At 34.2% G+C, this 70,972-nt stretch overlaps 6 protein-coding genes and 2 long non-coding RNA genes across 10 annotated transcripts in view; 6 read left to right on the top strand and 2 right to left on the bottom strand.

Moving 5' to 3' along the window:
* The window catches only part of LOC142620902 (uncharacterized), a 1,864-nt gene extending 52 nt beyond the window's left edge, over nt 1–1,812 (bottom strand). The window contains exons 1-3 of the long non-coding RNA XR_012841659.1: nt 1,520–1,812; nt 556–811; nt 1–460 (exon numbers count right to left, since the gene is read on the bottom strand). The exon at nt 1–460 is cut by the window's left edge and continues 52 nt beyond it. This is a non-coding gene — a long non-coding RNA (uncharacterized LOC142620902). The remainder of the gene's footprint in view (nt 461–555; nt 812–1,519) is intronic.
* A 2,181-nt stretch (nt 1,813–3,993) lies between these two features.
* LOC142618935 (uncharacterized) lies at nt 3,994–10,857 on the top strand. The gene is made up of 3 exons (XR_012841398.1): nt 3,994–4,169; nt 9,042–9,752; nt 10,673–10,857. It is a non-coding gene; the product is annotated as an uncharacterized LOC142618935 (long non-coding RNA).
* A 7,557-nt stretch (nt 10,858–18,414) lies between these two features.
* Nucleotides 18,415–24,145, bottom strand: LOC142618909 (disease resistance protein RPV1-like). Its single transcript, XM_075791967.1, has 3 exons — nt 23,897–24,145; nt 22,993–23,681; nt 18,415–18,925 (listed from the first exon to the last, which is right to left on the bottom strand). The coding sequence occupies exons 2-3, from the start codon at nt 23,571–23,573 to the stop codon at nt 18,538–18,540; spliced, it is 969 nt and encodes a 322-aa protein (XP_075648082.1). The 5' UTR covers nt 23,574–23,681; nt 23,897–24,145; the 3' UTR covers nt 18,415–18,537.
* A 5,292-nt stretch (nt 24,146–29,437) lies between these two features.
* Nucleotides 29,438–33,475, top strand: LOC142618537 (BTB/POZ and MATH domain-containing protein 2-like). Its single transcript, XM_075791488.1, has 3 exons — nt 29,438–29,962; nt 32,232–32,679; nt 32,917–33,475. Exons 1-3 carry the CDS (start codon nt 29,592–29,594, stop codon nt 33,271–33,273), a joined length of 1,176 nt encoding a protein of 391 aa, XP_075647603.1. The 5' UTR covers nt 29,438–29,591; the 3' UTR covers nt 33,274–33,475.
* Nucleotides 33,476–37,277: 3,802 nt separating this feature from the next.
* Nucleotides 37,278–44,512, top strand: LOC142618292 (uncharacterized). Its single transcript, XM_075791201.1, has 3 exons — nt 37,278–37,928; nt 43,240–43,687; nt 43,924–44,512. Exons 1-3 carry the CDS (start codon nt 37,507–37,509, stop codon nt 44,278–44,280), a joined length of 1,227 nt encoding a protein of 408 aa, XP_075647316.1. The 5' UTR covers nt 37,278–37,506; the 3' UTR covers nt 44,281–44,512.
* Nucleotides 44,513–47,859: 3,347 nt separating this feature from the next.
* LOC142618699 (uncharacterized) lies at nt 47,860–51,700 on the top strand. The gene is made up of 3 exons (XM_075791690.1): nt 47,860–48,403; nt 50,485–50,932; nt 51,170–51,700. The coding sequence occupies exons 1-3, from the start codon at nt 47,973–47,975 to the stop codon at nt 51,575–51,577; spliced, it is 1,287 nt and encodes a 428-aa protein (XP_075647805.1). The 5' UTR covers nt 47,860–47,972; the 3' UTR covers nt 51,578–51,700.
* Nucleotides 51,701–54,057: 2,357 nt separating this feature from the next.
* LOC142619849 (BTB/POZ and MATH domain-containing protein 2-like) lies at nt 54,058–57,081 on the top strand. Of its 2 annotated transcripts, none has more exons than XM_075793169.1 (2): nt 54,058–54,599; nt 56,401–57,081. In XM_075793169.1, the coding sequence occupies exons 1-2, from the start codon at nt 54,169–54,171 to the stop codon at nt 56,897–56,899; spliced, it is 930 nt and encodes a 309-aa protein (XP_075649284.1). In that variant the 5' UTR covers nt 54,058–54,168; the 3' UTR covers nt 56,900–57,081. The 2 variants fall into 2 exon arrangements, with proteins under 2 accessions (XP_075649284.1, XP_075649283.1); XM_075793168.1 differs by having other exon boundaries at nt 54,059–54,623.
* A 7,023-nt stretch (nt 57,082–64,104) lies between these two features.
* On the top strand, nt 64,105–67,398 carry LOC142619850 (small ribosomal subunit protein eS21y). Of its 2 annotated transcripts, none has more exons than XM_075793170.1 (4): nt 64,105–64,195; nt 64,449–64,541; nt 64,662–64,794; nt 67,131–67,398. In XM_075793170.1, the coding sequence occupies exons 2-4, from the start codon at nt 64,492–64,494 to the stop codon at nt 67,194–67,196; spliced, it is 249 nt and encodes an 82-aa protein (XP_075649285.1). In that variant the 5' UTR covers nt 64,105–64,195; nt 64,449–64,491; the 3' UTR covers nt 67,197–67,398. The 2 variants fall into 2 exon arrangements, with proteins under 2 accessions (XP_075649285.1, XP_075649286.1); XM_075793171.1 differs by having other exon boundaries at nt 64,134–64,195; nt 64,485–64,541.
* Nucleotides 67,399–70,972: the final 3,574 nt, after the last annotated feature.

Raw genomic sequence — 70,972 nt, 5'->3', positions numbered from 1 at the left:
TTCAAATATGCAAATGCATAGACACAAAAATATATAAATTTAGCAATGGATTTGTTGAAATATACATTGGCTCACAAAAATATTTCCAGGAAAATATACATCCAAATCCCCCTCCAACCATGGACTGCTAACAAACCAAACACTTTCAACATAAAAAATCAGCATCAAGAACCAAATTTCTACTAAGATCTTTACTTTCTTCTTTGTGATTTTATACTATCAAGACTCTCTAATACTGTAAGCATCCTGGGCTGCATCTTTGGATCAAGTTCAATGCAATTTAGTACAATATGAAATGTTGCAACAACTTGCTTCTTTGCATACACTTCAGGCTGTAGTTCTGGGTCTATAACCTTGTTGTCATGAACATATTTTCAGGGGCTGAACTCATGGGATTCATAACTCTGACCCGGATATACAAAATTGTCATCCACAAAGGCAAAACCATTCAATCTTCTTCCTGAAATAACAGATACAACTAAATCAAGGAAAAAAGTTACAAGAAAAATTGAGTCTAAATAATATAATATATATGTAGAAGTGTAAAAAAAATACCAAAAGCATGTAAACCATCCTTATCTCCCAACATGGCATTACTTTGCCCAGAAATTGAAAACTTCCCACGTGACCTTTGTTTTGACCCCTTGTTGGGAACTTCTAAACCTCACGGCTTCAAACAGAAAGCAAACATGGGTAGCTTTTCAATTGGTGCAGCCTTCTCCTGGCATCCATTAGGGATGTTGGTATAGTTTTTGTTCAAAGCTAGCTCCCACTCCTTCACTTGTTGTTGATACCTTTCCCACTGCGGTGGCTGAATAAAGCACAATAAAAAGAGCCTTGAGATACATTTAAATATAAATACAAACAAACAAGCAGTTTAAATATACACAAGCAAAATATCTATAAAAATATATATAAATATACACACACACATAAGCAAAATAAACAAGAGTTGCATGAATTTCATGTCCCGAAAAAAGAAACTAACAAAAGCAGATGCCTCCCCCCAAATTGACAATATATATCAACACTGAATTTTGTAAAATCTAAACGTAATTTATATATATGAAAACCAGACCACAAGGCAACATAATGATAAGAAACAAAAAGTAAGTTAAATTATTTCTTTTTCATATTGCACATCAATTCAAATCCAGAAAATATATTCCTTCCATCAGTAGATGTCCAAATCAAATTCCTCTCTTATTCTTCCAGAAAACTTCACTCTCATCTCACATAACACATGCCCCTCAGTTTCCAAGTTTGTTTAAAAACTCCGAACAATATTACTTCATATCATTTTAATTCCAAAGATTTCCCTTCTTTGTTTACAACTAATCTAAAATTCATATTAGCGTCTTTGTAAAAATTATATAAAATTAAGATTGCTTCAGCAGAAGCTGAATCCTTTAATAACTCAAGTGCACTCTCTACATAGGGGATTACATCCACTAAAGTAGCTTACATCATAGTGCTGAACATAATATCAAGAACAATAGAAAAGTGATTCAGAAGATACCTGAAGATGTCAGATTAAAGGCATTCCCTACCTTTTTTGCCACCAATGCTCATAAATGGTTTTGATTAGATCCATGTGGCCAACTCCATCCATAAGGTATTCTATTTCTTCAAATGCGAACTAATCACACTGTTGGGTATATGCAACCTTCTCAAACATGTCCATTGTCCTTTCAAACATCTCCTCAGAGATCTTTCCCAAGCCACAGTCGTTAATTTCAGAGGAGCTTGGACTGCTCAAAACCCACTCCCAAAAAAAAATTTGCGGAGAGAGAGGCGTGTTTGAGGAGAGAGAGAGAGAGGAGAAAGCGTCTATGATTCTCTAGATTATAACAGCTCTTCTCTTAAAAGGGGTCGTGTGCAATGCACGTGACCATTGCATATGTGTTTCTTTATTTGTTTGACACCTGTCCTTGTTTGCAAATGTTGCTGCAAGTTTGTTTGGAGGAAATTCTGTCCTTTATTTATTGAAAGGTACTACATTCACAATATTTTCACAACAAATAATAAATGGGTAGTTGTTATTTGTTATTTGTTATTTGTTCAAATTTGAACCTAACACTAAGATTTTTTTTTTGCCCCAACAATAACAACTAGTAACAACCTATCATAGTATTTCTAGTAAAAATATTGTGATCATAGTATTTCTTTTATTTATTTGTGAGTGTTTATCAAATTACTAGTATTATGCCCGTGTGATGCACGGTTTAATAAAAAATTTTAAATATAAATTTTTTGATAATATAATCAAATCTAATAACAACTAAATAGTAAAAATATTTTTAAAAATTAAGTTACATGGAAAATATATCTTATGTAAGTTTTTTTTTTGAAAAAAAAAATATTATAAAATATTTTTAAAAATTATGGCAAGGTTTAAATTTCTAAAAGCTCTTAGAAGTAAAATTGTAATTCAATTATATATAAGTGTGTGTGTGTGTGTGTGTGGCATTTAAAATTCTTTCCATTATACTTGCTAACATGTATAGTAGCAGAAGTGCTAATGATATATACATTTCTTGTATATATGACCAAAAACAAATTTCATAAATTACAAAAATGTAAGTATTTAGACTGCAATGTAAATATTTACCTATAAATTACCGGTCATAGCCATTTTAATGTTACCATAAGTGAGGAAATAATCAGCATAATCAATTAAGAACACCAAATTGAAAAATAATATCAATAATCAAGATGAATTGCATTGTCTAAATTTTTTTTTTAAATCATATAATTTAAGAATAATTAAACTACGTTAATAGAAAATTAGATACTCATAAAAAAATGAAGATAGTTCTCACATAAATCTCCTAATTTCATATGATAGATGAGTTTCATCCCAAATAGATTTAGTAATAAATTATACACACACACACATATACATATATAAAGTATCTAAACCTTTTAGGGTACCACAATCAAAATAATTTCAAAAATAGATTAAAACAAAAAGTGCAAAAAGAGAAACAAAAACTATATTGCAATGTAAATGTAAAAGTTTACATATAAATTACTTGTCTAGCCATTTTGATATTGCCATAAGTGAGGAAATAATCAGCACAATCAATTAAGAACACCTAATAAAAAAATACATCAATAATTGAGATGAATTGCATTATGTAAAATGTTAAAAAAAATCATAGAATTTAAGTAATAATTGAACTACGTTAATAGAAAAAAAAAAAAAAAAAAAAAGATAGCTATTCTCACCAAAAAAGCCAAATCTTTCCTTCAGAAGTTCTTCACTTAATTTTGGTTTTTTATTGATTGATTCTATCATTCTTAAATAGTAGAGTAGAGTAAATTTAGAGAGTTTTAGCTCAACTCGTGTTGATGTTTTGTTTTTTTATTAGTTATTTATATCTATATTTTTTATCCGTGTAGTAATTTGGTTTTTTTATTTTTTATTTTAGCATTTTTAAATAGTTTTAGTTCAACTTAACTTCTCTTGGAAATCATATATCACGTTGCTTTTTTTTTTTTTAATCTAATAAAAGAGAAGAAAAAAATTATAAATATTGCTGCAATTTAAAATGTATTAGACCTCTTTAATTGCAAGTTGAAACCTCATTCACTGTTTTTCTTGGAAACAAACATCACAAAGCCCAATCCATGGATGCAAGTCTTTGGATTACATTACGTTACAACCTTAGACAAAAAGTCTAAAGTTAATCTAATTTTGTTTCAATTAAGATATATATCATGTGAAGCAACTTTATCTCTAACGTATTTAATTATATCTTTCTCATTTCTAAAATCTCTCACAACTCCAAGTTAAAAAAGAAGAAGTAAAAATGACATGAATTATAAAAGTAGTTGATATGAAAATACAACTGCAACTTTATCAAAAAAAAAGTTGATAAGAACAAAATTTAAAATATATTTTACCAACTTAGAAATTATAGGAGGAGAAATATATATTTTTAAAATTTTAAAAATTTGTATAATAGGGTGAAACCACCCGTCGTAATTACACTGTTTAAGCCCACTTTTTTTTTTCTTTTTTTTTTGTTGAGATAAGTCAACTCAAGGGTCAAGACCTCCAACTCGCCGACAGCTTCACAAATCACACACCAACCAACACTTTGGCTTCTCCACCTCTCGATCCGATCACTGTTCATAATCACACACGAGTCGATTCGGCTGAGGTACGTTCGTTGATCTCGCTTCTCTAATCTGATATCTCTTTCAGCGATATGTTTTGTGACAGAGGCTCGGCGTTTTTTTAATTTCCATGAAACCCCTCTCTTTTCTCTTTCTCTGATTTCTCCCTGATCTCTCGCTTCTTTCTCTTGAATTGAATTATGATAAATGCTTTCATGTTGAATAGTAAATGTTTCAATTGACCGATCAGTAGAAAAATTATAATTTTCTTATTGTGCAATGAATTGTTAGCATTAGTTTTAATGTTTAATAATAAAAAATATTATATGGAAGTATGGAACTAATTTTTGGTACAATAGATTTATAAAATAGGGAAAGAATGAAGCATCTTAAAATTAAATAAATAATTAATGGAATGAAAACTCAACAAAAAAATGGAATGAAAAATTAAAACATTAATTTTATGTAGGATAAAGTATCATGACTTTACATGTAAAGAAATTATTCGAATTGTTATTAATAATAAAGACATCTAAAAAAAAAAATTGTAGATTATGGGGAAGTCCCCTGTCACCTGCAATGTTTGATTTTTTCAAAAGAAAAAATACAAATAATTTAGAAGGTAATGGTGATAATTTAATGTTGCCATCCTCTAGAGTTGATGTCCCAATTTCTAAAAATCCTCAAAAAAATTTTCTTTTTGAAAAAATACCGCCAATAAAAGTCGACGAGCTTACATTAAGTTTGGCCCCCCTCCCCTAGGTTTGAATATTGGTTCCGTTCCTAGTCCCACCCCACCCCTTTAACCACATAAGTCCATGGAGAATATGGTCCTCTTATAGAACACAACTCCAATAACTAATTTAATGTGGACTCGACATGCATATCTCAGTAGACAGATTTAAAGTGCAACTCACCAAGCCTTGTAAGGAGAAATCTGAATACAATTCACATTCAATATTCCAACGAGGACATTCAAAATGGAGCATAGATGATCAAATGGCTATCGCTCCTATAGTAATCTGCAGGAATTGGAGGCAACAGCAGTCTGGTGATAAAAAGAATGGTGTGATCCTGCAAACAATTATAATTTTAACAAACTAAAATAAATAAAGATAGACAGGACAGAACCAGCGCCAAGACAGATACACAGTCCATGAAACAAGTAAAGCCTACTGAAATAACAAACTGAGGTGGTTTCAACAAGACATTACAATTGCCCAATACTTGCAAGCTGGTTATTGATTCCTTGCCATGCTTTCCTAGAACCTGTTTTTCTATCCTTTGATTGGTAAGGCTGCATTCACTTTCATCGATAAGTTCACATTCTTCTTCCACAACAATATTAGCAATCACAAGTGTCGAAATACACAATAACATGAACAAGCAAATATCTAGGTGAGGCACAGGACCTTCCTAAAAAGAAGTAAGATGAAGGCCGATCAATGTAAATATCTAGAACAGAAGTTATGTAGAACTACACGGGAATCTTTAGAATGATTCTTCCTGAGATCCAACTGCATTCTAGTCTCTGATTCTACCTTCCGAATGTATTAAATGCTGTGATTTGTGGAAATAAAACTGAGTGATGTATTTCAACAGTTAAAATTGGTATCCCACTTGGCAGTTATGGTGCAAGATGTGCTAGGCTGGAATGATTATATAAGAAATTATGGTGCAAGATGTGCTAGGCTGGAACAATTATATTAGGAAATCCACGATATATCAGCATGATTTCAGATTGATTTCAGACAAGATTCAATAAAGCTCACCATTTGGTTTTGAAAGTTCAAACCCTATGCATATTGAAACCAGCAAGTAACAACTTTAAGCCAGGAACTTATATATGAAGTTATGGACAGTAGTGTATACCCCAACTCTTCTGTGTAACAGATCAAGACTTCTTACAGCATCCTTTTCATCCCAGAAAAATGATATAAAAATCTGAATCAACACTAGAGAGAGAGAAAGAGAATGCATTACATCATATTTTATTGAACTCATGCTATAGTAGTAAGATTTATGAGGAACAAATAAAAGGACATGAGAAAGCCATGTGCTGAAAAGGACAAAGGAGCTCCCAATTCTTGTTTTAAAACAAAATTACAAACGAAGAGGTCTTAAATAAATTTTGTTAGACATATATAGTAAAACCTATGACCAGCAGCCAACTGCTCTACCACCGAGCTACTGAGGAACAATGAGAGACTAGATATCGTAGATTTTAATTTCCATTCTTAACCCATATGAACTTGAAGTTCCCGGAGTTACAGGTATTGTGTTGGATATCAGATTGAGATTGAAGGTTCAACAGTGTTTTATTTCTCTTTTTGTTTGATACCTTCTTCTTTTCTAAAGGAGAGAAGGCTCCTAGAAGACAACCTTTAACTCTCTCTTTCTCTCAAAATATTCAAAAGTATTATGCAATTGAGAGTAACTTTGGTCATCACAGTCCCTAATCAATAAGGATGCCTTGCTCATCATAATTGCTACTCCTAGTAGCTTCTATAGTTTGAAAGACTCGATTACTATCCTGTCTTGTGTAGCACTTCTTCCCTTATTCGCTTTTGCTTCATGAGAAATATTTAGTTGAGAGTTTTATGCTTATAAATTCCAGATTCATAAATAATGTTTTCTTCAAACTCGTGTAAAAGAGTTTTTTTGTTTTGTTTTGTTTTTGAAAATAAGTGGTAGTATAGGCCTTTAGTACAAATATTTGAGACTTAGAGAAACTGATGCTGAAAAGCAATAAATACGCTTACACCTACAGAGAAATTTATAGCGGCAGCCATTAAATTTGAACATCACAGTAATCTGTGATTACAAGCATTTACATTCTAGAAAATTGTTTGCAAAAAATTACACTAACAACATTGCATAAGAAGAAAAGCACAAAACTTTGAGACAACAAAAGACCAACTTACATCCTGTCTAGCTAGATCAAGGCAATTATGTCCATTAGAACAAGTTCATTGAGTTCTCCTTCCTCAGCAGCTTCCTAAATTTCCTGCATATTAGAAACTTAATCAACACTTACAATTATGCTACTTGAACTGTTTGACCTAGTTCACCACAAGGGCTAATATGCTACATGCTTCAAAGGATTTATGAGAATCGACAGCAATGAAATGGGATGTTTTAAGATATAGGACAAAAATATTTTCTTAATAATGAAAAGAAAAGCATCCAACAAAGAAATTTCAGAAGGATTTCTATTAACCTGTGTATGCAGGAAACACTCTTTAGAAATAAACACATTCTCATAAATTTAAAGCCTCTTGACAGATTAAACCATTTATGAGGTAATGGCTTTGATATTGTACATTCTGATTACCTCTAACACTTCTTCAGCTGCTCTGATGAAAGCTTGAAAGTTGAAACCAGTCTCCGTGCTTTTCTGACATCTTCATCTGGATACTCTTTCAAGCATGCGCTAATCTCACGATACTCTTCAACCTTTCTTTTCTTTTTTTCCTCTTCCTGTTGATGTCTTCTATGCAGTTCCTTTGTCTTTTTCCCGCTGCTGCACTTGGCATTCCTAATCTAGAGAAGGTTAATGCCAGCTTTCCAAATAGTGCATATCAGAGATATTAAATGAATTCAACATAACAAGATTGTAGGTTTTGTATTCAGGCATATATATACAGAATGCACATGGTCTCCCAATACTCATAAATCAGGACATGGACGATAAAGCTAGGACGGTGATCTGTTCAATTGTGGGATTAACTCATTAACTGTAATCTGAACAAAAAAGCTATAATCTAGATGATTTACTTCTAAGTATTTTCAGCTACAGTATCTAATACCTCAGATTTAATTTTGGAGGACATCGACAATGCAATAATATTCAGAACCAAATTTTCTTAGCTAGTAAATCTAACAAAAATTTCTTAACACATAATAGATGACCGAGAAAAGAGCTTCACTTTTAACTCACATGTCAAATTGTCAATTGCGATTTCAGAAAGGTGAAAACTCAGATTGCTCAATTTGTAAGCTATAAAGGCATTCTGTTAAGAATGTTATAGAAAGCACTTCAAATTGACCAAGAGTGAGTCAACCATAACTTAAGCTACTATGATATTTTTCATAGTAATACAGATTCAAGTGTAACATAACCCTGCGTGATGTGATTTTACAAACATAAATCTTAAATTTCATTACTGTCAGAACCTAGTAAAGCATTTCTTTGGGAGGTACAAAATGATTCCAACCCACGCATTTTCTATACTTTTATTTTGTATTAGAAAATTCCAAATTACTCTTAAGTCAGGACTAATTCTTGGTCCTTAGGTATCAGCTCAAAAACAAATCAATAAGGCTCACTCTAATAAATTTCTTTAGCAAATGTATACATAGAGAAAACCATTAACCATTTGACCACTCTCTCTCTCTCTCTCTCTCTCTCTCTCTCTATATATATATATATATATATATACATACACTGAAAAAACTGGTGAATTAACCAAGTGGGTCTCCTAACTTCAATGCATGTTTAATGAAGTTTATATTATGCAAACATTTCTTTACAAGGCTGACTTCCGCTTGTGCACTGCAGTTAAAAGGGGAATTTCCTTCACAAGTTTCTATTAATACCTCAATCCTATTCTCTCTACCACTCCTCTCAAGTGGCGAACCAACATTTGGTCAATATCTAAAATTTGCATGGCTTGTTATGTCAAAGAAGATCCAACATCCTTCAATTTAACATTCCAAAATAAATGATTAGAATACTTTTTGTTCCTTTTTGTAAAAGTACAGAACAACAAAACAGAAGGCTGTGCAAAACTTGAAAACTAGATTCCTTTGTGTGTCATGCTAATTTCTTGGTATCTTCCTTCATCATAAAAGTCATGTTGCTATATGATTCGCTACCGTGTGCACAAAGTTAAATTCACACTAATTTCTTGCAGAAACAGAAAACAGAGGAAGAGAGAGAACAGGGAAAGCTAAAAAACAAAAAAGGGAAAAGGAAGAAGAAGAAGAGAGAGAAATCCCAAAGAAACATCTGGTTCTTTCTCCTTTACTCCACTCTGTGTTGCAACCATGGTTCATTACTTTGCTCCACCCTTATCGGTCCTTGCTCCTTTTCTCTTCTTGAGTTTAGGCAGCACACTGCTCTTACCTCAGTTAGGTCTCTGTGTTGCAACCATGGCTAATTCTGTGGGCGAAGAAAACTTTGCTCCATCCTTATCAACCCCAATATTGACATATGAAAATGAGGTCTTCATTAGTTTTCATGCAGAAGATACCGGCACAAGATTTACCAGCCATCTCTTTGCTGCTTTAGAACGTAAAAGGGTTCGTGCGTATAGAGGGGAATTTATTCAGGCTGAACTGATGAAGGCAATTGAGACATCAAGGATTGCAGTTGTGGTGTTCTCAAAAAACTATGCTACTTCCAATTGGTGCCTGGATAAGCTGGTGAAGATCATGGAATGCAAAAGGGTGTTAAATCAAACGGTGCTGCCTATTTTTTATGATGTGTCTCCATCTGAGGTGCGAAAACATAAGGGGAATCTTGCGGAAGCAATCCTGAATGGCCCTGAAGACAAGGTAAACATTTGGAAGGCTACTTTGAAGGACGTTGCAAACTTGGCAGGGTTGCATTTAAAACCGTATCAGTAAGTTTTTTCATATATTCAGGTGCTTGTTTGTTAATTATAAAAGCTGATTCTATTGATTATGAAATGTGTTATCAGGATCTCTGTGTGTATGGATTAATCTCTAGAAATGTGGTTAAAATTTTAAATGGCATATATTTGAGTTCTTCGAAAAAGAATTTGAATGTTATTGTCAACTAAGATTTCTCATATATTGAGGGGTTTGTTTGTTAATTATAAAAGCTGAGCTGATTCCATTGTAATTAATACAGAAATAAACTTCAAGATATTTCATACTCTAGATAGCCAATAGAAGCATTCAATCGCATGACGGTTTTATGTTTTCAATCACATGGTGACTTAGTTGTTGTCGTAGGTGTAATTTTTAAAGTACTGAGTCTTTTGGTGCCATTTATTCAGAGATTGAAGTATTTCAACAGATGGTGGAGTTACTATTGATTATGAAATGTGTTACCTTGTATTGTTAAGTACCTACTTGGCCCTCTATTGATCATTTTTCCCTATTTAGTCAATATGCGACTATAAATCAATAATACATAGTTTTGGTCTTTCAATTAGTAGATTTTTATAAACTGTTGCGTTAGTTTGAGGAAGTGACAAAGGTCGATAGAGTGATTTTATTTATAAACTATTGTTATTATAGTCTTGAATATTTTAGCCTTTGATTTATTAAGATATATCTATAATTTGATGATCAAATTTTAAAATCATATATAATATATGTGTGTATGTATATTCAATAAAAAGGGGAAAAAATAATTAAAGTATAATAAATGAGACAATAAATAATTTACTAATTTGTTACCTAATGTAAAAAGAAAATGTATTTTGGCATTTCATTCCATTTTTCGTAGCTCATTTATTTTTATTTTATGATCACTAACTTCTATTCTTTTTATAAAAAAAAAAAATTGTGGCAGGCCAGAGACAGATTTTATCGAAGAAATTGTCGAAACCATCTGGAATATTCTATATGTGGAATCACCTACCAGCACCATGCCACGCTGTCGGCAGAACGATGCTCCTGGTCAATACTCTTCATTAATTATCCCGCAAAAGAGTCTTGCTGAGCGGACCCACCTTTTTTTTTTTTCAAAAAAAAAAATGAACGTACTATTAATGAATCTTTTGGCCTTGACCTAAATTCCCACACAGAAGATTCTACTACCCACCACTTAAATTTCTCACTTCCCATTTTCTACAAGCCAGACCCACTGAGCCCACCGAGCCACTCATCCTCTAAGGTTTGTGGGCTCTCTCTCCCTTCTCTCTTACCCATCTCGCACAGAAACAGAAAAAGAAAGTAACGAGGAGGGCTTCTTGGTGGGGAGCTATGATGCCGGTGGTGGTCAAGGAAGCTTTCGGGCATGATTTAGATAGCGGCGATCAAAGGAAGGTACTTCGGTCGAGATCTGAATGGGTTTTATTTCGTGGGTTTTGGTTTGTTTGAAATGAAGACGTGGGTCGACGTTGACGGTAGATCGCAGTTCCGTTTCGTCTTTGCAAAGTTGTCTCTACGGTACGTGGATGATGGCTATGGTGAGTTGTCTGAGGTCGACACTGATGGTGGGCTTTGTGGGTTCGCCGCTCGAGGCTTCTTGTCACCACCATCGCGATGGTGGCTTCCTTCACCACCATGGCCGAGCTCCTCCGATTCGAGTTTTTGGCTCGGTGGGTTTTAATGGGTTTTCAATATGGGTTTGTGAGTTTTTTTGGCTTTTTTTTGGGTGGTTATGGAGTGGTTTGGTTGGATTTGTGGTTTAATGCTCATATATTGTGGATTGATGGTGGGGTTTATGCTCAGATTTGTGGTTTAATGGTTAGATTTTTAGGTGGTGGCTGTCTTTTTCATCTCTTCCTGATCTGGTTTTTGGGGTGGTTGGTGGTGGTTTAATGGTTTATGTTCATTTGGGGTGGCTGTTGGAGGTTTTTGCTCATTTGGGGTGGCTGGTGGTGGTTTTATGTATTGATACAGAGGACTCATGATTATTGTATTTGAGCACATATACTTTCATTTAATTACATACATGTATATATATTTTGAGCATGTGTAAACTTGATTGGATATTAACGTGTTTAATCTCAATACATGTTTTGTAATATTTCTTTGAATGAAATATATGTTACATGCCTTAGTTGACATACTCGAGTTGTCTAAAATTTGGAATGCACAAGAGTATGTTATGAGTGCTTATTAAGCAAGTAAGGATGAGGATTAGAAATATTCATTCATTATAAGAATAAAGTTGAGAAATAACTCAATGAATGTAATAAGTTCTTGATACCATAGAACTTGTGGGGAGAGGCTATAGAATTTGTGGGGGGAAGTTATTATATTCACCAATTATTTGTTCATTGAGATGCTTTAAAAGAAACCACTAAGACACCTTGTGAATTATGGAAAGAGTGATCGTCTTTCTACAAATTCTTTAAATATGAGGATATTTGATGAAGGTGGTGATTCCTATTCTTAAGGGATAAAGAACTATTGATTATGTTTTCATTAGTTATGGTTATAACAGTAGTGCATAGTGCTTTTCTAATTTATGAATCTATTATTTTTATATGCATGAAAATTAATGCAATGACATGAGCTTTTCTAATTGATGTCAAAATGAGTTTAGATTTAATGCGACTAGTGTGTGATGTGAAATATATCACAAGAGGCTATGTCGTTGTGGGAAATGCTCGTGTATGTAGCAATAATAAAAGCTACAAAGATGATGTTGACTAATGAGTTCAACTCGAAAGATGCACGTGCTGTAGATATGATACAAGAAATAAAATTTTTCTAATACATTTGATGGACTTGTCTTGTCTCAATTACATGATAGATGTGAAGACATTTTAATGAGAACACCTTATGCGAAGAGCCTTTGTGTTTTTTGAGAAGTCTATATAAATCTAAGCAAATATGCATTGTTGGATTCTTATGCCTTCTATTTGTATATATAGGTAGGGCACAGAGTTATGGTAGGTCTTAACATATTTTTTGGAGACATAATACCATGAGATAGTTGCTCTCAAATAGAAGTATTTCTATATTATAAAACGGATCCGTAATCAATTGTTTACGTGGAGAGCAAATAAACTATGTGTTCATTGAGGGGAATGGGGTTAAAGCCTATTACCTAAAAGTTTTCGGGATGGCAACCCAACTTAGCTGGTTGGAGATCCCAAGATCTAGGTTCAAAGGGATTACCTATCAAAAAAAAAAAAAATGTTCAAAGGGACAACCGAATCGTGGAGACTATTTTTATCACTATGGAGATAACATCTCCCTCTCATTCCTATGATGAAATAATGGTGCATGTAAACGATGTTCAGGGTAAGCTTTGTTTTTAATGATTCTTATATCTTGGAAAACCAAGTGGGATATAGTAGGATACTCTTAATAAGAGGTGGCTATATGAGTGTGAAGTGGGCCGCTTCTATGAGAGTTTTAAGGCTAATTCTCTAAAGCACTTCATGAATTTATCAGGATATGTTCAGGGCTAAAATGAACACAATTATAAGAACGAAATATGTTTGAAAATGAGCTATGTGAATTATAGTGTCTTGGTATACACAAACGGTTGAATAGTTCAAGACATCATGTTCACTGATTAGCCAATATATCTAATAATCTTTCACAAAGGAAAGATCAAAGCCAAAAGCTACTTCTTTTGATACAGTAACTTTTCTTCTACTCTCTTTGTGTCTGCATCGTCATTTGCATTGTCTTTTATCAATTTCTATTTATGTGGGGGATTGTTGGAAAAATAGCATGGAGTGAATAAGAAATTGATGTTTTATATGTTCACTTGAAAATGTTATTAAAAGTGGTTAAAATCCTGAGTCCCACATAGGAAAGAAAAGAGATAATATATGAGTTTATATGCTCATAGGCTGGACATTGGGTTGGTTTTTGGCATGTGTAAACTGGGCCTACTTGTCCAAATAATAATATTTTATTATTTTAATTTTTAGTCTGTTAGTCTATACACAATAGTTATTTTCTGAAATAGAGTGTCTGTTTTCAGTAACGTATATTTTTCATAGTCCATCGTTCATGAAAAAAAAAAATTCAGAAAAAACTCTCTTAACGTATATTTTTAGTCTGTCATTTGTTAAAATTAAGAACATGCACTTTTTGAGTATGATGATTGCATAATGTATATATGTTGGTTAGAGAAATTGTATCTTATTATTTTGTTACTGCTATTAAGAAGTAGTTCTTTGGGATCCACCCCTCCCTCCCTTTGTGAAAATATGCAACACTTCCTTCCACCTATGTGCTAACTTGATCTTTACTGGGACTACCAATTTTATAGTTATCATCATTTATATCACGTGACTCCTTGCATGTGGAAGCTATTTAGAGTTCTGTTTCTTTCATCGTTTTGCACATTAATTAATTGCTACATTATTATAATTTTTAGTAGAAGTTGAAAAAATAGCTCATGCATTTGATGGAGTGAGTGCTTGCTTGGTAGTTGGTACTCTAATCAATCATTCAAACAAAGCTTTTTAAAACAAGTTTAGGTCTCTACAAAATTAGCAAATTGGGGCATCTATCACGACAAGAAGGAGATCTAGATTATGTGTCCGTTTGTGATCCGCTTATTTTGTTGAAACCGAAAGCTTTTTGCTGAAAGTACTGTAAATAAAAGTAAAAGTTAGCTGAAATAGTACAATGAAACTCATGAATAGTACAAAAAATGCAGTGAGATCCATGAATAGTAGCAAAAATAAGTTGAATAGTAAAATAAGTTGGCAAAAATAATCTATGCCAAACTCTCTCTCTCTCTCTCTCTCTCTCTCTCTCTCTCTCTCTATATATATATATATATATATAATTTTATCATTTCAATTTGTGAAATCTAGGATTCAACTTCTTGTGGATGAGATTTGTTTTCATATGTGAGGTGGTAAATTAGCAAACCTTAGAAAGGATTTCTTTTTTTCAATACGGGCAAAATGTAACCATTTTGAGATGAATTAAATGTATATATTATAACTTGACTTGCTTTTTGTTGGCAAGATGTTTAGCCCATTCAATTCTCAAATTTTCTCAAATCCTACAATTATGATCAATTTGCAAAAACTATTTATGCCATCAAATTTGAATTGAGCTTTTTATGAGAAAATTGTTATGCAACCATAAAAATTTTGCTCAAAATTACGTTATTGTCTTTTAGACTTTTACTTGTTTTTTCCTTTTGTTTGGGCAAAATCCCTCTTTATATGAGAGAGAGAGAGAGAGAGAGAGAGAGAGAGAGAGAGAGAGAGAGAGAGAGAGAGAGAGAGAGAGAGAGAGAGAGAGAGAGAGAGAGAGTTTGGCATAGATTATTTTTGCCAACTTATTTTACTATTCAACTTATTTTTGCTACTATTCATGGATCTCACTGCATTTTTTGTACTATTCATGAGTTTCATTGTACTATTTCAGCTAACTTTTACCTTTATTTACAGTACTTTCAGCAAAAAGCTTTCGGTTTCAACAAAATAAGCGGATCACAAACGGACACATAATCTAGATCTCCTTCTTGTCGTGATAGATGCCCCAATTTGCTAATTTTGTAGAGACCTAAACTTGTTTTAAAAAGCTTTGTTTGAATGATTGATTAGAGTACCAACTACCAAGCAAGCACTCACTCCATCAAATGCATGAGCTATTTTTTCAACTTCTACTAAAAATTATAATAATGTAGCAATTAATTAATGTGCAAAACGATGAAAGAAACAGAACTCTAAATAGCTTCCACATGCAAGGAGTCACGTGATATAAATGATGATAACTATAAAATTGGTAGTCCCAGTAAAGATCAAGTTAGCACATAGGTGGAAGGAAGTGTTGCATATTTTCACAAAGGGAGGGAGGGGTGGATCCCAAAGAACTACTTCTTAATAGCAGTAACAAAATAATAAGATACAATTTCTCTAACCAACATATATACATTATGCAATCATCATACTCAAAAAGTGCATGTTCTTAATTTTAACAAATGACAGACTAAAAATATACGTTAAGAGAGTTTTTTCTGAATTTTTTTTTTTCATGAACGATGGACTATGAAAAATATACGTTACTGAAAACAGACACTCTATTTCAGAAAATAACTATTGTGTATAGACTAACAGACTAAAAATTAAAATAATAAAATATTATTATTTGGACAAGTAGGCCCAGTTTACACATGCCAAAAACCAACCCAATGTCCAGCCTATGAGCATATAAACTCATATATTATCTCTTTTCTTTCCTATGTGGGACTCAGGATTTTAACCACTTTTAATAACATTTTCAAGTGAACATATAAAACATCAATTTCTTATTCACTCCATGCTATTTTTCCAACAATCCCCCACATAAATAGAAATTGATAAAAGACAATGCAAATGACGATGCAGACACAAAGAGAGTAGAAGAAAAGTTACTGTATCAAAAGAAGTAGCTTTTGGCTTTGATCTTTCCTTTGTGAAAGATTATTAGATATATTGGCTAATCAGTGAACATGATGTCTTGAACTATTCAACCGTTTGTGTATACCAAGACACTATAATTCACATAGCTCATTTTCAAACATATTTCGTTCTTATAATTGTGTTCATTTTAGCCCTGAACATATCCTGATAAATTCATGAAGTGCTTTAGAGAATTAGCCTTAAAACTCTCATAGAAGCGGCCCACTTCACACTCATATAGCCACCTCTTATTAAGAGTATCCTACTATATCCCACTTGGTTTTCCAAGATATAAGAATCATTAAAAACAAAGCTTACCCTGAACATCGTTTACATGCACCATTATTTCATCATAGGAATGAGAGGGAGATGTTATCTCCATAGTGATAAAAATAGTCTCCACGATTCGGTTGTCCCTTTGAACATTTTTTTTTTTTTTGATAGGTAATCCCTTTGAACCTAGATCTTGGGATCTCCAACCAGCTAAGTTGGGTTGCCATCCCGAAAACTTTTAGGTAATAGGCTTTAACCCCATTCCCCTCAATGAACACATAGTTTATTTGCTCTCCACGTAAACAATTGATTACGGATCCGTTTTATAATATAGAAATACTTCTATTTGAGAGCAACTATCTCATGGTATTATGTCTCCAAAAAATATGTTAAGACCTACCATAACTCTGTGCCCTACCTATATATACAAATAGAAGGCATAAGAATCCAACAATGCATATTTGCTTAGATTTATATAGACTTCTCAAAAAACACAAAGGCTCTTCGCATAAGGTGTTCTCATTAAAATGTCTTCACATCTATCATGTAATTGAGACAAGACAAGTCCATCAAATGTATTAGAAAAATTTTATTTCTTGTATCATATCTACAGCACGTGCATCTTTCGAGTTGAACTCATTAGTCAACATCATCTTTGTAGCTTTTATTATTGCTACATACACGAGCATTTCCCACAACGACATAGCCTCTTGTGATATATTTCACATCACACACTAGTCGCATTAAATCTAAACTCATTTTGACATCAATTAGAAAAGCTCATGTCATTGCATTAATTTTCATGCATATAAAAATAATAGATTCATAAATTAGAAAAGCACTATGCACTACTGTTATAACCATAACTAATGAAAACATAATCAATAGTTCTTTATCCCTTAAGAATAGGAATCACCACCTTCATCAAATATCCTCATATTTAAAGAATTTGTAGAAAGACGATCACTCTTTCCATAATTCACAAGGTGTCTTAGTGGTTTCTTTTAAAGCATCTCAATGAACAAATAATTGGTGAATATAATAACTTCCCCCACAAATTCTATAGCCTCTCCCCACAAGTTCTATGGTATCAAGAACTTATTACATTCATTGAGTTATTTCTCAACTTTATTCTTATAATGAATGAATATTTCTAATCCTCATCCTTACTTGCTTAATAAGCACTCATAACATACTCTTGTGCATTCCAAATTTTAGACAACTCGAGTATGTCAACTAAGGCATGTAACATATATTTCATTCAAAGAAATATTACAAAACATGTATTGAGATTAAACACGTTAATATCCAATCAAGTTTACACATGCTCAAAATATATATACATGTATGTAATTAAATGAAAGTATATGTGCTCAAATACAATAATCATGAGTCCTCTGTATCAATACATAAAACCACCACCAGCCACCCCAAATGAGCAAAAACCTCCAACAGCCACCCCAAATGAACATAAACCATTAAACCACCACCAACCACCCCAAAAACCAGATCAGGAAGAGATGAAAAAGACAGCCACCACCTAAAAATCTAACCATTAAACCACAAATCTGAGCATAAACCCCACCATCAATCCACAATATATGAGCATTAAACCACAAATCCAACCAAACCACTCCATAACCACCCAAAAAAAAGCCAAAAAAACTCACAAACCCATATTGAAAACCCATTAAAACCCACCGAGCCAAAAACTCGAATCGGAGGAGCTCGGCCATGGTGGTGAAGGAAGCCACCATCGCGATGGTGGTGACAAGAAGCCTCGAGCGGCGAACCCACAAAGCCCACCATCAGTGTCGACCTCAGACAACTCACCATAGCCATCATCCACGTACCGTAGAGACAACTTTGCAAAGACGAAACGGAACTGCGATCTACCGTCAACGTCGACCCACGTCTTCATTTCAAACAAACCAAAACCCACGAAATAAAACCCATTCAGATCTCGACCGAAGTACCTTCCTTTGATCGCCGCTATCTAAATCATGCCCGAAAGCTTCCTTGACCACCACCGGCATCATAGCTCCCCACCAAGAAGCCCTCCTCGTTACTTTCTTTTTCTGTTTCTGTGCGAGATGGGTAAGAGAGAAGGGAGAGAGAGCCCACAAACCTTAGAGGATGAGTGGCTCGGTGGGCTCAGTGGGTCTGGCTTGTAGAAAATGGGAAGTGAGAAATTTAAGTGGTGGGTAGTAGAATCTTCTGTGTGGGAATTTAGGTCAAGGCCAAAAGATTCATTAATAGTACGTTCATTTTTTTTTTTGAAAAAAAAAAAAAGGTGGGTCCGCTCAGCAAGACTCTTTTGCGGGATAATTAATGAAGAGTATTGACCAGGAGCATCGTTCTGCCGACAGCGTGGCATGGTGCTGGTAGGTGATTCCACATATAGAATATTCCAGATGGTTTCGACAATTTCTTCGATAAAATCTGTCTCTGGCCTGCCACAATTTTTTTTTTTTATAAAAAGAATAGAAGTTAGTGATCATAAAATAAAAATAAATGAGCTACGAAAAATGGAATGAAATGCCAAAATACATTTTCTTTTTACATTAGGTAACAAATTAGTAAATTATTTATTGTCTCATTTATTATACTTTAATTATTTTTTCCCCTTTTTATTGAATATACATACACACATATATTATATATGATTTTAAAATTTGATCATCAAATTATAGATATATCTTAATAAATCAAAGGCTAAAATATTCAAGACTATAATAACAATAGTTTATAAATAAAATCACTCTATCGACCTTTGTCACTTCCTCAAACTAACGCAACAGTTTATAAAAATCTACTAATTGAAAGACCAAAACTATGTATTATTGATTTATAGTCGCATATTGACTAAATAGGGAAAAATGATCAATAGAGGGCCAAGTAGGTACTTAACAATACAAGGTAACACATTTCATAATCAATAGTAACTCCACCATCTGTTGAAATACTTCAATCTCTGAATAAATGGCACCAAAAGACTCAGTACTTTAAAAATTACACCTACGACAACAACTAAGTCACCATGTGATTGAAAACATAAAACCGTCATGCGATTGAATGCTTCTATTGGCTATCTAGAGTATGAAATATCTTGAAGTTTATTTCTGTATTAATTACAATGGAATCAGCTCAGCTTTTATAATTAACAAACAAACCCCTCAATATATGAGAAATCTTAGTTGACAATAACATTCAAATTCTTTTTCGAAGAACTCAAATATATATGCCATTTAAAATTTTAAACACATTTCTAGAGATTAATCCATACACACAAAGATCCTGATAAAACCCTACTTGTCCTACACTCATAAGTCATACCTGACCTCCATGACTTACATGGCTGATCTGAGAGAATAGCACATTAACAGTTAAGACTCTCTAAAATTTGACTCCAGACCATTATTCTATCAAATTCATTCAAAAATCTGCACATGTCAACTTAAATTGCTAAAAGCTATAATGAGTTTTTCGTGTTAGAGCACTGCTGCCGATAAAGATGTTCAGCACACAAAAAGCATAGTATATTCTGTTTTCCCCCTCTCCCCACCCAGCACACTCCAACTGCTACGTTATCAGACATAGCATTCTCCTTCTTTGGATACCACACAAAGAGAAACAATTCCCACCCACCAAGGAGGAATGTATGTTCTACAGAAGAACTAAGGTTTGGTGCTCACAACACCTAGTCTACAGAGAAACTCTTTTTGTGATGCTGTTTTGACAATTTGGTAATTGAAAAAAGTAGAGGCTGATAAATGTTAACCATGTATTATGTACTTTGGGGGCAAAAATCAAGAACCAAAGTTACAATGATCAACTAAAACAAGGAGGGAAAAACAAGAAAAGGACGGTAGGAGCTAAATTCCATTCAAGGAGAGTATGAAAGAAAAAAGATTTAAAACTAGAGAATAGACCGTTCACAATCCTCAAGGATTCTAGCATTCCGTTCTTGCCAAATACACCACATCAACTAATGTGGCATAAACCTCCAAATATAGCTATATTTCAATGAGAACTAAACTTACCCTACCGCAAAAATCAAACAACTTGATAACCCTATGCGGCACAATCCAATGAATTCCAAACAAGCAAAACACCAAAGACCACAACTCATAAGCTAGAGGGCTATGAAGAAGAAATAATCCGCCAACTCCCCCCACCTTTTGCACACATAACACCAATCAACAACAATGATTTGCTTTATTTGAAGGTTATCTGTAGTTGTAATCTTATCTAAAGAAGCAGAACCTGAAAAAAAAAAGCTATCCGCGGAGAATCCTTCAATTGCCACATCATTTTCCATGGAAAAGATATGACAGTAAGGGAATAAAGAATGATAATATCCTCACATCTCAAAATTTCTACTCTTTGCTGGCTTCCAAAAGACTTTATTAGGAACAATACCCCGCACAGACGAAGAGTAAACAATGTCCATAAAGAAAGCCAAAGATTCTAGTTCCCAATCATGCACTGGATGACAAAACTAAGCATCCCAATGGATCCTCCCAACAAAAAAACACATAACCTCCGCAATTGAAGACTCCCTTGCCTTACTAATACAGTAAAATTCTGGGAATGCCTCCTTAAGAGTACAATCCCCACATCACCACATGCTTCCAAAATTTCACTCTAGTTTCATCGCCTACATCATACGGTAGGAGTTTTGAAAAAATCAACCAATTACTTCTAATGAATTTCCATAGGCTAACACCACATGCACTTGACATAGATTTTGTGCACCAACCACCCCTTTCATTAAAAAAATAAATAGCTATAGTATGGATAAGAGTTTTGAGGTTTACTCAATTTAATTGAAGTTTAGTCAAAATTTTATCATCAAATTATAGAAATATCTTAATAAATCACAAATATAATATATTCATAATTATAATAACAATAGTTTATAATCACTCTATCGGCATCTATCACTTCCACAAACTCAAACATCAGTTAATGCTCCTCTATATCACGGATTTGGAAGCCCTTTCAAGCTCTCCACAAGAGATTAAAAGTCCTCGCTACTGCATCTAAATTTAATGTCCTTCTAGTTATGAAGCAACAATATGCACATTGCGTTTTGCGTTTTGCTTTCATGGCCAGATCAATTTTACACTCTTCTTTTACCGATAAAGAGAGCTTTGCCAAAATATATAATTTGGTAATTGAAAGAACAGAGAATGATACATGGTAATTGTGTATTTTCTACTTTAAATTATACAAAATATATTGTTTTCGTAATACTTTTATTTTGTACAATATATATATTTTTTGGATTACATTGTGAAAAAAAGAAAGGAAAAAAGAAAAGAAAAAAAAAGATAGATTATTTTTGAGAACCGGTTTAAGAAACTCAATTGAAAGGTAGAAAAATACTCCCACCAAAAACTACCAAAAATATATATACATTTTTTGATAGGTAATAAAACTTTTATCGAATAAAATAAACACCGTGTTCGTAATGATGAACACTCTGGACGTGAAAAAATACAAAAAGCTCAAGAGCTAAAGCTAACAAATTGTAGGAAAGCAGAAATTGAAATACATCACGTAAAACCACAAATACGAACCTACTAAAATAAAGTGCCAAAAAACTACCGAAAATATGGGGGTAAACACCCAAACCAATTGGAATAAGGTAAAAAGGTGAACTAGATCATAAAACACGTGTTCAAGATCCCAAAACATTGCTCAAAATCACCAGTAGGTACTTAACATTGCTCAAAACATAACAGAACACAAGGGAACACATTTCATAATCAACAGTAACTGCACCCTCTGTTATACATCAATCTCTGAATAAAGGCACCGAAGGACTCAGTATTTTAAAAATTACACCAATGACAACAACACAGTCACCACAGGGGATTTGCATTAGAAACAAAATAATCATGTGATTGAATACTTCTATTGGCTATCTAGAATATGAATATCTTAAAATTAATTTCTGAATTAATTACAATAGAATCAGCTTTTATACTTAACAAACAAACACCTGAATATATGAGAAATCTTAGTTGACAATGACATTCAAATTATTTTTTGAGAACTTAAATATATGGTATGCCGTTTAAACACATTACTATTTACTAGAGATTAATCCATACACAGAAAGATCCTGATAAGCCCTACTTGTCCCCCACTCACACCTGACTTCCATGACATACATGGCTGATCTAAGAGAATAACACACTAAAAGAGTTAAAGACTCTGTAAAATTTGACACCAGACCATTATTTTAACAAATTCATTCAAAAATTTGAGTTTTCATATTAGAGTACTGCTGCCAATAAAGATGTCCAGCACACAAAAAGCATAATGTGTTCCCGCCCTTCCCCTTTTGCCAATATCTCTATACCAACACACCCCACTGACCCACTCCAACGCATTTATTATGATTGCATTTGTATATAAAAGTATAAAACTATATTTTAATGTGGCAACATTTCATAAGGTTAATCAAAAGTTAATTTACTTCAGTTTTATATAAATTAAAGATGTGTACCTTTCTGGTTCTAAATGGAAGCCTTCCAAGTTTGCAGCCTCCTTCAATGCAGTTCTCCAATTGTTCACCTTGTCTATGGGGCCATTCAGGAGTGCCTCTGCAAAAATTTCCTTCTGTTCTAGCACCACGGATTGAGACACTTCATAGAAAATAGGCATCACCCTTTGATTTAACAGCCTTTTGCATTCCATGATCTTCACCAGCTCATCAAGGCACCAACTAGAAGTAGCATAGTTTTTCGAGAACACAACAACTGCAATCCTTGATGTCTCAATTGCCTTCAATAACTCGGGTCCAATCTCTGCCCCTCTACGGAGGTCTACGTCATCTCTATAAGCACGAATCCTTTTACGGTCAAAAGCGTCTAAGAGATAGGCTTTAAAGTTTGTGCGGGTATCTTCCCCACGAAAACTAACGAAGACATCATACTCATGTGTCAATGTTGGGGTCGATAAAGATGTATCAAAGTTTTCTTGGCCCTCGGAATGAGCCAAAATTGCAGCACACAGAACTAATTGAGGTAAGACCAGTGCGATCAAAGTAGCAAGGACCAATAAGGATGGAGCAAAGGAACGAGCCATGGTTGCAACACACAGATGAGCAAAGGAGCAAGAACCGGTTGTTTCTTTTGGATTTCTCTCACTTTTTTTTTATTTTTTAAGTTGTCTCTTCCTCTCTTTTTCCTGTTTCTGCATGCAAGAAATTAGTGTAAATTTAACTTTGTGCACGCTGTAGCAATCATATGGCAATATAACTTTTATGATGAAGGAAAAAAAAAAAAGGAAATTGGCATGAGAACACAAAGGATTGGCAACATTAATCGGTTAGAAAACAACACCAGCTTATCCACAGTCAAGACCCATATCCGTAAACAATTAATCAGTCAAAAAAACAGAAAGCTTACCCAAAATCAAGACCAAAATCCGCAAGTCAAGATCGAAATCAACACAGGGCCGATCTGCCTCGTGGCGGAGGTGGAGGACTGGCCGGAGGGATGAGGAAGACGACGGGGCGCCGGAGGGAGGACAAGCGCGCAGCGCGTCGTTGATGACTTGATGCGGTTCTCTATGTTCTCGGGTCTAATTGGGGTTTTTGGGAGAACCTTTTTTTTGAAACAGGGATTTTGACTTTTTGGGAGAGGAAGGTGATTGCTGATAGAATAAAAATAATTAAATGGGTTAATTATCATTTTGCCCCCTAACCTTTGAAATTCCCCTCTCCCTCTAAAATTTAATCATTATTATTTTGGATAAATTCCACTTATATACTCTGGGATTAGGGTTAATACCAATTGGGTTCAAAACATTTCAAAATGTAATTGACCAATTTGATGCATAAAGACTATTTAGTCCCTAAACACCACTAAACAAAGTTAACTTTTGTTAGTTTCTCTATCTTCTCTCTGTCCCTCTGTATTACTCTTCTCTCTTCACTCCTCCCTCACTCTCTCTCTCCTCACATCAGCCACAACTACTCCTCAAATCAGCCACAACCACTCAGATCAACTACAACAACAGCCACAACACAATTTTACTCCTCATACCAAAACCCAGCAAAATCTACCCCAATAAAATCCAAATCCTCCAACACATAGAAAACTCACTACCACTTCAAAACCCAAAACTACCTCCACTGCAAATCCATTCCATATTGGAACCCACCACCACCATCACTGGCCACTAAACCCAGCAATCACTTCTGGTCACAAAACCCAACAACCACCACCGGCAACAAAGACCCAACCAAATCCACATCAATAAAACTCAAATTCAAAAATTTCAATCACCACTTTGTAACTCACAACCACCTCACTGCAAATCCACCCTAGATTGAAACTCACAACTAGCTCCATTTCAAATCCACCCGCCACCACCACCTTAAACAACCATTGACCACAAAACTTTAAAAAAAAAAAAAAAAATCAAACCCACCACAAATCAGAATCCACCACCACTAACAAACCCACAACAAACCAGAACCAACACTAGCAACCAACAACCACCATAACCACAATCCACAACAAACCCAGACCACCAAACCCATGCACCACTGCCGTTTCCACAGAGAAGAAAGAGATAAATGAAAAGGGTGAGTTAGAGAAAGGAGATTGGGTCAGGTTAGAGAGAGAGACCTGAGGGGGAAGAAGAGCAGAAAGGTCAGAGGGAGAGAAGAACGAAAGAGGTAGAGAGTAGGGATGGCAATGAGGCGGGGCGAGTCCGAATGATGGAGTCTTTGCCCCCGCCCCACATGGTTTTGTCTTACCCTATCCCTGCCCTGCCCCACATAATAGGAAAAATTTTCTTACCCCATCCCTGCCCCTTGGGGCCCTACAAAGCCCTGCCCCATCCTGTAAAACGCTACTTCTTGTTAATTTGCTCACAATTATTACAGTTGTTTTGAATAAAACTATTTCATTAATAAAAATATACTTGAAATTATAAAGAAATTTATCCCATCAAATCAAACTAATTTTTAGCAAAAATTGAATAATATTATTAAAGTGGTTAACAAGACAATATCATAACAAAAACAAAAATCTCATAATACAAAATTAATGATTCAATAGTATATAAATTTCTTAATAATAAAGACAAAAGTAAATGTTAAAATTGGTACCTCATTTCCAACCTTGTTAGAGGAAGAAAAGAAGCGGAAAGCCATATTGATTAGAATAAAATAAGCTGAAGATATGTTTGTTTAAATAGTAGGGTTAAAATCTTGCCCCATCCCCACTCCACCTCTTTTGTGGGGCGGGAAAAACTAGCATGAGACGAAGCGGGGAGGGGTGGGTCAAGCAGGAGGGGCAAAATTGTTATCCCTAGTAAACTGAGAGCAAAGACCCATTAGGTTTGAGGAAAAAAAAAAGAAAGTAAAATGACTAACGGATGCTAACGGGGTTAGGGATTAAATGTCTTCAGGGACTAAATTAGCCCATGTTGAAATATTTTGGACTTGGTTGGTATTAACTCAAATCTCAGAGTATATTAGTGGGATTTACCTATTTATTTTTCTTGTCTTCTTCCAGTTTTCAATATAGTAGGTAGAGTGAATTTGACTTTAGGCACGCGGTAACAAGCACATGGCAAATTCACTTTTCTGATAACAGGAAATTGGCATGAAAACACAAAGGATTGGGTCTAGCGTATAAATCATCTAGATTATAGCTTTTTGGCTCAGATTATGATCTATCCTCATTGAATGGATCACTAGCTAGCTTTATAGTCCATGTCCTAATTTATGAGTATAGACTAGGCCTGTTCAAGCACCAACTGGTACCAATGAAACCGGCCGGCGCCATACCAATCCGACCGCTTCACAAGCCCACCGTAGGTGTTCGGCGTAGTAGTCGGCGACGATCTGGACAAATCGAAGACGTCTGGTGCGGCGAGCGATGGCTATTCAGCCCTCCGACAAGGAACCGCACCGCATTAGTATATATATAAATACACACACACACACACTAATTTAACATATATATATATATATATATATATATATATATATATATATATATATATCAATGTTTACAGTTTTTTATTTTTATGTTTCAGTAGATTGAAGAAAACCCAGAGAAGCCACGAAAGCAAATGCAAGGAACAAGAGGAAGAAGAAAACGGCACTGGACTTAAGGATAGGTTTTTTTTTTTTTTTGATACATACAATCTGGCACTAAAACTACATCGTTTTAGGACCTGATGTTAAATTTTAATATCATCTCCAAAACGACGTAGTTTTATCATCAGATTTAAAATTAAAAAAAAAAAAGGTTTTTTGGCCTTTTCATTTAAATCCCTAAGTTTATTTACCCACCCTCTCTATATCTCACTCTCATCCGCTTGCCTCTTCCAATCCCAGCAAGTCACAACAAAAGTCTTCATCTCTCCTCTCTCTCCCCTCAACCTTCGCCGCTTGCTGCCACCGCAATCTAATGCTTGACATCGTGTTTTTTGGAGTATCACGCTCTCCTCTCTCCTCTTTGTCTCAATATTCTCAAGAGTTTCTAGTGATGATTCTAACTTCAAATGCTCTTCCTTGCAAATGTAATGCTTTCTACCATGTTTGTTTATGTAATTTACTTTCAATGGTTTTGTTTGATCTTTTATAGGTTTGGTTTAGTTTTTTTATTTGGGTTTTTGTGATTTGAAATGGGTATGTTTGAGAGAAAGATTGTGAATTTGTTTTCTTTTGATTTTTTGTTTTTGAAATATTTAGGTTTTTTTTTCATGAGTATGATGTGGTTTGGGTTGTTATTTGCATTGTGTTTGGTTCCTGAGAAAGTTAGGAATTAACCAAACTAACCACACTGAACCGGTATTTTGCACCGCACCTTGTGTAGACTGGTTCCCGCCCTTCCATAGGTGAGGTGCGGTTAGGGATGAAGGAAAACCACTCCTATAGGTGTGGTGCAAGAAAGCCCCAAAAAACCGGCCGCACCGCACCGTGTACAGCCCTAATATAGACCATGTTCATTCTTTCTATAACAATATGTTACTTGAATATAAAACCTACAATCTTGTTATGTTGAGTTCACGTGATATCTATGAATGGTAAGAACGGCAACGGGAAAATACAGAGGAGTTGCATAGAAGACGTCAACAGGAAGAGGAATAAGAGAAAGGAAAGGTTAAAGAGTATTGTGAAATTTCACACACGCTTGAAAGGGTGGCCAAAAGAAAAAAAAGGGCCACAGAGACTAGTTTCCAGCTTCATCAGAGCTGCTAGAGATTGGAAAAGTGGTGAAGGTAATCAGAATGTACAATACCAAAACCATTAGCTCATAAATTGCTTAATCTGTCTAGAGATTGAGGCTTTAAAATAAAGAGAATGTGTTCATTTCTAAAGAGTGTTTTTTATATATACAGATTGATAGAAATCATTCTAAAAAGTAAAAACACTTTCCTTATTCTTTTTTGGTTGCTTTTCTTTTTATTACTTAGGGAATATTTATGTCTTATATCTAAGGACATCCCATTTCATTGCTGTCCATCGTCATACATCCTTTGTAGCATGTAGCATGTTCCATAAGTGGTAATCTGAGTCAAACTGTTCTTGTAGGATAATTGTAACTATTGATTAATATTCTTACATGCCACGTGGAAAGTTCATCAACCACTGAGAAACCGCCACGTATAAAATAATAATAATAACGACAAAATTTTTGACAGTGGTATGGACAACATAAGGACAAGGGAGCAATTGACGGTGGATTAAATTTTCATTCATCCATGATGGTTGTCCATGACCAAGCTACGTCTAACCTAGTTCACAAGAAATGAAGCCCAACAAAAGCACCACATATATGAATAGGATTTGTCCATGAATATCTTGCTCGTACAAAACAGCCTAGTCATCCATGTGATACAGGGGCATGGATGGCCAAATAACACTTAACAAATTTCGGAGGATTTTTCTACAAATAGCAAGCAATCGGACCACGATTTATCATTCAAGAACGTGAGAAGGATTCTTCAAAATCCGCTCCATTTTTTCCACTAACTACACACATCTCCCATGATGGCAGTGGATCCGAACAAGTAGACCCACTAAAAACTCTCTATAAAAAGGATCTAACCCCATTAGCCCAAGGTATGTTTTATTATTCACTGATTCACCATCCTTATGTTCTAAAGAAAAAAAAACTGACTTAACCATCTGAAGGTCCTTGGCCGGTTTAACCCGGCCACTCTTGACAATCTTTTTTTCTCTTCAGGTCATCAAACCGTCATCGGAGCACCGAACATTCAATCTATTGATTCTCGTGCATCATCATTCGTAATAATGAATACCATAATTTGTAGCAAAATTTAGATTGAAAAAATGTCTTCAAAGAAAAGGAAGTGCAAAAATACATCAAAAGATATATATTTTACAGATTTGGGAGAAAAAAAAATCTTATATATAAAACACATCAAAAAATTAGAAAATATATTTAAGGTCTGTTTGGATACCTTTTATTTTATTGAAACTGAAAATTTATTGCTAAAAGTACTGTAGATAAAGGTAAAAGTTAGTTGAAATAGTATAGTGGAGCCATGAATACTACCACAAAGTGCAATGAGGGCCATAAATAGTAGCAAAAATAAGTTGAGTGGTAAAATAATTTTAGTTTTTCATTTCAATCCAAATGCATGCTTAGCGTGCATTTGCCCAACGATTAAGTTGTGTTTTGCATTTTTTTTGGTCCCGTGACACTGTTTATGGACCACCAAACCCATGAAAAATGCAGCAATCACTCACTGTTACAATGTTTTGTGTTTTAAAAATTATTTTGTTTCAATGTTTTTAATGATAAGTTTTCAATTTTCAACAAAATAAGCGGTATCTAAACTAACCTTTAAAGTAATAATATAAAATAAAATAAAAAGTATCCTTTTATGCGAAAAAAGAAAAAGTAAAAAAAAAAAAGCTCAGTGAAAAAAAAAAAAAACATTTTGGCCACTTAATTGGTCAATCCCACAGATCAAAGTCATCGTTCAACCATTTCTCTCTCCAACAATTGACCAAATACTAGATTTTCTCACCAACCAAACATCGAAATTTTTTCTGTACCCAGATCCTTGCTATGAAAGGGACGAATTGTCTCTCCTAATTCTCAGCCGATGTTTTCTTCTTCATCATCTTCTTTGTCTTGGTCGACATCGATGTCGATGACCGAGACGGTGTATGGGTCCCACCGGTTCAACATCTCAGGGTACTCGCTCTCGAAAGGTATGGGAATCGGAAACTGCGTGGCGTCCGATACTTTCACCGCCGGCGGGTACTCTTGGGCAATTTATTTTTACCCGGACGGCAAGAATGTGCAGGACAAAGCTACGTATGTTTCGCTGTTTATAGGTTTGGCGAGCGAAGGCACTGATGTGAGAGCGCTTTTTGAACTGAAGCTTTTGGATCAGAGTGGGAAAGAGAGGCATGAAGGTCGTGCCCAGTTCGATAGGGGGCCTTACACGTTCAGCAAACGCGGTAGCATTTGGTAATCGATTATTCTTTCTAAATTTGGGTTTTTTTTTTGGTGATCTTGATTATAATTGCTATGATTATGATAGTGTTTGTTATGTTTACGCAGGATTCCAAATTTTCTATCCACCTTTATTGCTCCACTATATAATCTACAAATAAAAAATGTCACGTATCTATCTATTTTATTAAATGTTAATTTTATTTATCTATTATTTCAATTTCCTATGATAGATTATTTATTTATTTATTTTAGAAAATTGAAATAATAGAGGACATAAACTTAGCATTTAATAAAATAAATGGACATGTGGCATATTTTTATTTGTGGACTATATAGTGGAGCAAGTAGAGTGGACAGTAGATTTGGACCCTTTATTTAGTGGGTTATTTATTTATTTTTGCTAAGTGTGTTAATGTTAATTATCGTGATTGTTGTTTCTTTGCTAAGTTCATTCTTAGTTGTTGATGAATTAAATCCTGTAGGGCACTTGTTAATGAGTGTTACCCAGAACATGACTCAATAAACATAACAATTTTTTGAAATGGGTCAAGTTAACGGGAAAATTGAAAAGGCTGTGAAAAAATTAACTACTTTTTTTTTTTCCTCATAAAAACTGTCTTAAAATGCTTGACTAACTTTTTACTTAATTAAATTCGAACACATGATTATTTTGAAATTACATGGTCATTGAAAAAGCTGTCAAAGTATTAATTACTTTTTTTTTTTTCTTTTCCCATAAAAACTTTCTTAAAATGGTTCACTAACTTTTCCCTTAATTAAATGCAAACATAGGATTATTTTGAATTATATGGTAATGGGAAAAGAAGCAAAAGATAGAATTGTTTGTGCTTTAGTGGACAATGCTATTCAATTGGGGAACCTAATGTACTATATGACTGCACCTAAGATATTGTATATAACTTCAGGGTTCTTTGTTGGATGATGTTTGTTTGAAAATAGTATGCAGCCATGCTTGCATTTGTTACTTCATTTTGAATGACTTAATGACTCATGAAAAATTATCATGTTTATTTTTTTAAATTAAACGCATACCATTTACAAAGTTTCTTTAGTATAAGACACAAGGAGTTATTGCTTATATGATACTAGCCTTGTACAAAACACAATTACGCACAATGTTACCGTTTTTATTGTTATAGTTAATAATAAATTGATTAGTTAATAATAAATTGATTCAGTATAAGAGCAATTGCATGAATTGTGGACAGAAACCAATGGCAAGATTAGGAATTTTTGAAGTAATAGTAAGTGGCACTTATTTACTTTGTTGTTGTTGTGGAACTGGAAGTTTTGAAAGAGGTTGATATGTACAAGTGGGTGGTGGTATGCTTGTTGAATTTGATAGGTAATGGTTGTCTGGGCTTGAATTTTAGAGCTGAGCTTGGATTGTTAACATGAGAACCCCTTCTTGTTTATGTAAAGACATAATTTCCCGGCAAACACTGTTCAAAATTTGTGTGTATTACTTTAATCAATAAAGCCTTTATTCCATATAATGTTAGCTTGCTGGATGAGTAACTTTATCGACTATAGTAGGGGTCTGCTACATGAACTCTTTTCCACCTCCTAGCTGTATGACGTAAGAAAGTCAAATAATGTATAAAATGTATTTTTTATAGGTACAAATGATGTATAAAATATGAGGCAACAAGCATCTATTGTTAGACTCATAAATTTCTAGAGAGCTTAGCAACAAACAATGTTACAACAAACATATCCATGAGATTAAATTGAGATCAGTAGAATTATCTTATTATTCCATATTGCATTAGAATTACATGGAACCAGACAGGATGATGTTTTTCTAATTCATGAACTCTTTTTGAGTACTTGTAAGGAGTTTTGAACTCTCTTATATGTAATTCTTTGGCTAGATATATATAAATTCATAGATGAATACTTTGAAAATGTAGTGGCATTAATGTTTATTTATTGTGTATGGTTTCATTTTGAGCTATTGAAGTGATTAATAGAAGCAAGATGTAATATTTGTCTCATCTAATTAGTTCACCATATATTGTGTTGTGTTAACAAAATCTTGTTGATTAGGCGTGATACCTGCCATGGACTTTTTTGGTGACAACTATGTTTGATTCAATGACTACTATGTGCATCTTCTGGGCGTAATGTTTTTATGCTATCTTGTTATACTTATGACCTACATGCAATCATTTTCTGTTGAATACCTTTGCTCCATTTTTCATTTATTGTAATCAAGTGGCAAATGTGGTATAATAGTTTTGTTTGTTGGATGTTGTAGGGGCTGCGAGCGATTTTTCAAAAGAACTGATCTAGAGACATCTGACTACCTCAAAGATGATTGCCTCAAGGTTCACTGTAGTGTAGGTGTTGTGAGATCATACACCAAGGGTCCTAAGATCTACTCTATTGCAGTACCACCTTCTAACATTGGTCAGAATTTGGGGCAGCTATTTGAAACTGGAAAGGGAACAGATGTGAATTCAGAAGTTGATGGGAAAACTTTTGCTGCTCATTGTGAAGGGCATAGTTCTGATTATGAAGGTTCATCGCCTAAAAGGACTGCGTCTCAACCCTCTAGTCATGTTGAAGACCCTATTGGTTCTTTACTGGAGAGGTACCCTCAGTTTCCTCCATGGTCATGCCAAGTGAAGAATCAAGATGGATCTATCAGATGTATGCAACATGAAAGGCCAAAACAAGCTCCAAATGTTCCATGGACCTGCCCGGTATGTTTTTCATTCACCAAGTGCTTTCCACTTTTGGTGCATACCTTATAGTTCTCTTTATGCATATTGGGGCTGATCTTATTTGCTGAGTGCATGTTGATGATTGAATCTCTAAATAAGCTTTTTATACCCAATTGGACCTAAAGGTCTCTTCGGTGTGTTCTTGCTCTTTTATCTTTTGTATATTCCATGTTTGCAATTTGTGAAGTGGGGTTCTAAGATCATATATCCTTGCAGAGGGTCCAGTTGGCAGAGTCTCTTCTTCAAACTTTGGAGAAATGGTTTGAAGGGCTTAGAGTTGGAGTTGGTCGCTCACAGCGGGCTAATAAAGGAGGTTCTAGGAGTCGTGGTACGAGGTCATCTGTGCGGGATAATGGAGGAGGTTTTGGGAGTCGTGGTACGAGGTTGTCTCGTCGAAAGACCTTGAAGTTGTCTCGTCGGAGAACCCGAGGTCCTTTGACACCTTCCAATGAAGATGAAAACAATCAGCTCGGCCAATTCCTTGCAAAACAAAGAAACTTGCTTTTCCTTGTATTTTTGTTTATGTTTATATTTATGTTTTTTGTTCTTGTTTTTTTGTTTTTTGTTAAGTGATGTAGTTGAACTACATAATAGCCACAACTAGTGTGTTTCTTGTAGAACTCGATGATATTTTGTAACAGCCCTGCTCCCCCTTTTTCTTGAATATCTGGATGTTAGGCTTTAGTCTCAACTCTAAGATGTTAGGTTTTTAGAGTAAACTCTATGGTGCCTTTTCGTTTAGCCTCTTGTATATCCATGCTTCTGTCTTGATTTACCTGGAGTAGATGATACTTTTGTTCTTCTAGCAGTATTATTGAACTACAATTATTGTTGCAGGTTTAGTAATTGTTCTGCAGGCTGTTATGGTACCACATGGCACAATACATTTTTATCTTTACGGGTTGAAGCTCTACGGCTAGTACAAGGCTTAGGAATTGATTTGTAAAGAAATCATGGTTACCTTTAACTATTGATTTATTCTTTTTATTGGACATAGAATTATTAAGGGAAGAGACCAAAAAAAAAAAAAAAAAAACTAGTTAAAGTCTCTTCTTCTTCTTGTTTTGGGGGTTGGGGTTAAACTCTTCACATGGCTTGTACATATGTTGCATAAATTTGAAAAGAAGAATAAACAATTATCCGACTTCAAGCCATTGTAATGTCTTAACTAAACTTTCCCAGGTATTCTTGAGAAATTTATTGGTTTTGAATACGATTCCTATATAAGAAATTAAAAATTCTTATGTTCTAGTAATCTAATTCATGTAACATATATTGTATAATAATTTATCCAAAAAAAAAAGCATATATTGTATAACTAATACTTGAAATAGGAATGGAGAATAAGCAAAAGACCTGCTTACTTATTAATTAAAGGAAAATGTTGAGAACTGATAACGTTGGCTATTTGGAAAGAACTTCCGTGCAATAGAAATTAAGTTTTTTGATTTTTAGGACACTTAATTCTATGGTAATTAAGAATGCTGGACACTCAAAAATGAGTTTGCAAACCTATTTTGATTCTTTAATGAGAAGTGCCTTTGTTAACCTTCTAGAAGTGCAGAATTGTTAAGGAATTGTGTTGTTCCTGTCGATTTTATACCAAGTGAATCTTTTTATAATTCTTTCACTAGAATGGTTCATATTCCATGGTGCCTAAAACAAATTTATATCTCAAATGCTAAATAATTTCACAAAGACACGTATATCCAAAAGTGAAAGAGGGGAGAAGGTTTTTTTAAGAAACTTACAGTGGTGTATATCCAAAGGGTCTAACATTTGGATACACAGCATAGGCTTTAAATCTCTTAAACTTACACACATTTTTCAATGTGGGATTAACTCACTATTTACATTGATCTGCCTTTGTCTTACCTCTTTTTAGGAGAGAGATCTGTGTGAGGGTCCTGTGCCTCGCCTAGATACGTGTTTGTTCATGTTATTTGCCATTACAACACTTGTGGTTGCTAATATTATTGTGGAAGAAGAATGCGGACTTATTCATAAAAGTGAACACAGCCCGCCAATTAAAGGATAGTAAAAACAGGTTCGGGGAAAGTGTGACAAGGAGTTAGTTTCCAGCTTAAAGTTATTGGGCGATTATAAGGGCTTGTGGACATACATGTCTGTTATTTCTATAGCCAATCAGGCTGCTTCTAAAGCAATAATGTTCATTTCAAACCTTCAAGTCAGTAATGGATGCTACGAATGCGTAAACTAACTGTCGTAAGTACTTATTACTTTTTAGCATCAAAATTTGTATATTGTAGAGGCTTGTTGTTTAGAAAGAAGTAATAGATGTAAAGTCCATTATTCCTTGATGAGCCTAATTTTTATTTATAAAAGAATCTTTCTAGATGGTCCACCTTTGCATTTGTTTAATTGCAAATCCACCTAATTATTGATTTCTGCATTCTTTCTTGGAGTTTCCTGTAGAGGTAAGTCTTTTTAAACAAAAAGATCAGGTTGATCATGATGAGTTCGGTCACTTCAGTTGGACCTGAAAAAATGATGTCTCTCTCTAATCTTGTGTTAGTCTTAGATTCTTTTTCTTTTTCTTTTTTTTTTTTCCAATAATGTTTTGTTTTCTCTTTTAGATCAGCTTAAAGGGCTTATATGTTATTTTCATTTTTGCTTTTTATTGTCTATCTTCCATGCAAATTTGGTTATCTAGTTAGACCTCCTCCCTTATATTCCTGACGGGTCTTGATATTTATCTATGTGATATTCTTGTTAGGCTTCTTATCTTCCAGTTTGTTTGTTTGTTTTTCCTTTTTCTTTTTCATTCAGCTAGAAACATGTGACATCTGATTGTTGAGGCTTTAATCTCAAGGAATCTGATAGACTTTTTCTTTTCTTTTTTTTCCCTTTTTTGGGTAAATTCTAATGGAGACATTGGTATATTATTGGCCACGGGGAGGATGAATATGATTCCATATTAGATACTTACAAAACGAAGGGCAATCAATTTGATGATGTGCTAATGGATATTATGACATTTTGTAAAATTTATTGTTATTGGAAATTTGAAGTCCTTGCTCTTTAGAGATATCACATTCACTTCCAAATTTCCAATATCGTTCTAGAATTTTTGTGGATGTCTTATAAATAAGAAAAGTTATACACCTCACTTTAGTCATTTAAAACGTTGTAAATGAATATTGTTGATACAAGTATTAAAAGAGAGAGTAACATGAAAACCTTGGCACAATACATTTGGTTTGAAAAGAAATATATTATTCATACAAACCTAGGAAAATGAATAATACTTGTAGGGTTTGTTATTGAATATTGTTGATACGAGTATTAAAAATTTTAAATTACCTTGGAATAATATATGTGGTTTGAGATGAAATATACTTATGTTAATACAAACATATGGTAATGAATAATACTTGTAGGGTTGTAAGTGAATATTATTGATATGAGTATTAGAATTTCAAAATTAGTTTATTTTATTTTATTTTGAACATGAGTTGAACTTGAACTTGAACGCATAACCAATTTGGATTTCATATACAAATTTTGATCCAAAAACAACTTTCATATTTTGAATTCATTGTCAAAGAACTAAAAAAAATGAAAAGAAAAAAAGAAAGGTGTTTCTTTGCTTTAAGAGTTCTAAAAGAAAGATGATCAAAGTCGTTATATTTCTAAAATAAAAATAAAAGAACTCCAAAATAAATATATTATTATTTGGATTAATAATATAATTTTTTTAAAAGAAAATTCTTAATTCTTAATCATGATTCAAATTTTTGCATTTGTCGAAAAATATCAAAGACCCACTTCATAGGAGGAAAGAACTCAAAGATCCACAACAAAGAGAATGGATACCTCCTATGTTCATAATAATGGATACCATAATTTGTAGCAAAATTTAGATTGAAAAAATATATGGCTTCAAAGAAAAGGAAATGCAAAAATACATCAAATATATATATATATATATATATATATATATATTTATATATTTATATATTACAAATTTGGAAGGAAAAAAAATTTGATATATAAAACACATCAAAAAAATTAGAAAATATATTTAAAGTAAGTATGTAAAATAAAATAAAAAGTATATTTTTACTTAAAAAAGAAAAAGAAAAAAAGAACACAGTGAAAAAAATTTATAGTGAAAATGCATAGTAAAAAAAAAAAACATTTTGGCCACTTGAGCTTGTTTGGATAGTCCAAAAAATCACTCAATTGTCATGATTCATCGTCCAAAATTTGTGGGTCTCAAGAATGATGTAGGGCTTGTTTGATTTAGTATTTCAAACTCACATTTTTATACACTTTTTCACTTACATGTAATTCAAAAAATTATAAAAATTTCATCTCAAAATACTCTACCAAATATCCTCGCAATGTTTGGCTTTGATTTTGAAGAATTGTTTTCTTCACTCAAAAACTCACAATTTTGAATTTAGAAGATGAAAACTAGAACACAATCTTGGTATAGTGATAACGGCAAAATAGTAAAAAAATCAAATTTGTAGGACTCATGTCACTGTCAAATAACAGTATCATACCACTTTTTTATCTTTTGCTTTTTCTTTCTTTCTTTCTTTTACTGGGTTCCACCGACTCTTTTTTTTTTTTTTTGCGCTTTTTCTCTGCTTCTTCTTTCTTTCTTCTTCATCATGCCCACTCCACTTCCAACAACATTTTTTTTCTTTCTTTTTCTTTCTTTCTTTCTTCTTTTACTGAGTTCAACCATTTCTCTCTCCAACAATTGACCAAATACTAGATTTTCTCACCAACCAAACATCGAAATTCTTATCTCTACCCAGATCCTTGCTATAAATGCGACGAATTGTCTCTCCTAATTCTCAGCCGATGTTTTCTTCTTCTTCATCTTCTTTGTCTTTGTCGACTCCAACTCCGACTCCGACAACGACATCGACGTCGATGACCGAGACGGTGAATGGGTCCCACCTGTTCAACATCTCAGGGTACCCGCTCTTGAAAGGTATGGGGATCGGAAAATGCGTGGCGTCCGATACTTTCACCGCCGGCGAGTACTCTTGGGCAATTTATTTTTACCCGGACGGTTGGATTGAGCAGGACAATGCTACGTATGTTTCGCTGTTTATAGGTTTGGCGAGCGAAGGCACTGATGTGAGAGCGCTTTATGAACTGAAGCTTTTGGATCAGAGTGGGAAAGAGAGGCATCGGCTATGGGATCGGAGTGGGCCTCACACGTTCAGTGGTCGCGGTAGAAAGTGGTAATCGAATATTCTTTTTAAATTTGGGTCTTTTTTTTTTGGTGATCTGATTATAATTGCTGTGATTATGATAGTGTTTGTTACGTTTATGTATTGGGTTATTTATTTATTTTTGCTAAGTTTGTTAATGTTAATTATCATGATTTTTGTTTCTTTGCTAAGTTCATTCTTAGTTGTTGATGAATTAGGTACTTACTAACTGCCGCATGCAGATGTTGGCGTGTCACTGTATATATATATATATATATATGTGTGTGTGTGTTTGTATCGATGGATACTTTTATTAAGTAATTGGAAAATCAGCGTTTACAAAAGCTGCTATCTGGTGGAACAGATTCCAGCCAAACAGAAAACGAGACGGAAAGTTTTGCTCTTTTAGCTGCAACTGCATTGCCTTGCCTAGGGATATAAGACAGCGACCAATTCTCAAAAGATTTCAGATGAGACAAAGTGTCTTGTATAATGTGACCATTCTCTGAATACAGCCTCTTCCCCTCTTGAAGGGCAGTGACAACAACCTGTGAGTCTCCCTCCAAGATACAATTTTCCACACCAACTTCTCTTGTGAAAGCAGCTGCTCGCCTTGCTGCCATTGCTTCCAGAACAGCAACCGACGATGGGGCATAGATTTTTTCAGACATTGCAGCCTTGACTTGCCCCAGATTATTCTGGACTACCACCCCGATTCCTGCCTCACCTGTTTCTGCAAAAACAGCTCCATCATAGTTTGTTTTGAACTGGTTTTCTGCAGGAGGCTTCCACCGAGGGTCGGTTATACTTCTTATACTCTTCCAAATAGTGCTTGGCGTCTCCTGGGATTTGCTGCAGTGGAGAGGTGTTTTGGACCTTTTGGTTTAGCCGTAATTTATTTCTCCGGGTCCAAAGCTGCCAAATCGTGACTGTTAATAGTTCCTTCATCTCAGGTCTGCTATCGAGCATCTCCCACAGATACATAAAACTACCTCTGGCTGCTTTTCTCCAGTCTAACCACGTAAAATCCCTGTCCGACACAGCTCTAGTTTCTTCGCAATCCCACAAAACATGCAAGGTATTTTCTGGTTGAGAATTACATACCTCACATTTTGGACATGCAACTATCTTCCTTCTCCACAAGTTTAACTTCATGGGGAGTGTTTCTGAGCAAGCTCTCCACATGAATTGCTTCACCTTTCCTGGTACCTTTAGCTTCCAAACCCCAGCCCACTGATTTTTCCCAGCCCCGGAGCTTGAACCCGAAGCTGCTTCTCTCTGACTTTCTTCACAGAGTGCTTTGTACCCCGATTTGACAGTGTAAACTCCATCACTGCTTTTTGACCAAATGAAGGTGTCATCCCGTGCAACTGAACTAATCGGAATAGCTTTGATCCTGAGAGCTTCAAAAGGCAGAAAATTTGAGTCTATAGTATGTTGTTCCCACCACCCCGAAACAGGATTGATCAGATCAGCAACCCAAGCATCTGTTGGGAGTAGATTAACTGGAGATAGGACTTTTCCCGACCCTTCTCCAGGAATCCATCTGTCACTGTAAATTCGGATATGCTTCCCATCACCCACACACCACTTTGCACCCAAATTGATCACTTTTCGGGCCCTTAGAATGCTTTTCCAAGCATATGATCCATTTGTAGCTTTGGCTTCAGAAATGGTGGAATTAGGGAAGTATTTTGATTTGAACACCTCGTAGAAAAGGGAGTCCTCATTATTTATTGCATCATTAAACTTACACAAATCTTTGAATCGCAAACCCCCTTCCTTCTTTGGTCGGCATAGAGTATCCCACTTGACCAATGGATTTTTTGTCTATCACCCCTTTGCCCCCGCCAAAACTTTCGAATCATTACCTCAATATCTTTGCAAAGGCCTATTGGTAGTTTAAAGCATGACATCTCAAAAGTGGGAATGGCTCGGACCACTACTTTAAGTAGCACCTCCTTGCCTGCTTGGGATAAAATTTTTTCCTTCCACCCTTGTAATTTGGCCCACACCCTCTCCTTGATATAATTCAAGCTCTCTCTTTTGTTTTTTCCAATCACCGCCGGTAGTCCAAGATACTTCTCATAAGCTCTTATTTCAGGCAGCCCCAAGTAGTGTTTAATTTGATTTTTTGCATCAAGAGAGGCTGACTTACTAAAAAAGAGAGTAGTTTTCTCCTTGTTGATTTTCTGCCCCGAAGCCTTCTCATACTTGTCAAGGATTTCTTTAATGGTTTTCACATCTCCCAGTTGTGCTCTGCAAAAAAGCAAACTATCGTCTGCAAAAAATAATTGAGATATTTTAGGCCCATTTCGACATAAAGAATACCCTCTAAGTTTGCTAGCAAGAACATCATGTTTAATGAGTTGGGTTAAGCCTTCCGAGCATAAGAGGAATAAGTAAGGGGATAGGGGGTCCCTTTGCCTAATCCCCCTAGTTGGTTTAAAAAACTTAGTGGGCTCACCATTCACCAAAACAGAGTAGGAGACAGTACTAATACATTCTGAAATGAGATGAATCCATTTTGGGCTAAAACCCATCTTTCTCATCAATTGCAAAAGAAAAACTCATTCCACCCTATCATAGGCTTTGCTCATATCTAATTTAATGACCATAAAACCATTATTTCCAGATTTATTTGTCTTCATATGTTGTAGGGTCTCAAAGGCTACTAAGATGTTGTCTGAAATGGCTTTATCTGATTGGAAGGCACTTTGTGTCTCCGAAATAATGCGTGGAAGGATTTTTTTGAGTCTGTTTGCAAAGACTTTTGACACAAGTTTGTATAGAACATTACAAATTGCAATGGGTCGGAATTCAGTGACTTTTTCTGGGTTCTTAACCTTTGGAATGAGGGTCAGGTAGGTGTGATTTAATTCAGGGGGGAAGTGGCCATCTTGAAGACAGTAAATTACAGCTTTAGCTACATCATTACCAATAAGATGCCAATAATGTTGATAAAAGATAGGGGGCATACCATCGGGGCCGGGGGCCTTAAGGGGTGCCATTTGTTGCAATGCTTGATCCACATCAGCTTTAGAGAACTCACTGTTCAGCAAGGAATTCATCTCTTCGGTCACCACATGGGGGATGGCATCTAAAACAGCTTCAATGCCATTCGGAATGGAGGTTGAAAAGAGCTGCTGATAGTATGACACTACCAAGGCTGAAATTCCTTCATGCTCTGTACATAAAGTCCCATAATTATCTCTAAGACCCTCGATTTTCTTTCTTCAGAACCGTTGGGATGCTTTATTATGGAAGAAACTTGTATTTTTATCGCCTGAAGACAGCCAATGTACATGGGACCTTTGCTGCCACAGGTTTTCTTCTTGGCCAAGTAACTCCGAAATCTCCTTTTTAAGGTCTGCCACCCGATCAAAGGAACAACCCCTCTGTGCAGCTTCCTCGGCAAGCTTGAGCAAATATTTTTTCTCTCTAAGAGTCCGAGAAATGTTGTTGAAAGCCTTAGTACTCCACCACTTTAAGTCACGTTGGCAAGTTTTAATTTTTTCCCCCACTTGACTCAATGTAGGCCTAGCTAGTTCGGCCCCCTGTAGGGCACTTGTTAATGAGTGTTACATGACCCAATAAACATAACAATTTCTTGAAATGGGTCATGTTAACGGGAAAATTGAAAAAGTTGTGGAAAAATTAACTACTTTTTTTTTTCCTCATAAAAACTTTCTTAAAATGGCTCACTAACTTTTCCCTTAATTAAATTCAAACACATGATTATTTTGAAATTATATGGTCATTGAAAAGGCTGTCAAAATATTAATTTTTTTTTTTCTTTTTCCATAGAAACTTTCTTAAAATGGTTCACTAACTTTTCCTTAATTAAATTCAAACATAAGATTATTTTGAATTATATGGTAATGGGAAAAGAATCAATAGATAGAATTGTTTGTGCTTTAGTGGACAATGCTATTCAATTGGGGAACCTAATGTACTATATGACCTAATGTACCATATGACTGCACCTAAGGTATTGTATACAAGTTCAGGGTTCTTTGTTGGGTGATGTTTGTTTGAAAATAGTATGCGGCCATGCTTGCATTTGTTACTTCATTTTGAATGACTTAATTACTCATGAAAAATTATCATGTTTATTTTTTTAAATTAAATGCATACCATTTACAAAGTTTCTTTAGTATAAGACACAAGGAGTAATTGCTTATATGATGCTAGCCCTGTACAAAACACAATTACGCACAATGTTACCGTTTTTATTGTTATAGTTATTAATAATTTGATTCAGTATAAGAGCAATTGCATGATTTGTGGACAGAAACCAATGGCAAGATTAGGAATTTTTGAAGTAATAGTAAGTGGCACTTATTTTTGTTGTTGTTGTGGAACTGGAAGTTTTGAAAGAGGTTGATATGTACAAGTGGGTGGTGGTATGCTTGTTGAATTTGATGGGTAATGGTTTTCTGGGCTTGAATTTCAGAGCTGAGCTAGGATTGTTAATATGAGAACCCCTTCTTGTTTATGTAAAGACGTAATTTCCCGGCAAACATTGTTCAAAATTTGTGTGTATTACTTTAATCAATAAAGCCTTTATTCCATATGATGTTAGCTTGCTGGATGAGTAACTTTCTCGACTATAGTAGGGGTCTGCTACATGAACTCTTTTCCGCCTCCTAGCTATATGACATAAGAAAGTCAAATAATGTATAAAATATATTTTTTGATAGGTACAAATGATGTATAAAATCAGGCAGCAAGCACCTATTGTTAGACTCATAAATTTCTAGAGAGCTTAGCAACAAACAATGTTACAACAAACATATCCATGAGATTAAATTGAGATCAGTAGAATAATCTTATTATTCCATATCGCATTAGAATTAGATGGAACCAGACAGATGGTGTTTTTCTAATTCATGAACTCTTTTTGAGTACTTGTAAGGAGTTTTGAACTCTCTTATATGTAATTCTTTGGCTAGATATATATAATTTCATAGATGAATACTTTGAAAATGTAGTGGCATTAATGTTTATTTATTGTGTATGGTTTCATTTTGAGCTGTTGAATAGATTAATAGAAGCAAGATGTAATATTTGCCTCATCTAATTAGTTCACCATATATTGTGTTGTGATAACAAAATCTTGTTGATTAGGCGTGATACCTGCCATGGACTTTTCAGGTGACAACTATGTTTGATTCAATGACAACTATGTGCATCTTGTGGCCGTAATGTTTTTATGCTATCGTGTTATACTTATGACCTACATGCAATCATTTTCAGTTGAATACCTTTGCTCCATTTTTCATTTAATGTAATCAAGTGGCAAATGTGGTATAATAGTTTTGTTTGTTGGATGTTGTAGGGGTTACGATCGATTTTTCAAAAGAACTGATCTAGAGACATCTGACTACCTCAAAGATGATTGCCTCAAGGTTCACTGTAGTGTAGGTGTTGTGAGATCATACACCAAGGGTCCTAAGATCTACTCTATTGCAGTACCACCTTCTAACATTGGTCAGAATTTGGGGCAGCTATTTGAAACTGGAAAGGGAACAGATGTGAATTTAGAAGTTGATGGGAAAACTTTTGCTGCTCATTGTGAAGGGCATAGTTCTGATTATGAAGGTTCATCGCCTAAAAGGACTGCGTCTCAACCCTCTGATCATGTTGAAGACCCTAGTGGTTCTTTACTGGAGAGGTACCTTCAGTTTCCTCCATGGTCATGCCAAGTGAAGAATCAAGATGGATCTATCAGATGTATGCAACATGAAAGGCCAAAACAAGCTCCAAATGTTCCATGGACCTGCCCGGTATGTTTTTCATTCACCAAGTGCTTTCCACTTTTGGTGCATACCTTATAGTTCTCTTTATGCATATTGGGGCTGATCTTTTTGCTGAGTGCATGTTGATGATTGAATCTCTAAATAAGCTGTTTATACCCAATTGGACCTAAAGGTCTCTTCGGTGTGTTCTTGCTCTTTTATCTTTTGTATATTCCATGTTTGCAATTTGTCAAGTGGGGTTCTAAGATCATATATCCTTGCAGAGGGTCCAGTTGGCAGAGTCTCTTCTTCAAACTTTGGAGAAATGGTTTGAAGGGCTTAGAGATGGAGTTGGTCCCTCACAGCGGGCTAATAAAGGAGGTTCTAGGAGTCGTGGTACAAGGTCATCTGTGCGGGATAATGGAGGAGGTTTTGGGAGTCGTGGTACGAGGTTGTCTCGTCGAAGGACCTTGAAGTTGTCTCGTCGGAGAACCCGAGGTCCTTCGACACCTTCCAATGAAGATGAAAACAATCAGCTCGGCCAATTCCTTGCAAAACAAAGAAACTTGCTTTTCCTTGTATTTTTGTTTATGTTTATATTTATGTTTTTTGTTCTTGTTTTTTTGTTTTTTGTTAAGTGATGTAGTTGAACTACATAATAGCCACAACTAGTGTGTTTCTTGTAGAACTCAATGATATTTTGTAACAGCCCTGCTGCCCCTTTTTCTTGAATATCTGGATGTTGGGCTTTAGTCTCAACTCTAAGATGTTAGGTTTTTAGAGTAAACTCTATGGTGCCTTTTGGTTTAGTCTCTTGTATATCCATGCTTCAGCCTTGATTTACCTGGAATAGATGATACTTTTGTTCTTCTAGCAGTATTATTGAACTACAATTATTATTGCAGGTTTAGTAATGGTTCTGTAGACTGTAATGGTACCACATGGCACAATACATTATTAGCTTTATGGATTGCAGCTCTACGGCTAGTACAAAGGTTAGGAATTGATTTGTAAAGAAATCATGCTTACTTTTAACCATTGATTTATTCTTTTTATTGGAAATAAAATTATTAAGGGAAGAGACCCAAAAAAACTAATTAAAGTCTCTTCTTCTTCTTGTTTTGGGGGTTGGGGTTATGCTCTCCACATGGCTTGTACATATGTTGCATATATTTGAAAAGAAAAAAAAAACAATTATCCAACTTCAAGCTATTGTAATGTCTTAATTAAACTTTCCCAGGTATTCTTGGAAAATTTATTGGTTTTGAATACGATTCCTCTATAAGAAATTAAAAATTCTTATAGTCTAGTTATCTAATTCATGTAACATATATTGCATAAAAATTTATCCAAAAAAAAGCATATATTTTATAACTAATACTTGAAAGAGGAATGGAGAATGAGCAAGAGGCCTGCTTACAAAGGAAAATGTTGAGAACTGATAACGTTTGTTACTTGGAAAGAACTTTCATGCAATAGAAATTAAGTTTTTTTTTTTTTTAGGACGCTTATTCTATGGTAATTAGGAATGCTGGACACTCAAAAATGAATTTGCAAACCTATTTTGATTCTTTAATGGGAAGTGCCTTTGTTAACCTTCTAGAAGTGCAGAATTGTCAAGGAATTGTGTTGATCCTGTTGATTTTATACCAAGTGAATCTCTTCATAATTCTTTCACTAGAATGGTTCATATTCCATGGTGCCTAAAACAAATTTATATCTCAAATGCTAAACTATTATAATTTCACAAAGACACGTATGACCAGTTTTTACTATATACTGAAGGTAGATTCAGAGACTAAAATGCAGTTGGGTCTCGTGGTTCTATATAACTTCTATTGCTAGATATTTACAATTTTTTTTTTAGAATACAAAATATTTTTAAGACACACACTGGAAGAGGAAAAAATGTTTTTTAAAGAAACTTATAGTGGTGCATATCCAAAAGGGCCTAACTTTTGGATACGCAGTATAGGCTTTAAATCTCTTAAACTCACTCATTTTTCAATATGAGATTAACCCACTGTTTACATTGATCTGCCTTTGTCTTACCTCTTTTTAGGAGAGGGATCTGTGTGAGGGTCCTGTGCCTCGCCTAGATACGTGTTTTTTCATGTTATTTCCCATTACACACTTGTGGTTGCTAATATTATTGTGGAAGAAGAATGCGAACTTATTCATGAAAGTGAAAACAGCCCACCAATTAAAGGATAGTAAAAACAGGTTCGGGGAAAGTGTGACAAGGAGTTAGTTTCCAGGTTTTAGTTATTGGGCGATTATGAGGGCTTGTGGACACACCTGTCTGTTATTTCTGTAGCCAATCAGGCTGCTTCTAAAGCAATAATGTTTGTTTCAAACCTTTAAGTCAGTAATGGATACTACGAATGTATAAGCTAACTGTCATAAGTACTTATTACTTTTCAGCATCAAAATTGTATATTGTAGAGGCTTTTTGTTGAGAAAGAAGTAATAGATGTAAAGTTGATACATATTCCATTATTCCTTGATGAGCCTATTTTTTATTTATAAAAGAATCTTTCTAGATGGTCCACCTTTTGCATTTGTTTAATTGCAAATCCACCTAATTATTGATTTCTACGTTCTTTCTTGGAGTTTCCTGTAGAGGTAAGTCTTTTTAAACAAAAAGATCAGGTTGATCATGCTGAGTTGGGTCACTTCAGTTGGACCTGAAAAAATGATGTCTCTCTCTGATTATGTGTTAATCTTAGAATTTTTTTTTTTTAGTAATTTTTTGTTTTCTCTTTTAGATCAGCTTAAAGGGCTTATATGTTATTTGCATTATTGCTTTTTACTGTCTATCTTCCATGCAAATTTGGTTATTTGGTTAGAGCTCCTCCCTAATATTCTTGATGGGTCTTGATATTTATCTATGTGATATTCTTGTTAGGCTTCTTATCTTCAAGTTTGTTTGTTTGTTTTTCCTTTTTCTTTTTCATTCAGCTAAAACCATGTGACATTTGAACTTTTTTTTTTCTTTTTTTGGGTAATTCTAATGGAGACATTAGTATATTATTAGCCACTTGGAGGATGAGTATGATTTTGTATTAGATACTTACAAAACGATTGCTAATTAATTTGATGATGTACTGATGGATATTCTGACATTTTGTAAAATTCATTGTTATTGGAAATTTGAAGTCCTCACTCTTTAGAAATATCACATTCACTTCCAAATTTCCAATATTGTTTTAGGATTTTGTGGAAGCCTTATAAATAGGACAAGTTGTACATCTTTTTAGTCATTTAAAACGTTGTAAAGGAATATTGTTGATGCAAGTATTAAAAGAGAGAGTAACATGAAAACATACATACCTAGGGAAATGAATAATACTTGTAGGGTTTGTTAATGAGTATTGTTGATACAAGTATTAAAATTTTAAAATTAACTTGGAATTAATATATGTGGTTTGAGATGAAATATACTTATGTTAATACAAACATATGGTAATGAATTATACTTGTAGGGTTGTAAGTGAATATTATTGATATGAGTGTTAGAATTTCAAAATTAGTTTATTTTATTTATTTTGAACACGAGTTAAACTTGAACGCATAACCAATTGGTCCAATTGGGATTTCATATACAAATTTTGATCCAAAAACAACTTTCATATTTTGAATTCATTGTCAAAGAGCTAAAAAAAAAAGATAAAAAAAAAAAGAAAGGTATTTCCTTGCTTTAAGAGTTTTAAAAGAAAGATGACCAAAGTTGTTATATTTCTAAAAATAAAAATAAAAGAATTATAAAATACATATATTATTATTTGGATTAAAAAATATAAATTTTTTTAAAAGAAAATTCTTAATTCTTAATTATGATTCTAATTTTTGCATTTGTCGAAAATATCAAAGACCCAAATCATAGGAGGAAAGAGCTCAAAGATCCACAACAAAGAGAATGGACACCTCATATGTTTGTAATAATGGATACCATAATTTGTAGCAAAAATTAGATTGAAAAAATATATGGCTTCAAAGAAAAAGAAATGCAAAAATACATCAAAAATATATATTTTTTACAGATTTGGAAGAAACAAAAAATCTGATATATAAAACACATAAAAAAAAAACTAGAAAATATATTTAAAGTAAGTATATAAAATAAAATAAAAAGTATGTTTTCATGCTAAAAAAAAGAAAAAGAAAAAAAAAAAAAAACATTTTGGCCACTTAATTGGTCAATCCCACAGTTCAAAGTCATCGTCCAACCACTTCTCTCTCTCTCTAAAACAATTGACCAAATACTAGATTTTCTCACCAACCAAACCTCGAAACTTTTGTCTGATTGTCTCCACGCCGATCCTTGCTATAAATGGTACGAATTGTCTCTCCTAATTCTCAGCCTATATTTTCTTCTTCTTCTTCTTCATCATCTTCTTTGTCTTGGTCGACTCCAACTCCGATGACGACATCGACGTCGATGACCGAGACGGTGAATGGGTCCCACCTATTCAATATCTCAGGGTACTCGCTCTCGAAAGGTATAGGGATCGGAAACTACGTGGAGTCCGACGCTTTCACCGCCGGCGGGCACTCTTGGGCAATCTATTTTTACCCAGATGGCAAGAAAGTGCAGTACGATGCTCCGTATGTTTCGTTGTTTATAGTTTTGGTGAGCGAAGGCAGTGATGTGAGAGCGCTTTTTGAACTGAAGCTTTTGGATCAGAGTGGGAAAGGGAGGCATAAGGTTCATACCCAGTTCGATAGTGAGCCTTACACGATCAGAAATCGCGGTAGCATGTGGTAATAGATTGTTCTTTCTAAATTTGGTTCTTTTTTTTGGGTGATCTTGATTATAATTGTTATGATTATAATTTGGGTTATTTTGATTATAAGTGTGTTAATGTTAATTATCATGATTGTTGTTTCTTTGCTAAGTTCATTCTTAGTTGTTGATGAATTAAATCCTTGTAGGGCACTTGTTAATCAGTGTTACCAAGAACATGACCCAATAAACATGACAATTTTTTGAAATGGGTCATGTTAACGGGGAAATTGAAAAAGCTGTGGAAAAATTAACTACTTTTTTCTTTTCTTTTCTGATAAAATCTTTCTTAAAATGGTTCACTAACTTTTCTCTTAATTAAATTCAAACACATGATTATTTTGAGATTATATGGTCATTGAAATAGATAAATTGAAATAACTGTCAAAGTATTAATTACTTTTTTTTTTCTTTTCCCTTAATTAAATTCAAACATATGATTATATTGAATTATATGGTCATGGGAAAAGAATCAAAAGATAGAATTGTTTGTGCTTTAGTGGACAATGCTATTCAATTGGGGAACCTAATGTCCTGTATGACTGCACGTAAACTACTGTATATAAGTTCTCTCTAAAAGGGTTCTTTGTTGGATAATGTTTGTTTGACAATAGTACCCCCATGAGGTCATGCTTGCATCTGTTACTTCATTTTGAATGACTTAATGACTCATGAAAAATTATCATGTTTATTTTTTTAAATTAAACGCATACCATTTACAAAGTTTCATTTAGTATAAGACACAGGGAGTAATTGCTTATATGATGCTAGCCCTGTACAGAACACAATTACGCACAATGTTACCGTTTTTATTGTTATAGTTAATAATAATTTGATTCAGTATAAGAGCAATTGCATGAATTGTGGACAGAAACCAATGGCAAGATTAGGAATTTTTGAAGTTATAGTAAGTGGCACTTAACTTTTGTTGTTGTTGTTGTGGAACTGGAAGTTTTGAAAGAGGTTGATATGTACAAGTGGGTGGTGGTATGCTTGTTGAATTTGATAGGTAATGGTTTTCTGGGCTTGAATTTTAGAGCTGAGCTAGGATTGTTAATATGAGAACCCCTTCTTGTTTATGTAAAGAGGTAATTTCCTGGCAAACACAATTTGTGTGTATTACTTTAATCGATAAAGTCTTTATTCCATATCATGTTAGCTTGCTGGATGAGTAACTTTCTCGACTAGTAGGGGTCTGCTACATGAACTCTTTTCCACCTCCTAGCTATATGACATAAGAAAGCCAAATAATGTATAAAATATATTTTTTGATAGGTACAAATATGTATAAAATATGAGGCAACAAGCACCTATTGTTAGACTCATAAATTTCTAGAGAGCTTAGCAACAAACAATGTTACAACAAACATATTTATGAGATTAAATTGAGATCAGTAGAATAATCTTATTATTCCATATCGCATTAGGATTAGATGGAACTAGACAGATGGTGTTTTTCTAATTCATGAACTCTTTTTGAGTACTTGTAAGGAGTTTTTGAACTCTCTTATATGTAGTTCTTTGGCTAGATATATATAATTTCATAGATGAATACTTTGAAAATGTTGTGGCATTCATGTTTATTTATTGTGTATGGTTTCATTTTGAGCTATTGAAGAGATTAATAGAAGCAATATTTAATATTTGTCTCTTATATGTAATTCTTTGGCCAGATATATATAATTTCAAAGATGAATACTTTGAAAATGTAGTGGCATTAATGTTTATTTATTGTGTATGGTTTCATTTTGAGCTATTGAAGAGATTAACAGAAGCAAGATGTAATATTTGTCTCATCTAATTAGTTCACCATATATTGTGTTGTGATAACAAAATCTTGTTGATTAGGCATGATACCTGCCATGGACTTTTCAGGTGACAACTATGTTTGATTCAATGACTACTATGTGCATCTTGTGGGCGTAATGTTTTTATGCTATCATGTTATACTTATGACCTACATGCAATCATTTCCAGTTGAATACCTTTGCTCCATTTTTCATTTAATGTAATCAAGTGGCAAATGTGGTATAATAGTTTTGTTTGTTGGATGTTGTAGGGGTTGCGAGCGATTTTTCAAAAGAACTGGTCTAGATACATCTGACTACCTCAAAGATGATTGCCTCAAGGTTCACTGTAGTGTAGGTGTTGTGAGATCATACACCAAGGGTCCGAAGATCTACTCTGCTGCAGTACCACCTTCTAACATTGGTCAGAATTTGGGGCAGCTATTTGAAACTGGAAAGGGAACAGATGTGAATTTAGAAGTTGATGGGGAAACTTTTGCTGCTCATTGTGAAGGGCATAGTTCTGATTATGAAGGTTCATCGCCTGAAAGGACTGCGTCTCAACCCTCTAGTCATGTTGAAGACCCTAGTGGTTCTTTCATGGAGAGGTACCCTCAGTTTCCTCCATGGTCTTGCCAAGTAAAGAATCAAGATGGATCTATCAGATGTATGCAACATGAAAGGCCGAAACAAGCTCCAAATGTTCCATGGACCTGCCTGGTATGTTTTTCATGCACCAAGTGCTTTCCACTTTTGGTGCATACCTTATAGTTCTCTTCATGCATATTGGGGCTGATCTTTTTGCTGAGTGCATGTTGATGATTGAATCTCTAAAACAAGTTGTTTATACCCAATTGGACCAAAAGGTCTCTTCGGTGTGTTCTTGCTCTCTTATCTTTTGTAGATTCCATGTTTGCAATTTGTGAAGTTGGGTTCTAAGATCATATATCCTTGCAGAGGACCCAGTTGGCAGAGTCTTTTATTCAAACTTTGGAGAAATGCTTTGAAGGGCTTAGAGATGGAGTTGGTCCCTCACAGCGGGATAATGAGGGAGGTTCTAGGAGTTGTGGTACGAGGTCATCTAGGCGGGATAATGGAGGAGGTTCTGGGAGTCGCGGTACGAGGTTGTCTCGTCGAAGGACCTTGAAGTTGTCTCGTCAGAGAACCCGAGGTCCTTCGACACCTTCCAATGAAGATGAAAACAATCGACTTGGCCAATTCCTTACAAAACAAAGAAACTTGCCTTTCCTTGTATTTTTGTTTATGTTTATGTTATGTTTTTTCTTTTTCTTTTTTCCTTTTTTTGTCTTTTTGTTTTTTTGTTTTTTGTTAAGTGATGTAGGGGTGTTTAAAAAACTGCTCTGATCACACGGCTGCATCACACCGGCGGCCAAAGAGTCTTGAGGCCCACTTTTATTTATTTATTTTTTGTTGCTAAAACCAACTTCTATTAAGCAGAAGAAACAATCAAACAGTCTTTCCTCCAAGCATCACAAACTTCAGTTGGGAGGAAGGAGTTCCTATAGCATAGTACACTGTTAATATCACATGTACACTTTGCAAGATAATGTGCTACAAAATTAGGCTTTCTCTTAACCCAGGAGAAAGAGTAACTACAAAAAGATACATTCACATGTACACACGTACACTTTGAATGAGTAACTATAACCATCTTTGTACCGAGCTTTCAATCTCCAGTTTCTGGTCTCTTTCATTTGGATTTTCTAATTTTCTCAGTCAACCAAGCAATTTTGATATTACTAAAACCAAACACCTCCGTATTCCACTTCTTTAATGCATCACAGGTTACTTCTTGTTTCCTGCACAGTTCAAAGGCATCTGATCCTTTGAATTCGCTAGACCAAGCTTGATTTATCACCTCAAAGCCTCTCAAATCCCTCACCAGGGTTGCTTCAAATCTGAAAGGTCTCAGGGCACAAAAATTACTTGGATTATCTAACAACAAAGGACGATGATCTGAGTTAACAGCACCAAGGTGGTAAATAGTAGCTTTTGGGAAAATGCCTATTCAACTTATGCCACCAATTCCTCTGTCTATAACCTTTGTCTAATGCAACTTTTACCCCATATCTTATCAGTCCATGTGAAAGACTACAGTTGGCCCCCAGGTCAAACATCAGTTCCTTGAGAAAATAAATTTGGCGCTGAAGCTCTAGCTCTCCTACCTCTATCTTTTTCTTGATCATCTATTACTAGATTGAAATCCCCTAGGCAAACCCAAGGCTCCTCTATAACTAATAACATAGCTCCCAAGTTCTCCCAAGCCTTTCTTCTTTTAGCAGAGTAAGGAAGACCATAAAACCCAATCAATGCCCGTTGACATGCACCATCATTAATCTTGACAGCCACAACATTTTTATTAAAATCAGCTACATCTACTTTGAAGTCATTTTTCCACATCATTCAAATTCCCCCTGATCTACCAGCACTGCCTAGAACAATCTTTTCTGCAAAACCTATGGCTTTCATGACCCCTTCCATCGTTTCTTCACCAGCCTTAGTCTCACTTAAAAACAATACTTCGAGGTTTTTCTCTTAACGTGTGTCCTAAGAGCATCTGCATCAGTAGATATAAATTTTTTGTATATTTTGGCAAAAAAAAAACATATTTTTTCTATTTTATACACTTACTTTTACAAAGCACTTACATCAGTTTGTCTATTCTACACACTCTTTATTTAAATAATATTTTTCTTACATTTTTTTAATTATTTCACACGTACCTATGGCCCACCAACTATAACACACACCAAGATATAAATAAAAGAGTTCAGGTCTGAAGAGAGAGAGAGAGAGAGAGAGAGATCAAAACTGTGGAGAGAGAAAAAAAATAAAATATAAAATGCAAATAAACAGTAACCATGTAAATATATATGATTACTGTAGCAACGTTGGATATTTAGACAGCTTTGGCTTGATTGATGTGGAAAATTTTTGGAGTAAAATGTGTAAAATTTGTTATCTTTTGTATTTTGTAAAGATTTACAAAGGCGGGTGTGATTATTTTAACGGAGCGAAATATTGAGACTTTACAAATGCCTTAGCAATTCCAACCAATGCACCTCATGGAATGGAAAGTATTCACCCACAAAACACAGTACCACAGAAACCAACTCCACTCACTTTGGGCCACAACTACAGCCAAGTATGAGGAGAAATGATGTCTTCGTGTCAAAGTTGGGAATCAAATCTTAGAGCCCAAGATTTCCAATCCTCATATGAAAATGAAACTTCCGAGCTTGTTTGAGACCCAATTAGACTGGGCCGCTCAATAAGCAGTATTTCTTTTTTAACCCTAACACATATAATTGTTACCCATTGGTTTAAGGAGAATAAAATCATTTGCTTACTAGACTTGCAAGAAATTTATTGCAACTCATGTAATTATTTGATTAGAATAGTTTACACAAAAAAAAAAATTGATTTAGATTGTAAAAATATATGGCTTCAAAGAAAATGAAATGCAAAAATACATCTATATATATATTACAGATTTGGAAGAAAAAAATCTGATATATAAAACACATCAAAAAATTAAAAAATATATTTAAAGTAAGTCTATAAAATAAAATAAAAGGTATGTTTTATGCTAAAAAAAAATGCACAATGAATAAAAAACATTTTAGCTGCATTTAACTCCAAATTAAAAAGTTAGTATATTTTACTATTTAACTTATTTTTATTATTATTTATAATTCTTATAATATATTTTAATATTATTTATAAGTCTCATGTCCTATTTAAACTAATTATTACTTTTATTTACAATAACTTCACCTCTCTCGTAAAAAGTTTTGAGCTCAATAAAAAGTCGGTCAATCCCACCGTCAAAGTCATCGTTGAACCGTTTCTCTCTCTAACAATTAACCAAATTCTATATTTTTCTCGCCGACCAAACATCGAAATTTTTATCTCTACCCAGATCCTTACTATAAATGGTACGAATTGTCTCTCCTAATTCTCAGCGGATAGATCCTTGTTGGGAGTCCATGTCAGCGAGTTCTTCTCCTTCATCTTCTTTGTCTTGGTCGGCTCCAACTCCGACTCCGATGACGACATCGACGTCGATGACCGAGACGGTGAATGGGTCCCACCTATTCAACATCTCAGGCTACTCGCTCTCGAAAGGTATGGGGATCGGAAACCCTGTGGCGTCCAATACTTTCAACGCCGGCGGGCACTCTTGGGTAATCTATTTTTACCCGGATGGCAAGAAAGCGCAGTACAATGCTACGTATGTTTCGCTGTTTATAGGTTTGGCGAGCGAAGGCACTGATGTGAGAGCGCTTTTTGAACTGAAGCTTTTGGATCAGAGTGGGAAAGAGAGGCATGAGGGTCGTGCCCAGTTCGATAGGGGGCCTTACAAGTTCAGTAATCGCGGTGTCATGTGGTAATCGATTATTCTTTGAAATTTGGGTCCTTTTTCTTTTTGGTGATCTTGATTATAATTGTTAAAGAGGTACTACGTTCACAATATTTTTATAATATTTTTACAACAAATCATAGGTGGTTAGTTGTTATTGGTTCAAATTTGAACCTAACACTAAGATTACTTTTTTGCCCCAACAATAACAACCAGTAACATCCTGCCACTTAGGATTTGTTGTAAAAATATTGTGAAAATATTGTGGACATATCATTTCTCTAATTGTTATGATATGATAGTGTTTGTTATGTTTGTGTAGTGGGTTATTTATGTATTTTTGCTAAGTGTGTTAATGTTAATTATCATGATTGTTGTTTCTTTGCTAAGTTCATTCTTTGTTGTTGATGAATTAAATCCTGTAGGGCATATCTTAATCAGTGTTACCAAAAACATGACCCAATAAACATAACAATTTTTTGAAATGGGTCATGTTAACGGGAAAATTGAAAAAGCTGTGAAAAATTAATTACTTTTTCTTTTCTTTTCTCTTCAAAACTTTTTTTAAATGGTTCACTAACTTTTTCTTTAATTAAATTCAAACACATGATTATTTTGAAATTATTTGGTCATTGGAAAAGATAAATTGAAAAAGCTGTCAAAGTATTAATTACATTTTTTTTTCCTTAATTAAATTCAAACATATGATTGTTTTGAATTATATGGTCATGGGAAAAGAATCAAAAGATAGAATTGTTTGTGCTTTAGTGGACAATGCTATTCAATTGGGGAAACTAATGTACTGTATGACTGTACCTAAGGTGTTGTATATAAGTTCTCTCTAAAAGGGTTCTTTGTTGGATGATGTTTGTTTGAAAATAGTACCCCCAAGCGGCCATGCTTGCATTTGTTACTTCATTTTGAATGACTTAATGACTCATGAAAAATTATCATGTTTATTTTTTTAAATTAAACGCATGCCATTTACAAAGTTTCTTTAGTATAAGACACAGGGAGTAATTGCTTATATGATGCTAGCCCTGTACAAAACACAATTACGCACAATGTCACCGTTTTTACTGTTATAGTTAATAATAATTTGATTCAGTATAAGACAATTACATGAATTGTGGACAGAAACCAATGGCAAGAATAGGAATTTTTGAAGTAATAGCAAGTGGCACTTCTTCTTTTTTTGTTGTTGTTGTGGAACTGGAAGCTTTGAAAGAGGTTGATATGTACAAGTGGGTGGTGGTATGCTTGTTGAATTTGATAGGTAATGGTTTTCTGGGCTTGAATTTTAGAGCTGAGCTAGGATTGTTTATTTGAGAACCCCTTCTTGTTTATGTAAAGACGTAATTTCCTAGCAACACTTCAAAATTTGTGTGTATTACTTTAATCAATAAAGCCTTTATTCCATATAATGTTAGCTTGCTGGATGAGTAACATTCTCGACTAGTAGGGGTCTCCTACATGAATTCTTTTCCGCCTCCTAGCTATATGACATAAGAAAGCCAAATAATGTATAAAATATATTTTTTGATAGGTACAAAGGATGTATAAAATATGAGGCAACAAGCATCTATTGTTAGACTCATAAATTTCTAGAGAGCTTAGCAACAAACAATGTTACAACAAACATATCCGTGAGATTAACATGAGATCAGTAGAATAATCTTATTATTCCATATCGCATTAGAATTAGATGGAACCAGACAGATGGTGTTTTTCTAATTCATGAACTCTTTGAGTACTTGTAAGGAGTTTTGAACTCTCTTATAGTTTTGTTTGTTGGATGTTGTAGGGGTTACAACCGTTTTTTCAAAAGAACTGGTCTAGAGACATCTGACTACCTCAAAGATAATTGTCTCAAGGTTTACTGTAGAGTAGGTGTTGTGAGATCATACACCGAGGGTCCTGAGATCTACTCTATTGCAGTACCACCTTCTAATGTTGGTCAGAATTGGGGGCATCTATTTGAAACTAGAAAGGGAACAAATGTGAATTTTGAAGTTGATGGGGAAACTTTTGCTGCTCATTCTGAAGGGCATAGTTCTGGTCCCACACAGTGGGATAATGAAGGAGGTTCTAGGAGTTGTGGTACCAGGTTGTCTCGTCAAAGGACCTCGACCTTGTCTTGTCGGAGAACCCAAGGTCCTTCGACTCCTTCCAATGAAGATGAAAACAATCAGCTCGGCCAATTCCTTGCAGAACAAAGAAAATTGCTTTTCGGTGTATTTATCTTTTTTCTTTCTCTTTTTTTGTTTTTTTGTCTTTTTGTTTTTTTGTTTCTTGGTAAGTGATGTAGGGGTGTTTAAAGAACTGCTCTGATGCTGCATCACACCGGCGGCCAAAGATTCTTGAGGCCCACTTTTATTTTTTTATTTTTTGTTGCTAAAACCAACTTCTATTAAACAGAAGAAACAAACAAACAGTCTTTCCTCCAAGCATCACAAACTTCAGCTGGGAGGAAGGAGTTCCTATAGCATAGTACACTGTTAATATCACATGTACACTTTGCAAGATAATGATTAAGCTCTCTCTTAACCCAGGAGAAAGAGTAACTACAAAAAGATATATTCACATCACATGTACACGCGCACACTTTGAATGAGTAACTACAAAATGAGTGCTTGCTTAAAGTATCTTTGTACTGAGCTTTCAATCTCCAGTTTCTGGTCTCTTTCATTTGGATTTTTCTAATTTTCTCAGTCAACCTAGCAATTTTGATATTACTAAAACCAAACACCTCTGAATTCCACTTCTTTAATGCATCACAGGTTACTTCTTGTTTCCTGCACAGTTTAAAGGCATCTGATCCTTTGAATTCGCTAGACCAAGCTTGATTTATCACCTCAAAGCTTCTCAAATCCCTCACCAAAAGTGAAAGGTCTTGGAGCACAAAAATTACTTGGATTATCTAACAACAAAGGACAATGATCTGAGTTAACAGCACCAAGGTGGTAAATAGTAGCTTTTGGGAAAATGCCTATTCAACTTATGCCACCAATGCCTCTGTCTATAACCCTTGTCTAATGCAACTTTTACCCCATCTCTTATCAGTCCATGTGAAAGACTACCGTTGGCCCCCAGGTCAAACATCAGTTCCTTGACAGCCACAACATTTTTATTAAAATCAGCTACATCTACTTTGAAGTCATTTTCCACATCATTCAAATTCCCCCTGATCTACCAGCACTGCCTAAAACAATCTTTTCTGCAAAACCTATGGCTTTCATGACCCTTTCCATCGTTTCTTCACCAGCCTTAGTCTCACTTAAAAACAATACTTGGAGGTTTTCTCTTAATGGGTGCCCTTAGAGCATCCGCATCAGTGGATGTAAATTTTTTGTATATTTTGCAAAAAAAAAACATATTTTTTCTATTTTACACATTTACTTTTACATATTTTTTTCATTTTACACATTTACTTTTACAAAACACTCACGTCAGTTTGTCTATTCTACACACTCTTTTATTAAATAATATTTTTCTCACATTTTTTATTATTTCACACCTACCCATAGTCCACCAACTTTAACACACGCCAAGATATAAATAAAAGAGTTCAAATCTAGAGAGAGAGAGAGAGAGAGAGAGAGAAATAATATAAAATGCAAATGAACAGTTACCGTATAATTATACATGGTTACTATAGAAACTTTAGATATTTAGACAACTTTGACTTGATTGATGTGGAAGATTTTTGGAACAAAATCTGTAAAATTTATTACTTTTTATATTTTGTAAAGTTTTACAAAGACCAGTGTGATTGCTCTAAGGGAGCGAACTATTGAGGCTTTGCAAATGCCTTAGCAATTCCAACCAATGCAACTCGTGGAAAGGAAAGTATTTGCCCGCAAAACACTACCACAGAAACCAACTCCACTCACTTTGGGCCACAACTACAGCCAAGTATGAGGAGAAATGATGTCTTCTGTGTCAAAGTTAGGAATCAAATCTTAGAGCCCAAGATTTCCGATCCTCGTATGAAAATGAAACTTCAGAGCTTGTTTGAGACCCAATTAGAATTGAGCTGCTCAATGAGTAGTATTTCTTTTTTAACCCCAACACATATAATTGTTACCCATTGGTTTAAGGTGAATAAAATCATTTGCTTTCTAGACTTGCAAGAAATTTATTGCAACTCATGTAAATATTTGATTTGAATAATAAAGTACTTATGAATCTTATAAAAAAAAAGTATTTATGAAAATCTTCAAAATTCAAAAGCACTCATTAATGACTAAAAGAACTTGTCGTAATATTCTAAACATATAATTTTATTTTTACACAGAATAATTGAAAGATCTTGTTATTTGTCCAAATTTTCCTTCGTAGTGAGCGACCACATCACTATCATCACTATCAACTTAATTATTTGGATTGGAACATCAACAACCAAAAACATTTGTGCCAAATATATTTCCTTCCAAGGCACTCCATGAGTCAGCTCAACTAGTTTGAGTTTTTAAAGAAGGATAAAGAACAGCAAAAAAACCTAGCCTAAGTCAAAAAGAAAAATTATTTTAAGTTTTTAACTGTATATTGTGGAATCTGGAATGTTACATGGAATGATGTTGGGTCTTATGAACTGCAAAAAATGCACCTTGCGTTTTGCTTTCATGGCTTGATCAATTTTACACACTTCTCTTTTAAGATAAAAAGAGCTTTTCCTTCTACTAACAATTCCTACACACCAAGGGGAACGTTAAGTTCTACAGAAGTCTATGGTTTGGTGCTGCTAACACCTAGTCTAGAGAGAAACACTTCCTGTAATGTCCTTTTGACAATTTGGTAATTGGAAAAACAAAGAATGATAAATGTTAATTATGTATTGTGCACCTTAAATTATACAAAACTAGTCATCTAATATGAAATTCAATTAAAATATATATTATATATGCATAAACAAGAGTTTATGTAATAAATATTACCGATATGCTTCCAAATGCAAGCGAGCCAAGTTTGCGGCCTCTATCAATGCATCTCTCCAATTGTTCATCTTGTCTATAGGCCCTTTAGGAGCGCCTCCACAAAAATTCCCTTATGTTCTAGCACCTCAGATTGAGACACATCATAGAAAATAGGCAACACCCTTTGATTAAAAGACTTTTGCATTCCACGATCTTCACCAGCTCATCAAGGCACCAGTCCGAAGTAGCATAGTTTTTGGAGAACACAACAACTGCAATCCTTGAAGTCTCAATTGCCTTCAACAACTCGGGTCTAATATCTCAGGTGGGATCTCTCTTGTTGCCTCTGGAATTCTCTACTTAAGAGTGCATCGATGATCGATCTATCAAAGATGCTATGTTCATGACAGAAGAAATTGTCTCTATTCTAATTCTTTATGTTAGAGATATTGCATGTAGTGGGTTGCCTAAAGATAAAGTAGAGAAACTGAAGAAGACCAAGCATGGGATGAGATATGGGCAGGTTTCTCTTGCTGCAGCAATGACATGTGTCAAACTGGCGGCCTCACTTTGGCAGGGCCGGCCTAAGGCCCCACCAAAAAAAAAAAAAAAAAATCCCTACTAAAATAAGGCCCATCTCTCTCCGTAAAATGCCTAAAATTTTATATAAATATAACATTTTTTAAATAATTGGTATTTTTTTTTAAGAGTGATGTTAAAAATATCACAAATTTTACTATAGGTTTAACTGACATGTCACCATTCACATAAAAATGTAATTCAAATATAAATAAATTAAGATGTTAAAATTCTTCTAAAAAAAAAAGTTGTTGAAATTCATTAATTACGGTCATTATCACATTATATTGTGAACATTTTGTAGTATATTTAGTATTTTTCTTTTTCATTTCTAACCAGACTTCCAAAATAGGAGACCAATAAAAATTTAAACAAATTGAAACCCTAAAATGTTTCAAAAAAAAAATGCAGCAAATGTGATAAATCATCAATGATAACTAATCTCCTCTAATAGTTTGAGATCTTAATCTTTGTAAACTAATCTCCTACTAAGCCACACACCAAATAATATCTATCTATCTCTTTCTCTTAAAAAGAATATAAAAAATTAAAATTTAGATCACAACTATACCTTCTTCTCTTTTTTTTTTTTTTTTTTTTTTTTGAGAAGCAAATTACGACTATACTTAACTATGCATAGTTATATATCCTAGTTAAAGTAAGTTTCTTTTTTAATATATATATATATATATATATATATATATATATATATATATATATATATTAGTTCTTTTTGTTTAAATTTATGGGTCAACTATGATATTCAATCTTCCATATGAAATTAACCTTAATTTAGTTAGTATTATTCATCAATTTATGTATTTATATCAAATTAGTCCTAATTTAATTAGTATTATATAATTTAATTTAATTAATGTTTACATATAAAAAGGCCTCATATAAAATTTTTGCCTTAAACCCCAAATTTTGTTGGGCCGACCCTACACTTGGGGCATCATTAGTTTGGATATTTGGTGGATCAAGTTTGGTTCAATCTTTGATTAAAGAAACTTCTCATCCCTTTGAACCGGGGCAATTTTTGATATTCAGGGGCTAGGGGAATGACGTCGTTCCCCTGAGTCCTTTAAAAAAAAAAAAAATCCAAAACAGCGTTGATTTGGTAAGTAGATGGTAGAACCTAACAGAAAACTAATGGAAGACTGAATTGACTATACTTAAAACTTAGAGAATTGAAACGACAAAACTAAAATTTAGAAGACTAAAATGATAAAAGGTGAAACCTAGAGGTGTGTTTTGCATTTTGGCCCAAAAAACTTAGAGGACTGAAAGCAAAAATTTTGGGTTTTCAGAACTTACCCAAATCCATATTGGTCGGAGTTGCCACCTGAAGTGGCAAAGTGGAGCCACCGAGTAGACCCTAGCCCGACAAAGCGAAGCCACCATGAAATCTCTCTTCTCCCTCTCGGTCTCTCTTCCCCTTCTCCTGATCTCTCTTTCTCTCTCGGTCCTTCCCTCTTCTGATCTCTCAGTCTCTCTCTTTCCCCTTCTCGGTATCTCATTCTCTCTCTTTGCCCCTCTCGATCTCTCACTCTCTCTTTTTTCCCCTTATTTCTTTCTCCATCAATCCCTCAAATTTCTTAGTTAATTGGGGTTCTAAGGTATGGGGTGGGGCAATTTTTGATATTCAGAGGATAGGGGAACGACGTCGTTCCCCTACGTCCTTTTTTTTTTTTTTTTTTTTTTAAAATCCAAAACAACGTTGTCTTGGTAAGTAGACGGTAGTACCTAACAGAAAACTAATGGAAGACTGAATTGACTATTCTTAGAACTTAGAGGATTGAAATGACAAAACTTAAATTTAGAATACTGAAATGAAAAAAGGTGAAACCTAGGGTGTGTTTTGCATTTTGGCCCAAAAAAATTACATGTAAGCAAACCTCACCACACTCTAGATCTGAAGAAGAAGTATTCTCCTCTAACTCCCACTGCCTAGAGTTCACCATTGTCTATAGTTCCTCCATTAGCTCCAAGCAGTACTTCATCTCCTTCCTCCTCCTAGTCGAAACTAGCAACAACCTAATAAAACTCAACCTCCATAAAAAGCAACAGTTTCCATGAACGAGATGTAACCCTATCCAATCAACAAACCATAGTCCTTAACAACAAAGTTACAATATAGACCTTAGTCCTTAAACAACAAAGCCACATACAAAAACCAACCCACATCCAAAATGCCTCATGCCCATCAAACTCGAAAATCCCACACACCAAACCCATATCAAAGATTCAAAGTCAAACTTGCCTAGCTAAGATCACATTTCTTTTGGGATTTGTAATTCAAACTTAGATATTGGACCAATCTTTGTCAAATATGGATTTGATATTGGAATTTGGGTCTACCCATTTGGAAAATTTGTTGCCTTTTTTATTTTCATTTTTATGGAGACTAAGTTATTCCTCTGAGGTCGCTGCCTGTGTCAACGAAGAGGAGAGGTTAGGGAGCAGAGCTGAAAAGGAGGCAGATGAAGTATGGCCAAAGCCTCGGAGCTAGTGGTGGTGCTAGAAACAATGGTAGACTTGAGGTTGTGGATGTGAGAGAGCTTGGAATGGAGATGGTGGTGGGGTTTGCTCACTTGCAATTTGTTCATAATAAAACACTTGCCATCATTGAGCAAATGATACATCATTATTCTGTTAGACACATAAGTCAAAAAACTAAAGAAATTTGACATAAGGACTAATAGTACTCTTAAAAAAAAAAACTTTGGGGACTAATAATGCTCACTTGAAACTTAAAGGACCAAAAGTGTTTAAGCCTTAGTAGGTAAATTTTAGGGACCAATATTGTATTTTACCAAAATTTAAAGTTTTGGTTTTGAAAACTAGGGGCGACTCTATGATTATATAATTTTTTTTAATTTTGTTTTGACCGCCCTAAAATAAAAATTTCAACACCTTGACTCTAGATTTTTTTTAAGCTCAATAAAAATAAGCTTGAATATGATCCTCTTAATAGTATCTTAGCATTCTTAAACAAAACAAAAAAAATCCAATAAAAAACCAATTTGATCTAAAATCTGGAAAAATAAAATAAAAAGCCCAACAACAAAAAGTAGAAATTTGTTAATCCTAAACCTTAAAAAAACTCATTTAGATCTTAAAAAATTTGAAATAAATCTATCAAATGGGAGATTAGTGGATAAATGATTACTTGGCAATGTACACATGTAACTCTTAGAATTGATAATGAGAATATCATGCAACGATTTCAAAATATGAAACCTCTTAAAAGCCAATTGTAAAACTTCATGTATTTGGGTTTTTTTTTTTTTTTTTTATGATGTCAATATATTCAAGTTCTCATTTATTTTAAATTTTGTATAGTTTATGTTTTTTTATTGACCCTCCCTAGAAAATAATCCTAAAGCTGCCACTGAAGAAAACTCAAATGTCACCCTAAAAAAAAAAGGATTTATATAATAGAATTTTAATTTATCTTATTAAAAAACACTATATTTATTTTATACTATTTAAATAAATAGAGGGTAAATATGTATTTTTCTTATTAAAAAAACTACATATATTATATACTATTTAAATAGAGATTAAATATGAACAAGTTCTTATAACTTCTTACACTATTCTAATTAAAACAAAAAACCATTTGCGCTAAATTTGACCATAAACCCCTAAACCATCCAAAATTGGTCTTGTTCCGTGCAAGTTTTTATTGCCTCAAAGAAAGAACATGACAAGAGTAGGACACCCCTAATCTGACCTCGTCCCGTGTCATTGCCATTCTTATTTTTTTTCGCAAATAGGTTAGTGTACAATTAAGCTAATAGAATGGGCTTAATTGACACTTTCATTTCCATTTGAGCTAATTTTTTTTATGGGTTATTGTCTTGGATAGAAGAAAACGGCCCATATATGCATTTTAATGGAAATTCAAATGGGCTTCAATTCTCCAATTTTTCAAAAAGGAGACACTTTTTGGGTTTTCTATGTAACTTTTCATATTGTTATATCGTAGGCCCAGTTTTACAGTACAAATATAAAACTCGGGTTTAACTTTGTCTCTTCGCCAGTGCTTTTGGAAACCCTAGCCTCTTTTCTCTCAAGCTCTCTTCTTCGCCTCCACTGGTAATCTCTCTCTCTCTCTCTCTCTCTCTCTCTCTCTCTGTGAAAATTAGATCTGAGAGAAAATTTTGGTTTTTTTTTATTATTCGGTTGTTCTATGCTCTGTAAAGTATAAAGTTATGTTTGTTTGCTTGGAAAACCTGAAAAAGAAAATTATGAAATTTTGGATTGAACATAAATTCCATTTTTCAGTGTTAGTCAATTTTTTTGTGCGATTTTTGATTCATGTATCAAATTTTCTTCTTTGTTGGTTCAGATTATTAATTATTTAGTGTTTGACACAAAAAAAAAGCCAAAAGATGCAGAACGAAGAGGGTGTTATCACTGAGCTTTACATTCCCAGGAAATGGTATTGTTGTGTTAAAAATTCAGTACTTTTTGTATTTTGTGTAAGTGGGTATGTGTGTTTTTTGCTGAAATAGAAATGGTGAATTTGACATTTGTGGAATGGGATTAATTGTGAATGCAGCTCGGCCACGAACAGGCTGATTACCGCAAAGGATCACGCGTCTGTTCAGATTAATGTTGGGCATTTGGATGAGAATGGCGTCTACAATGGCCATTTCTCCACCTTTGCTCTCTGCGGATTCGTCCGTGCTCAGGTTTGTTTTTACTACTTGTCATAACTTTTTTTTGTGTGTAGTTTGTATCATGGATGGCTTCAGTTTAGTTTGTAAAAGAGTTTTGGATGGAATTGCTTTGCTTAGCTTGTTTTACGTTGACGGATGCATTGCAGATAATTTCATTTGGGTTAAATTCAAACCTCCCTGAACTTTGAGAAATAGCCAAAATGTGTTGCTAAGTAGGAGATAGAAATTTTCATATTTTGTGTTTCTTTTGTGAATGAAGTCTGTACGTGACTTTGGTGTGGTTAAAATTCATAGACCATTGTTTTCTTTTGGAATGTACCCTTTGGAGCCTAGACGGGAATAACTTCATCTCTTCCTTCTGTTTAGAACACTTGGGTACTGGGTGATGTGTACGGTGTTACTCACATCATTCTAATAACTACTTCATGTTTTTTTTAATTTTCCAATTAAAACATGCTTTATAAGAATAGTACTGCCAATGAGCTCTAGGTCAACTGGCACCCTGGCCAGTATTAGGTGGAAGGTGAGGTCATGGGTTTAAGACCAATAAAAAAAGAGAGAATATTGAAGCAGTGAAATCAACTATTCATATGAATTCATCCAAATTAAGTTTGAAAATGAAGGAGTGAAATCAGAAATTTTTGCATGTGCTTAGTTAATATTAGTCACTAAGTAGTTTACATAACCGGATATGGATGCGTTGGACCGTTGGTGATGATTAGTAGGCAATGTGTTTCTTTGTTTCTCCCAGTGTGATAATTTGTTGATGTTTGATTAGAGGAAGTGATTCCTAAGGTTTGTGCATAGTTTTTCTTGAAAGTTTATGTTTGTTTGTCCTTTTTGGTCTTTCCCATTAATTGTGGTAGATATTACTCTAGTGTTATGCATCCATTACTCTATTGTTCACTTCTGATGGTGACTCGTGAAGTCTGTCTTCGATTGATCTTTTTTGGGTAAAATTGCGCTGACCTTCCCTGAGTATTTCTAAAATTGCATTCTCATTCCCTTGTTTTGAATTGTACACAAGACTACCCTTACTTTTCAAATAAGCTACACTCAATTCACTTGCGGCTTAACACTGTTAAAACTCATTAACACAATTTGATAGATTTATGCGTTTAACCTCACAAATTAAAAACCCTATTTATCACAAAGTAAATGATACTGAGTTATTGGTGGGTGGGTGTGTGTGTGTGCGCACGCGTGTGTGTTTGGCTTTTTCTGAAGCAAATAGTAGGAAGTGAAGAAAGCAAGGTACAGCTTCTTGATTGGATCTTGATTAGCTAGTGCGACGATCCAGTCAAATTATTTACAAAACTTGCAATATTCAACTCGCCAGTATCACTCGCCTGAACTTGACCTTGTTTCTGATAGTTCAGACCCTTTTACTACTGGCACATCCTTTTTTTTTTAAAAAAAGAGATTTTCATTTGGGTTATATTATTTTTATTTCTCTGGTTTGTGAAATATGATTTGAATAATGTATTTGTTATGTTAGCAAACGCACTCTGTCCCTAAACCGTCTTTTTGATGAATGTTTTGAGGCAATTTCTTCGTTTGCGATATTAACAATGAAATTCTAGTATGTGTATTTTTATATGCTAGAATTTCCCAACTTACTCGACCAATGGTCTTCTTTTGTCTGACCTTATGGTCACATTAGTTGGGTACATCATTCAATACTATCACAAATAAGTGTGTGGGGTGTGTGGTACTATCAAATTATGTGTCACATTATGGCTGTAATATGAAAAGATTGTAATAGGATGATTTGCAATCCAAATAAATTGGTTCAATTTTGGGTTGAAAACTAGAGAATTGGGAATTGGTTCTTAAGAATTTTCATCTTAAGTTTTAACGAATTGAATCAATCAAGGGAGGGTAAAATTGGAATTTTCATCTTCTGTCAATTTTTCTTTTTCTGTGTTTAACCTTGTTAAGCTGCAAGGTAGGTGAGTGTAGATTATCTTGAAAAGGGAGGTCTGTACAATTCGAATTTTGGGGGAGGGTAGTTTAATTTTACTAAACCTCAGGAGAGGTGTGTGCAATTTTCCCTTTTTCTTTTATTCTTGCTTTGAAAGTATTTTGTGACTGATATGGTTGGCTGTGTGGTGAGCTTTTTAAAAAAAAATACTTATTGCTAACATATGTATTAATCGATGCATAGAACTTGTATTTTTTTTTGTTTTTACCTGTTTATTTAGCTTGGTTTTTCTATTTTAGTTTGGCTTTTGCTTGAACTCTGCTTTCAAGAATTGCTTTTGGTAATCCATACGTTTTGCATACATTATGAATTCATATAGATTTGGGTATTTCACTCTTCTGATTTCTTTTATTTTCTTTTGCAGGGAGATGCTGACAGTGGACTGGATCGTCTCTGGCAGAAAAAGAAAGCTGAAGTCCGTCAGCAGTAGTGAGAGAAAGAGAGGGAGTAAATTTTTGTTTCTGAAATTCTGTCATAGGAAAAAGACAATGTGGTCCAAGGATAAACAATTTGAGCAGTTCTGTTGTGTTGTTTAGAATGTGGTTCAACTTGAGATGTTTATTGTACTGTTTTAAGGTACATTTTTACATATCTTGCTTTGCTCATTAAACAATTGCTGCAGGTTGTGACCAGTTGTGTTTTATTTGTGGATTGTATGGAGGATCTAATTAATGTAGTTAAGAATACTAGTGCTTTATTCTGAAGAAAAGAGAGATACAGGTGCTTTAAATAATTATCTGAATGAAGTTATGTTGTATTTGTGACCTGCATTGATCTTAGGTCTGAGATATTGTTGAAATCCTTGGATTGTTATGAATAATGTTGCAGTGAGGTTGGACTTTTGAAGGGATCCGTGTATTGGTGAGATAAGGTTCAATCTAATGATGTGGTGGATCTGTGTGAGAAACGCGTGGATGATTACCATGGTTATATGACTGAGGGTGAGTTTGGTTTAGGTTTTTGATATTTTGTTTTTTGAAAAAGTGGAGGTTTTTAATAAGTGCTGTATAAAAGTGGGCTTTTTGTAAAAATTGAGTGTTAGGCAAAAGCTGTTTAAAAGTGCTTTTTGAAAAAGTTGAGTGTTTGACTAGCATTTATAAAAGTAACAGTTTGAGAGATAAATTACTAAAAATGACAATATATATATAAGGAAGTTTATTTTATATATATATATATATATATATTTTATACAAAATAGAATTCTACTCTAATTTAATCTAAGTGTATTAGTATATATATGTGTGAAGCTACCTCTTGGAGATTTGAATTTCGGTTTTTGCATCCAACACTTTACAAGCACTTATACTTGTGGAGTGACCATCACACCAAGAGGATGCAATGGTAAGTTTATTTCATACTTAAATCAACTAATTTATATACTTACTAAAAAAAAAAACTAATTAATAATAATAATAATATATATATATATATATATATATATATATATATATATATATATATATCATTGGTATATAAGAGTCTTATTAATGTACTTGTTGAAATATGTCATAGTTGCTTCACATGTAATTGCCAAAAGCTGGTAAAACTCCTCATCAGCATCATCATCAGAATCACTAGCACTATCATCATAACTATCACTACTTTCATCATCATCATCATCATCATCATTGTTATCACCATCATCATTATTGTCAGCATTGTTATAATTGCCATCATTCAAGTTGCCACCATCATGATCATCACAGTAATTTCTGTAATTTCCTTCCATTAACAGTTCCATAAAGCAACTTTCATGATTACCAGTATAATCATCCATATTTGTGTAGCCTATACAACAAAGTAACAAATAATCAACCATTGCTAGTACTACTTTAATACAAATCCACATAATAATCAACAATGTAACAAAAGACAACAATAACACTTTAATGCAAATTTCAAATGTGTTTACATTACACATATATTAGTCTTTTAATGCAAATTTCAAATGTGTTCACATACACATATATTAATCCAAAGCTAATACTAAATATCACATAACTTAGTTTAAAGTTAATACAACATAAAACTAGTATTAGCTCTAAGCTAATACAACATAAAGTTAATACTAGTTCTAAGCTAATATAGAGTTTATGTGGTCACTTCTTTTGATTCCAAATCATTTCTTGTAGACACTACAATTGTGACTCTAGCTCCTTGAAATTTAGAAACATCTCCCTCCGTGACCTTTTCATCAAGACATAAGAAGCTTTAATAGCAAACTTATTGTCCATTCCAGGAAGTACTCTCACAATCTCCATAACATTATCAATTGAACCTACTGTCCTTTAAAATGTTTTGTCCGATTAGATATAGACCTAAATAAAATTCTTTTAAAAAATATAGAGAGGAGGAGAAGAAGAAGAAGAAGATGAAGAAGATCGTCAACAGATGACAAAGGCAAGAGAGACTTTTACCTGCAGCAACATGGAGAGGATTGTAGCAGTACAGAAAGGCCTGTTCTGTAGCAGAGGAGAGAGGTGTTATCCTTTGATTTATCAAAAAGTAAAATTGGGTTTTCAATAAATATTTGGGCAATTTGGTAATTGAACACTACTTCTAATGGTAATATTTATGAAACGCACATTGACTTTTGCAAAAGACTCTGAAGAGCTGTGCAATGTTAAAGTGGACTTCTTTCACATTTCAAAACACAAATTTTTAGAAAAAACAACTTTTAAAAACCTTACCAAACGCACATTTTATTTTTTTTGGTTTCAAAAAGCGCTAAATTTCTCTTGGATTTTATGAACACCATGAGCAATACAATTAGGTTCTAGTAATAATGGTTTTGAATTTGTTGGAAGGTCTCTATCAATATTCCACATGAATATTGGGTCTGGCTCCAGTTATGTTACAGTAGGCTGTGACTTGTAAGACACGTAGCACGCGAACATTGTTGTTGTGTGAATGCATTTGAACGGCAACATAGTTTTGCATCTCTTGCTGGACAGACAGTACACCTTGTACGGTGAAGTTGACGAAACAATTCTGGCTGTTCGTGGTGCCACCATGTTAATTTACTAAATTGATATGCTTCAAGATGTGATTTGTTGTTTCAACTATATGATTGTCTTACGAGAAGTTTCTGTGGTTGTGATCTTAAAATATTTGAAACATGTCACACTGCAACCTTTTAGTTTTAGTGCATCCTTATAGTTTTAGTGGACTCATGCCTTAAATGAAGTGATTGTGATATGGTGTTGTAACTCGTATCACTTATTTGACACGAGCAATTCTAAGACCACAATTTCTACCTTATCTTGTTTTATAATTCCAAGTACACAACCTCTATTACATCCTTTATATAACTGTTCTACATATCAAATTTTGATTGAATATCTTTCACTTTCACAAGATTTCATATTTTTTTCTCTATCACTCATAGTTTGTCACATTCGAGTTGTGACAAAGTTGTGGCACAAAGAGGTGTGGTCTTAGATATTTTTCCATTAGAGAGCACGAAAGATCAAGCACAGGGGTTGCATTTTTAATTTATTATGTATCACATTCATTATATTATAACACAGTTATAGGTCATGGCTTGTCCTGGGGTTCTAGCATTAAGATCAATTTACTAATTAAATCAATGCATGGAATTGGTAAGATTCAGTTTAACAAATGTGAATGCTTAAACATCAATGTTCCATTAGACACAAGGTTACATTGGGATAGATAACCACGTAAATATTTCAGATGTTCAAAGTGTTTTTTTTTAGAAGATAAATAAAAATTAATGTTTATTCAGTTACAAGAAATATTTTCATACTATCGGTTCATGCCTTTCATGTAAAAGATGTTTGTCAGACACTGCACTATTTTAATAATCAAACCCTTGTTAATGGGATCATCTTTGAGATTCGAATTTGTGGGTGAGTTATCTTAAGTTATTAACCTTTACAATTGGACTCCCCCCCTCCCCGGTGACCCGGTCTGACTTTCGCCTCTCCTCTTGAATGATTACATGAGGCTCATAAATCCCTTCAATTGATACGTTCATATAATTCTATTTGTTAATTAGTAACCATAATCCAAATATATTGAGTCCACAATTGTGGCCTTCACAGTAAACCTGTGTATGAGGAAGTACATGAATAGTATGGGCTCAATTAATTTGCTTATTGTTCAAAGCAAGAATGCAAACCACAAATGATAAAGTAAGCACAATCATTAGAGAGAAAGAGAGGTTAATTTCTTTTTTCGACA

The sequence above is a fragment of the Castanea sativa genome, chromosome 12 (assembly GCF_040712315.1).
Source record: "Castanea sativa cultivar Marrone di Chiusa Pesio chromosome 12, ASM4071231v1".
NCBI lineage: Eukaryota > Viridiplantae > Streptophyta > Magnoliopsida > Fagales > Fagaceae > Castanea > Castanea sativa.
Note: the sequence above shows the minus strand (reverse complement) of the source record. Positions and strands in the feature narration are given on the sequence as shown.

What these genes read in the sequence shown, in the direction of transcription:
- LOC142618909 (XM_075791967.1), bottom strand. Translation starts at nt 23,573, where the DNA reads ATGGCTCGTTCCTTTGCTCCATCCTTATTGGTCCTTGCTACTTTGATC. An exon ending in TTCCATTTAGAACCAGAAAG is followed by an intron (nt 18,926 to 22,992) that starts GTACACATCTTT and finishes AAATTGTGGCAG; the next exon opens with GCCAGAGACAGATTTTATCG.
- LOC142618537 (XM_075791488.1), top strand. Translation starts at nt 29,592, where the DNA reads ATGTTTTCTTCTTCATCATCTTCTTTGTCTTGGTCGACATCGATGTCG. An exon ending in AGCAAACGCGGTAGCATTTG is followed by an intron (nt 29,963 to 32,231) that starts GTAATCGATTAT and finishes TGGATGTTGTAG; the next exon opens with GGGCTGCGAGCGATTTTTCA. An exon ending in ATGTTCCATGGACCTGCCCG is followed by an intron (nt 32,680 to 32,916) that starts GTATGTTTTTCA and finishes ATATCCTTGCAG; the next exon opens with AGGGTCCAGTTGGCAGAGTC.
- LOC142618292 (XM_075791201.1), top strand. Translation starts at nt 37,507, where the DNA reads ATGCGACGAATTGTCTCTCCTAATTCTCAGCCGATGTTTTCTTCTTCT. An exon ending in AGTGGTCGCGGTAGAAAGTG is followed by an intron (nt 37,929 to 43,239) that starts GTAATCGAATAT and finishes TGGATGTTGTAG; the next exon opens with GGGTTACGATCGATTTTTCA. An exon ending in ATGTTCCATGGACCTGCCCG is followed by an intron (nt 43,688 to 43,923) that starts GTATGTTTTTCA and finishes ATATCCTTGCAG; the next exon opens with AGGGTCCAGTTGGCAGAGTC.
- LOC142618699 (XM_075791690.1), top strand. Translation starts at nt 47,973, where the DNA reads ATGGTACGAATTGTCTCTCCTAATTCTCAGCCTATATTTTCTTCTTCT. An exon ending in AGAAATCGCGGTAGCATGTG is followed by an intron (nt 48,404 to 50,484) that starts GTAATAGATTGT and finishes TGGATGTTGTAG; the next exon opens with GGGTTGCGAGCGATTTTTCA. An exon ending in ATGTTCCATGGACCTGCCTG is followed by an intron (nt 50,933 to 51,169) that starts GTATGTTTTTCA and finishes ATATCCTTGCAG; the next exon opens with AGGACCCAGTTGGCAGAGTC.
- LOC142619849 (XM_075793168.1), top strand. Translation starts at nt 54,169, where the DNA reads ATGGTACGAATTGTCTCTCCTAATTCTCAGCGGATAGATCCTTGTTGG. An exon ending in AGTAATCGCGGTGTCATGTG is followed by an intron (nt 54,624 to 56,400) that starts GTAATCGATTAT and finishes TGGATGTTGTAG; the next exon opens with GGGTTACAACCGTTTTTTCA.
- LOC142619850 (XM_075793170.1), top strand. Translation starts at nt 64,492, where the DNA reads ATGCAGAACGAAGAGGGTGTTATCACTGAGCTTTACATTCCCAGGAAA. An exon ending in CTTTACATTCCCAGGAAATG is followed by an intron (nt 64,542 to 64,661) that starts GTATTGTTGTGT and finishes TTGTGAATGCAG; the next exon opens with CTCGGCCACGAACAGGCTGA. An exon ending in GCGGATTCGTCCGTGCTCAG is followed by an intron (nt 64,795 to 67,130) that starts GTTTGTTTTTAC and finishes TTTCTTTTGCAG; the next exon opens with GGAGATGCTGACAGTGGACT.